Consider the following 65,630-nt stretch of genomic DNA (forward strand, 5'->3'; position numbering starts at 1 on the left):
TGGGTGGTGAGCTGGGTGGTGAGCTGAGCGGTGAGCTGAGCTGAGCGGTGAGCTGAGCTGAGCGGTGAGCTGAGCTGAGCGGTGAGGTGACCTGAGCGCTGAGGTGAGCGGAGCGGTGAGGTGAGCTGAGCGGTGAGGTGAGCTGAGCGGTGAGGTGAGGTGAGCGGTGAGGTGAGCGGTGAGGTGAGCGGTGAGGTGAGCGGTGAGGTGTGAGGTGAGGTGAGGTGAGCGGTGAGGTGAGGTGAGCGGTGAGCGGTGAGGTGAGGTGAGCGGTGAGGTGAGGTGAGCGGTGAGGTGAGGTGAGCGGTGAGGTGAGGTGAGGTGAGCGGTGAGGTGAGCGGTGAGGTGAGGTGAGGTGAGCGGTGAGGTGAGGTGAGCGGTGAGGTGAGGTGAGGTGAGCGGTGAGGTGAGGTGAGGTGAGCGGTGAGGTGAGGTGAGGTGAGCGGTGAGGTGAGGTGAGGTGAGCGGTGAGGTGAGGTGAGCGGTGAGGTGAGCGGTGAGGTGAGCGGTGAGGTGAGCGGTGAGGCGAGGTGAGGTGAGCGGTGAGGTGTGAGGTGAGGTGAGCGGTGAGGTGAGGAGCGGTGAGGTGAGCGGTGAGGTGAGGTGAGCGGTGAGGTGAGGTGAGGTGAGCGGTGAGGTGAGGTGAGGTGAGCGGTGAGGTGAGGTGAGGTGAGCGGTGAGATGAGTTGAGGTGAGCGGTGAGGTGAGGTGAGCGGTGAGGTGAGCGGTGAGGTGAGGTGAGCGGTGAGGTGAGCGGTGAGGTGAGCGGTGAGGTGAGCGGTGAGGTGAGGTGAGAGGTGAGCGGTGAGGTGAGGTGAGAGGTGAGCGGTGAGGTGAGGTGAGAGGTGAGCGGTGAGGTGAGAGGTGAGGTGAGAGGTGAGGTGAGAGGTGAGCGGTGAGGTGAGCGGTGAGGTGAGCGGTGAGGTGAGGTGAGCGGTGAGGTGAGCGGTGAGGGGAGTTGAGCGGTGAGGTGAGCGGTGAGGCGAGGTGAGGTGAGGTGAGCGGTGAGGTGAGCGGTGAGGTGAGGTGAGCGGTGAGGTGAGGTGAGCGGTGAGGCGAGGTGAGCGGTGAGGCGAGGTGAGGTGAGGTGAGGTGAGCGGTGAGGTGAGGTGAGCGGTGAGGTGAGCGGTGAGGCGAGGTGAGTTGAGGTGAGCGGTGAGGTGAGGTGAGGTGTGAGGTGAGGTGAGCGGTGAGGTGAGGAGCGGTGAGGTGAGCGGTGAGGTGAGCGGTGAGGTGAGGTGAGCGGTGAGGTGAGGTGAGCGGTGAGGTGAGGTGAGCGGTGAGATGAGTTGAGGTGAGCGGTGAGGTGAGGTGAGCGGTGAGGTGAGCGGTGAGGTGAGGTGAGCGGTGAGGTGAGCGGTGAGGTGAGCGGTGAGGTGAGGTGAGAGGTGAGCGGTGAGGTGAGCGGTGAGGTGAGGTGAGCGGTGAGGTGAGGTGAGGTGAGCGGTGAGGTGAGGTGAGCGGTGAGGTGAGGTGAGGTGAGCGGTGAGGTGAGCGGTGAGGTGAGGTGAGGTGAGCGGTGAGGTGAGGTGAGCGGTGAGGTGAGGTGAGGTGAGCGGTGAGGTGAGGTGAGGTGAGCGGTGAGGTGAGGTGAGGTGAGCCTTGAGGTGAGGTGAGGTGAGCGGTGAGGTGAGGTGAGCGGTGAGGTGAGCGGTGAGGTGAGCGGTGAGGCGAGGTGAGGTGAGGTGAGCGGTGAGGTGTGAGGTGAGGTGAGCGGTGAGGTGAGGAGCGGTGAGGTGAGCGGTGAGGTGAGGTGAGCGGTGAGGTGAGGTGAGGTGAGCGGTGAGGTGAGGTGAGGTGAGCGGTGAGGTGAGGTGAGGTGAGCGGTGAGGTGAGGTGAGCGGTGAGGTGAGCGGTGAGGTGAGGTGAGAGGTGAGCGGTGAGGTGAGGTGAGAGGTGAGCGGTGAGGTGAGGTGAGAGGTGAGCGGTGAGGTGAGAGGTGAGGTGAGAGGTGAGCGGTGAGGTGAGAGGTGAGCGGTGAGGTGAGCGGTGAGGTGAGGTGAGCGGTGAGGTGAGCGGTGAGGGGAGTTGAGCGGTGAGGTGAGCGGTGAGGTGAGGTGAGCGGTGAGGTGAGCGGTGAGGTGAGGTGAGCGGTGAGGCGAGGTGAGCGGTGAGGCGAGGTGAGGTGAGGTGAGGTGAGCGGTGAGGTGAGGTGAGCGGTGAGGTGAGCGGTGAGGTGAGCGGTGAGGCGAGGTGAGTTGAGGTGAGCGGTGAGGTGAGGTGAGGTGTGAGGTGAGGTGAGCGGTGAGGTGAGGAGCGGTGAGGTGAGCGGTGAGGTGAGCGGTGAGGTGAGGTGAGCGGTGAGGTGAGGTGAGCGGTGAGGTGAGGTGAGGTGAGCGGTGAGATGAGTTGAGGTGAGCGGTGAGGTGAGGTGAGCGGTGAGGTGAGCGGTGAGGTGAGGTGAGCGGTGAGGTGAGCAGTGAGGTGAGCGGTGAGGTGAGGTGAGAGGTGAGCGGTGAGGTGAGCGGTGAGATGAGAGGTGAGCGGTGAGGTGAGCGGTGAGGTGAAAGGTGAGCGGTGAGGTGAGAGGTGAGGTGAGAGGTGAGCGGTGAGGTGAGCGGTGAGGTGAGGTGAGCGGTGAGGTGAGCGGTGAGGTGAGCGGTGAGGTGAGCGGTGAGGGGAGTTGAGCAGTGAGGTGAGGTGAGCGGTGAAGTGAGCGGTGAGGCGAGAGATGAGCGGTGAGGTGAGCGGTGAGGTGAGGTGAGGGGTGAGGTGAGGTGAGGGGTGAGGTGAGGTGAGCGGTGAGGTGAGCGGTGAGGTGAGCGGTGAGCGGTGAGGTGAGCGGTGAGGTGAGCGGTGAGGTGAGCGGTGAGGTGAGCGGTGAGGTGAGGTGAGCGGTGAGGTGAGCGGTGAGGTGAGGTGAGCGGTGAGGTGAGCGGTGAGGTGAGGTGAGCGGTGAGGTGAGCGGTGAGGTGAGCGGTGAGGTGAGGTGAGCGGTGAGGTGAGCGGTGAGGTGAGCGGTGAGGAGAGGTGAGCGGTGAGGTGAGCGGTGAGGTGAGGTGGGCGGTGAGGTGAGCGGTGAGGTGAGGTGGGCGGTGAGGTGAGCGGTGAGGTGAGGTGGGCGGTGAGGTGAGCGGTGAGGTGAGGTGGGCGGTGAGGTGAGCGGTGAGGTGAGGTGGGCGGTGAGGTGAGCGGTGAGGTGAGGTGGGCGGTGAGGTGAGCGGTGAGGTGAGGTGGGCGGTGAGGTGAGCGGTGAGGTTAGGTGGGCGGTGAGGTGAGCGGTGAGGTGGGCGGTGAGGTGAGCGGTGAGGTGAGGTGGGCGGTGAGGTGAGCGGTGAGGTGAGGTGGGCGGTGAGGTGGGCGGTGAGGTGAGCGGTGAGGTGAGGTGGGCGGTGAGGTGAGCGGTGAGGTGAGGTGGGCGGTGAGGTGAGCGGTGAGGTGAGGTGGGCGGTGAGGTGAGCGGTGAGGTGAGGTGGGCGGTGAGGTGAGCGGTGAGTTGAGGTGGGCGGTGAGGTGAGCGGTGAGGTGAGGTGGGCGGTGAGGTGAGCGGTGAGGTGAGGTGAGCGGTGAGGTGAGGTGGGCGGTGAGGTGAGCGGTGAGGTGAGGTGGGCGGTGAGGTGGGCGGTGAGGTGAGCGGTGAGGTGAGGTGGGCGGTGAGGTGAGCGGTGAGGTGAGTGGTGAGCTGTGGAGTGTGGTGAGCTGAGTGGTGAGCTGAGTGGTGAGCTGAGTGGCGAGCTGAGTGGCGAGCTGAGTGGTGAGCTGAGTGGTGAGCTGGGTGGTGAGCTGGGTGGTGAGCTGGGTGGTGAGCTGAGCGGTGAGCTGAGCTGAGCGGTGAGCTGAGCTGAGCGGTGAGCTGAGCTGAGCGCTGAGGTGAGCGGAGCGGTGAGGTGAGCTGAGCGGTGAGGTGAGCTGAGCGGTGAGGTGAGGTGAGCGGTGAGGTGAGCGGTGAGGTGAGGTGAGCGGTGAGGTGAGCGGTGAGGTGAGCGGTGAGGTGTGAGGTGAGGTGAGGTGAGCGGTGAGGTGAGGTGAGCGGTGAGGTGAGCGGTGAGGTGAGGTGAGCGGTGAGGTGAGGTGAGCGGTGAGGTGAGGTGAGGTGAGCGGTGAGGTGAGGTGAGGTGAGCGGTGAGGTGAGCGGTGAGGTGAGGTGAGGTGAGCGGTGAGGTGAGGTGAGCGGTGAGGTGAGGTGAGGTGAGCGGTGAGGTGAGGTGAGGTGAGCGGTGAGGTGAGGTGAGCGGTGAGGTGAGGTGAGCGGTGAGGTGAGGTGAGCGGTGAGGTGAGCGGTGAGGTGAGCGGTGAGGCGAGGTGAGGTGTAAATGTGGATTCAATCTTCAACACACCGGTGGGCTAAAGTAGTGAATTATTTGTCTTTTGTCAACGTGACACCTTTTTTTGCTGATTGGCCGTGTCGGGTGGTGGAGGGTTACGACACATTTATAAATAAACGCGATCTAACCCAAAAACCGTTATTATGAATAATATTGGTCGCGAAAGCCTACGTGTTAAACAGGAGGATGGTGATCGAGCGGTCTGAATCCCTTGGTGAGTAAAACGTTTCCCAGATGTGTAACTCTGATGATGATGGTGGTGGTGGGTGACGAGGCGAGGCGACGAAGACGCCGCCACTGTCGTCATCGTCACCCTCTCGACGACTCTTGGTGACTTGCGGGGCGCGTGCTGTGCGAGGAGCGGTGGTGCAGCGGTTAGCGCTACGCTGCGCCACGAACCCAGAGTTCGATTACCGCTCACGGCCTCAAATGAGTACCTGGTGCGGTGCGTAAACATCATCACTGGGGAGACAAAGGCGGCCGGGCGTGGTGCTGACCACCCACACCCCCCCCCCTCGTGTACCATTCCGGCCTTCAATAGGTGCTGCTCGCTAACAGCACTTGCCCCTTCAGTCTGTTACAGGCTACACGGGGGATCTTTGTCGTGTGTGTGTGTGTGTATCAGCAGCGTTGACAATTCGCACGGATTTACGTTCATCAACGTGCACACCGACTTGACACACCGACTTGCCGTTGACGATTTAAAAGGACCGCGGTGTCGGCAAGCGCGGTGTGGCACACGCAAGGAGGCCCGAAAACGACACCAGAGCGGCCGGCAACAAACATCGCCACTCTCTTCGTATTTTGTAGAATGGATGCGAGCTTGCGTGACACACCTGTACGTGCAGTACGCGTCCCGAGTTGAGAAAGGTTACACCGTGTTTAGGAACTTGGAGGGGAAGGGAGGATCATGGTGATAATGGTTTTCCGGTTTTGGAGAAAATAAACTCGGAATGCGTCTGATCTCGGAAGCTCAGCAGGTTTGAGACTGGATGCAACTGGCATCATAGATGCATCGCCATGCATGACTGCACGGTTAAATGGGCGAGCGGGGACTACTGTATGGTTTGACAGCACGGGACAGCCCTACGTATGAATGTTGAACTTCATTCGCATCTAATGCCAACCGAGGCATGGCCATCATCACTGTTACTATTGTTATTTCTGTGTTCTTGCCACGTGCCTGGGGGGGAGTGGTGATGCAGCCGTGAGTGGACCACTGCCTTGTGGACTACCTGAGTTCCAGTCCCGTCCGGACGTAGCTGATAACAAACAACATCAAGTCTGCACTTACTAACGTGGACAGTACGGTCCCTTCGCCTGATGAAGGCCACTTGTGTTGTGGCCGAAACGTCGTGATTTTTGTTGTTTTATTTTTTACCTACGTGACTTTACGGAATATAACCAAAGAGTGTGGTGAAGTATGGTCAAATACACCCCCCCCCTACCACGACCCGCACGGCGTGGAGAGGAGACCATCCAGCAGTGGATTAGCAAAACGTAACCGTACATGTACATTGGGTTTTATATGGACATTTCCAGGGCTTAATCTTTCATGACATTTTCCTGGGACCCCCCCCAAATCCCCAGACAACTGCCCCCTACCTCTGACAGGGGGTGGATATTTTTTTCCGGAGCTTAGCCTGGACAGCTCCATCTGAGGGAGTGTTCTGTGTGTGTGTGGCAGATTTTACTTGGCAACTGGGCGTGTGTCCCAAGACGCCTCACGTGCCCTGTCTTGCCACGACCACACGCGCGTCAACGTTTGGCATGTTCGACATGACGCTTATCGTTCAGACCCCCTGTACTTACACTCCTGGATGGAGGCTTCGTCTCCACGCCATGTAGACCGTGGAGGTTTTTTTGACGATACTTTATCTTGTTGGTCGGTACAGGTCGGTGAAGGTTGGTGAGGATCGGGGTTGCACAGTTATCGAACACCACTGGTTTGCCAAGGCTGGGAATCGAACCGTCATTAAAAAAAACAGTCGAGCTCAGTCCAGGCTTCACAGGATGAATACAATACGTATTATTGCTCAATTACAATTTCGACTGTCCGTTTAATATCCCACATATGTAATATGTTTGTACGGTTTTAGGGTACAAATTGTTTGGCAATTGTTAGAATACACGTACATTGTTATCGATGGAAGTTTTATTCATGAAAGGTCAGTCTTAAAATACAAAAATGCCCTTTATATTTACTTTTAGAAAACGCATTTAAAGAAAAAAACCACTATGAGCCACGGCACTGCATAAAGACATTTGCGAGTTATGTCAAACTGCACAGTGTCGTCTCGCCAGACACACTGAAATGGGATTATTTTGGTTCAGGTTAAAGCCTGAAATGCTCGTCTGTGAAAAGCCCTGCTTTTCTTATAATACATTGAATACATGCACGGTCATATGCCCTATGCTCTTAGTTTACAGATGTGAATGGGTCCTGGTGGTTTCAGATTTTCCCTGACACCGGCGGTAACCGGAGATGTGTCCCGTTCACCTGAAATGCACGCTGTTTAGATTTTTTGTTATATTATTTCTTCAGTGCTGCCAGACCTATACAAACAAGACAATATAGTTTTCCACATTTTCAAACTGATATATATTTTTTTGGCATAATCGTGTGTTGTACAATTGTGCCTAAAATGTGCAGGTAAATATATTGCAATACAGTAGCATCTATAATATACAGGTAAATATGCCGTATGACATTATATGAGGGATTGGCCAAAACATTTCATTTAGCTCTTCTAATGCATTACTGTATAGCCTTTGATAAAATGGCCCAAAATGCACAGATCTCATCAATGCTGAGTGGGGTTGAATCTGGATAGTGCCTGGATGGGTGGCCATGTGCATGTCAGTTTCTTGTAAGTGGCTTACGTGTAGGGGAAGCAGAGGGCAGTGTAGTGAAATTCATGACATCGCTCTTTACTTCTCGGCTCGACTAACCCACGTTGACTACTAGTGCGTTGAAGTATGGGCAGCTAATCCCAGCAGCTCACGTGGCACGGTGAGGCCCTCATCCTGCACTGGATAACAAAAATGACCAAACATATACAAGGTTTTATATTACTTGATACACTAGTAAAGAATACCGGTTTACCAAAAGATATTCCGAAACTTGCTGGCCATTGTTTAAATAACACTTACTTCTTATGGAGAGGGGATTTCTTTAAACAAAAGGAAGGAGCAGCAATGGGTTCTCCTTTATCCCCTGCTATAGCAAATTTGTACATGGAAAACTTTGAAATAAGAGCACTTGCCTCGAGCACATTAAAACCATCCTTTTGGTTTAGATATGTGGATGACACTTTGGTTGTCTGGCCACATGGTAAAGATACACTTAATAATTTTCTAAATCATCTCAATGCACAAAATCCGGCCATCCAGTTCACCATGGAAATGGAGGTGAATAACACACTCCCATTCCTAGATATTTTGCTTGGACATGGCTTAAACGGTAAAATAACACACAGCGTTTACAGAAAGCAAACGCACACTGATGCCTATCTGAATGCAGAATCACATCATCATCCAGCTCAGAAATCCTCTCTTATCAAGACGCTCATACATCGGGCTAAAACAGTGTCAGATGGTGAGAGTCTAGTGAGAGAGATTAAGCACGTTAAAGACGCACTACGACAGAATGGCTACAATAATGCTCAAATTAACAGAGCACTGAATGCCAAATCACGATCGCAAAGCAATACTGCTGAAAGCGACCAGATTGTTAAAACAATAAAAATTCCATACATCTCAGGAGTAACTGACAAATTAGCTCGTGTTTTGCAAAAGCAAAACATTACAGTAAGATTTGGTACAGTACACAAAATTCAAAAACTAGTATCTTGCACTAAAGAAGCATTACCTAAATTATCAACAGGTGTATATCGGATTAATTGTTTATGTGGCAGCTGCTACATTGGGCAGACGGGACGTAACATCAGTGTAAGACTAAAAGAACATCAGAGAAATATTAAATTATCTCAAACACAACTGTCGGCAGTGGCAGAACATGCTTGTCAACAAGGACACTCAATTGATTTTGACAATGTTGCAGTGGTGTGTAAAACTAATTATTACTGGCAAAGACTAATTAGAGAATCCATTGAAATTGAGAGGAACAAGAATAACTTTAATCGCTTTGACAGCTAAAGGTTTAGTGCGGCCTGGAAGCGTATTATTAAATAATACACATTACATTTTGATTAAAGAATTACTAATCTACAACTCATTACTAATCATAACCAATGACTGATTACTAATCGATTATAATTACAATACCCCCCTCCGCCTCTAATCACTGCACCTGATATGAGTTAAGTGATGACGTCACCCTGCTGTTCTATATAAAACCGGGAGCAAGCGAGGGCTTTACCATTCTGGCGAATTGCCGACGATGTTGGATGTATTTACCAGCGAAACGTCGTACTGAAACTGTAAATGTGGATTCACTCTTCAACACACCGGTGGGCTAAAGTAGTGAATTATTTGTCTTTTGTCAACGTGACACTTTTTTTGCTGATTGGCCGTGTCGGGTGGTGGAGGGTTACGACACATTTATAAATAAACGCGATCTAACCCAAAAACCTTTATTATGAATATTGGTCGCGAAAGCCTACGTGTTAAAGAGAAATTACATATCCAAGGTAAATAACAACAGTGTTGGTAATGACCATTGGTGGTAGTAAAACAATAAAGACAAGATATTGAAATTGCCAGAGAGGGCCTCCCAAAGCTATGAACTACTATTTATTTTACCAGGTAAGGCCAACTGAGCAATATAGCCATTTGTTTTCAGATGTGACCTGCTATCACAAAATAGCTCAAATGAAGTGTTTCTAATTGTGGAGGGGGAAAACCGGAGGGACCAGGATAAAAATCCACACGACCACAGGGAGAGAGGCATGCAAACTCCAAATATCCAGCAGGCGTCAGGGTCGGGATCCTGTATGCCAGGTGCGAGAGTTAAATCTCACCTCCGTGGTGCATATTACCAACCCCGGGATCCCATCTAATCTAATCCAGTGCCAGTTGAGCTAATCGGAAGATTACTAGTTAACGTCCATGGATGGTGGTTAACTTAGCCCATTATCCCCTCAGGAAAGCTGAAATAAGTACTGCCTTTGGCTCCGCCACAGGAATGTGGAACTTCCACCACTGGCTTAGGGCTGCAAGCAGACGATGAGCTAAAGGAAATAACTTCACTTAATTTACTCATACCATGAGTGTGGTGAGCGGCATGTGGGGCTCATAGCGATAGCGTGGGGAGTGTGGTGAGTTGAGTGTGGTGAGCTTTGGAGTCTGGGGAGCGTGGTGAGCTGTGGAGTGTGGTGTGTTGAGTGTGGTGAGTTGTGTGGTGAGCGGTGGGGTGTGGTGAGCTGTGGAGTGTTGAGTTGTGAAGTGTGGTGAGTTGTGTGGTGAGCTGTGAAGTGTGGTGAGTTGTGTGGTGAGCTGTGGAGTGTGGTGAGTTGTGTGGTGAGCTGTGAAGTGTGGTGAGTTGTGTGGTGAGCTGTGGAGTGTGGTAAGTTGTGTTGTGAACTTTGGAGTGTGGTGAGCTGAGTGTGGTGACCTGTGGAGTGTTGTGAGCTGTGGAATGTGGTGAGCTGAGTGTGGTAAGTTGTGTTGTGAGCTGTGGAGTGTGGTGAGCTGTGGAGTCTGGTGAGCTGTAGAGTGTGGTGAGCTATAGAGTGTGGTATCTGTGCTTCTGTATCGCTGTGTATCTCCGTGTCTGTAACGTGGTAGTATCTCTGTGTCTGCGTGTATCTGCACAGACCAATTGCTCGTGGTTGCCAGGGCTCCTCTTTACTGCTAGTCCAACTTCGAGAGCGCTTGATTGAATATTTCTGCAGTCGTGTCCAGGTTATAGCGGACCTGAAATTCACAACTCACGTGATGACCGCGGCTTCTGTGACAACCCCATAGCCTTAATTATGAGTTTTATTTTTAAAAACATTGTAAACCATAGGATTTTAACACAGGTGTGTAAATAAAGCAGTGAACCAACCATGAAGAAATATCACAAGTGATTTTCTTCGGAAATAAATATTTATTGTAGTAGATAATAAATGAACATGTTTTTGTTATTATTATATATATTTTTTTTCCCCCCAGTTTTATAACAGTTCTATCCCGATTTCGCTATTGCCGCCGAATCCAGCTTGGCAGGCTGGGAAGGCTCCAAGGGCTCGTTGTCTTCGCTGGGCCACCGCCGTCTTGGACACGTCTTCTTCCGGTCATCATGCTGCCAGCGAAGTCTTTCATCTTGCGGGGCCTCCCAGCGTCCTCCTTGCTGACGAGAAGCGTGCGGATAACCATCACCTGGGTTTGCACGCGGGACAAAGTCGCATTCTATTTCAGCTGCTGCAATCGTTCGGAGTTACGCACAGACCTGTGTATATTTCTACGACAGAACTGTGATCAGAATCACCGTCAGCTTCACAATGACAACTGTAACAATAGGCTCACGTGAATGCAGAACCATTTATGGATAGGGGAGGAATCCAGGGATGGAATGGACAGATATGTACACAGCTCAATTTCCAATCCAACCCAAAATTTATACGCATGGCATCTGATTAGCATTTTTCAGTTTCAGATCACGATAATCGAACTTGTATCTTCAAGAATGTGTGATGTATAATGTGTGATGCAGGAATGTACAATGCAATACCCAGTCAAACAATATTTGTTTCAATCTTGATTTGAAGCGTTCGTGACTGCAGGAATCCATTTTCTTTGGTTCTTTCGGTAAAAGTCACGTAGGTAGAACAACAATAGATCACGAAGTTTCGATCGCAACACAAGCAATCGTCATCAGGTGGTCTTGCTGTGGTTGTCCCACCTGATGACGATTGCTTGTGTTGCGATCGAAACGTCGTGATCTATTTTTTTTCTACCTACGTGACTTTACCGAAAGAACCGAAGAGTATAATAAATATTCTTAGCTCTTTCGGTAAAGTCACGTTGAAGGGAAACAATAAAATAATAAAATATATATAAGTATATATATTATTGTTTATATATTACATATTTTATTGTTTCCCTTCAACGTGACTTTACAAAATAATAAAATATATATAAATATATATATTATTGTTTATATATTAAACAATATATTACAATAATATATTATATATATTCACGGGGAAACATTTATTATACTTCTTTTGTTCTTTCGGTAAGTCACGTAGAATGAGAATAAAATAATAAATTGATAAAATAAAATAACACAATAATATTCTCACGACGTTTCGGCCATAGCGGGAAATAGAGCCGCGGGACCGAAACGTCGTGAGAATATTATTGTGTTATTTTATTTTATCAATTTATTATTTTATTCTCATTCTACGTGACTTTACCGAAAGAACCAAAGAAGATGAATCATTGCAGTCACGAAAGCTCTAAATCGAAATTTATTATACTTTTGATTTAAAGCTTTCGTGACTGCAGTAATTCATGTTCTTAGCTCTTTCGGTAAAGTCACGTTGAAGGAAAACAATAAAATATATAATATATAAACAATAATATATATTTCTATATATTTTATTATTTTATAAAGTCACGTTGAAGGGAAACAATAAAATATATAATATATAAACAATAATATATTTATATATTTTTTATTATTTTATTGTTTCCCTTCAACGTGACTTTACCGAAAGAGCTAAGAATATGAATTACTGCAGTCACGAAAGCTTTAAATCAAAAGTATAATAAATATCGATTTAAAGCTTTCGTGACTGCAATGATTCATCTTCTTTGGTTCTTTCGGTAAAATCACGTAGAATGAGAATAAAATAATAAATTGATAAAATAAAATAACACAATAATATTCTCACGACGTTTCGGCCCCGCGGCTCTGTTTCCCGCTATGGCCGAAACGTCGTGAGAATATTATTGTGTTATTTTATCAATTTATTATTTTATTCTCATTCTACGTGACTTTACCGAAAGAACAAAAGAAGTATAATAAATGTGTCCCCGTGATCGTTTCTCACTGGGACTCATCGGTGGATCGCGAGCAACGAGCGTTGTGTTGTCGGCTGTGTGCGCCCCCAGTGTTGCGACTCACCCCACGCGGGTTCCTCCTTTGGAAATAGCGGGCCTTGGAATTGTAGACAAACGCCTTCCGCACCAATTGTGGGCTCAGGTCGCCATCACGCGGCTTCTGTTCTCAGAGCAACAGCCAAGATGCACAATAAGAGGCACACACACGCACTCCCGTTAACGATGTGGAATCTCTGGCATGCAAAAAAAAACTCTTCACGCTCCGTATTTCCAAATGGAGTTCAGAAACATTACTCGACGTACAGGTACGAACATTATTTATGCTAGCTCGTTGATTCCTAATTTGCTCGTATTATAAAACGTAAGAGGTGTTTCTTGAATAATTACACAACACTGCTCTGAGCAACACTTTACAACGAACTTTCCCTGCACACTTCTGAATCACGCCGTGCTGCGCGTCTGGCCATGATTTTAAACAAACGGAGCTCCGGGCATGCGCTCTGTCCGTCCCTCTCCCTGAACCGGATCTAATGACTAGCCAGGTGAAGTATGGCCAAAACTCCCCACCATCCCAGTCCGCACCCACATCACCCTCCGCGGCCAGAGGGACACAACGACTAAGTCACGATGTGTCACGTCGCCTCATCTGCTCACTAGCTAATGCGCCTGTCCGATGCCGTGCCAGCAACATCCGAATAGAGACCTGTTATAGGCCTCGCACATTCTCCTGCAGGCCCCGCGGCTCTGTTTGCCGCTACAACTTGCTGACCCGCCCATACTGGACGTCTGTGAAAGACTAAAACAGCCTCATAGCTTATCGGACTGCTCCAGTCTCAAGAGAGATTCTGACGCTGTTCAGGTCCCCCGTACCTGCCTCCAAAACGGGGTTGGGTTGGTTCGGGTGGTGGTGGTTGTAGAGGGGGAGTGTGCAGGGGAGGTAGCGGAGGGGGGTAGCGGAGAGGGGTAGCGGAGGGGGGTAGCGGTGGGGATAGTGGGGGGGTAGTGAGGGGTAGTGGGGGGGTAGCGGAGGGGGTAGTGGGGGGTAGCGGGGGCGCAGGGGAGTAGCGGGGGAGGCGGCCTCAAATCGACCAAAATGCCCTCCGGGATCGATCTACTGTATACAAATTTGATATTAACTTATTTTAAAGTTGACCGCTACCCCCACGCTAACGTGTTATTTGACTGTTGTAGTGCGGCGGTGCGATGAACGTACCTTGCGTGCCCAAATCCACGCGATCACTTGCACTGCACTGAATCCCGTGCTGATTGCGGAGATGACGGTCGACAAGAGGCTATGTCGGTGCTGCTCTCGCGGCTCCGGCGGTGGTTGAATGTCGCACGGCCTCTGCTCGGCGGGGACGTCTTCTCTCTCGTTGCTGTCCGGTATCGATTGGCTCGGAAAATCGGTCGAAGCAAAGTCGGCATATGCCATGGGGGCATTGCCACCAAGATCATCGGGATTTCCAAGAGGAGCAGCACTGCCACCAAGATCATCGGGATTTCCAAGAGGAGCAACATTGCCACCAAGATCATCGGGATTTCCAAGAGGAGCAACATTGCCACCAAGATCATCGGGATTTCCAAGAAGAGCAGCACTGCCACCAAGATCATCGGGATTTCCAGGAGGAGCAACATTGCCACCAAGATCATCGGGATTTCCAAGAAGAGCAGCACTGCCACCAAGATCATCGGGATTTCCAAGAGGAGCAACATTGCCACCAAGATCATCGGGATTTCCAAGAGGAGCAACATTGCCACCAAGATCATCGGGATTTCCAAGACTAGCAGCATTGCCACCCAGGTTATCGAGATATCCAATCAGGGAATTAACCCCCAGGTGATCGCTCACCTTTAGTATGGAGGGTGGCAGCCAGATGGCCGGCTCCATCACCCCTTGCCAAGTGACAAATCCGACTAAAGACGCCATCGTGAGCATCACTTGGTACGGGTTGCATCTGGACACATCCATCTTTGCCGTTCGATCGCGATCACAACAGCAGAGAGCGGCTGCACTGCTCCTCCTCGTAAGACTCGACTGTGGCCCACGTGTTCAACCACGTGGGGTGGTCACGTGGCCCACTGGTTCGTAACGACAGTCCACGGTTGGAACCCAACGGGCCGCCCCGTAGCCATGGCAACGGGAGGTTGTCCACTCCACTGGCGAGTGTCTGTGATCTATTATTATAAAAATAATAATAGATCACAACGTTTCGATCACAACACAAGCGGTCATCCTTAGGAGGAAAAAAATAATCCAGCAGTTGAACTGCTGAACGAGCAGTTCCACTGTTTCAACCTTGTTGTAACAGCTCTTAAAACAAGGTTGTAACAGCTCTCTCGCTGTTACAACAAGGTTATAACCTTTATCACCTTGTTGTAACAGCTCTCTCGCTGTTACAACAAGGTTATAACCTTTATCACCTTGTTGTAACAGCTCTCTCGCTGTTTTTTTCCGCCTGAGAACGGCCGCTTGTGTTGCGATCGAAACGTCGTGATCTATTATTATTATTATTATTTTGTTTCTACCTACGCGACTTTACCGAAAGAACCAGAGAGTAATGCCCCATTGATTTACATATTTTTTAAAATCAAGATCATCCTAGTATTGTGTGTGCACCCATTCCGTTTTCGTTCTCTTTGTCACCAACGACCGTGAATGGAGACTGAACACGCAACAATGGTGCCAAGTGAACAACGTTAATACGCATTCACAAAGAGAATTGATACTTTCTCAATAAAGATGGAATTCCGCACACACATTGGAATGATGTTGCCGTGGTGTTGTTCGTTCCCGCATTCGACTGGCAAATGCGGTGGTTGCCAGTTCGATCTCGCAGCGCAGCAGTTGATCCTCACCCCGCCTCTGTCAGCCCCAAAAGTTTGAATGGTAAACGCCACTGAGTGAACGGGCAGGTCATGTCTGCTGGGGTACAGTGTGGAGGAGACTTCTTCAACACGTCCCGCCAGCGTGAACGGGTAGGGCCACGCAGCTTTACACATCAACAATCGGCTGCGCAAACCACTCACTGATCCAGGGTCGAGGCTCAAGCCTGCTTTGCTTCTGATATTTGATGATATAAAGTTGTGAAAATAATTAAAGGTGATATTCTTTGGGTCTTTCGGGAAAGTCACGTTGATAGGTTCAAAGGAAATAACCAAAAATTTACATTATTAAAACTACGACGTTTCGATCGCAACACAAGCGTGATGACGAACGCTTGTGTTGCGATCGAAACGTGGTAGTTGTTATTTGTTGTTATTTTCTTTTAACCTATCTCCGTGACTTTACCGAAAGACCCAAAGAATATGAATTCCTGCAGTCACGAAAGCATTAAGTGAACAATAAAAGGTAATTGAAACAAACTGAGCTATAAAGGTATTTTTCAGAAGCGACCTGACTATCACGAATGAAAGTTCAAGAAAGTGGCCGATCACGTGGACATGTGTAGCAGCTAAATTCTCTAAACGCACGTTTATAAATTGTGTTAAGAACACTGAAAGACATTAGTCTACCCAATGGTGATGATGGCCATGATCAGGATGGCATTAGGTGCGAAAGTAGTGGTCCCCGCTCGCCTATTTAACCGTGCAGTCATGCATTGTGTTGAGTCTATGATGCCAGTAGTATCCAGGCTTAAACCTGCTGAGCGTGGTGAGCTGTGGAGTGTGGTGAGCAGTGGAATGTGGTGAGCTGTGGAATGTGGTGAGCTGAGTGTGGTGAGTTGTGTTGTGAGCTTTGGAATGTGGTGAGCTGATGTGATGAGTTGTGTTGGGAGCTGTGTAGAGTGTGGTGAGCTGTGGAGTGTGGTGAGCAGTGGAGTGTGGTGAGCAGTGGAGTGTGGTGAGCTGAGTGGTGAGTTGTGGAAAGTGGTGAGCTGTGGAGTGTGGTGAGCTTAGTGTGGTGAGCTGTGGTGAGCTGTGGAGTGTGGTGAGCTGAGTGGTGAGCTGTGAAGTGTGGTGAGCTTAGTGTGGTGAGCTGTGGAGTGTGGTGAGCTGAGTGGTGAGCTGAGTGTGGTGAGCTGAGTGGTGAGCTGTGGAGTGTGGTGAGCTGAGTGGTGAGCTGAGTGGTGAGCTGTGTGGTGAGTTGTGGAGTGTGGTGAGCTGAGTGGTGAGTTGTGGAGTGTGGTGAGCTGAGTGGTGAGCTGTGGAGTGTGGTGAGCTGAGTGGCGAGCTGAGTGGCGAGCTGAGTGGTGAGCTGAGTGGTGAGCTGGGTAGTGAGCTGGGTGGTGAGCTGGGTGGTGAGCTGAGCGGTGAGCTGAGCTGAGCGGTGAGCTGAGCTGAGCGGTGAGCTGAGCTGAGCGGTGAGCTGAGCTGAGCTGAGCGGTGAGCTGAGCTGAGCGGTGAGGTGAGCTGAGCGGTGAGGTGAGCTGAGCGGTGAGGTGAGCGGTGAGGTGAGGTGAGCGGTGAGGTGAGGTGAGCGGTGAGGTGAGCGGTGAGGTGAGGTGAGCGGTGAGGTGAGGTGAGCGGTGAGGTGAGGTGAGCGGTGAGGTGAGGTGAGCGGTGAGGTGAGCGGTGAGGTGAGGTGAGGTGAGCGGTGAGGTGAGGTGAGGTGAGCGGTGAGGTGAGGTGAGGTGAGCGGTGAGGTGAGGTGAGCGGTGAGGTGAGCGGTGAGGTGAGGTGAGCGGTGAGGTGAGGTGAGGTGAGGTGAGCGGTGAGGTGAGGTGAGCGGTGAGGTGAGGTGAGCGGTGAGGTGAGGTGAGCGGTGAGGTGAGGTGAGCGGTGAGGTGAGCGGTGAGGTGAGGTGAGCGGTGAGGTGAGGTGAGCGGTGAGGTGAGCGGTGAGGTGAGGTGAGCGGTGAGGTGAGCGGTGAGGTGAGGTGAGGTGAGCGGTGAGGTGAGGTGAGGTGAGCGGTGAGGTGAGCGGTGAGGTGAGGTGAGCGGTGAGGTGAGGTGAGCGGTGAGGTGAGCGGTGAGGTGAGGTGAGCGGTGAGGTGTGAGGTGAGGTGAGCGGTGAGATGAGGTGAGCGGTGAGGTGGGGTGAGGTGAGCGGTGAGGTGAGGTGAGCGGTGAGGTGAGGTGAGGTGAGCGATGAGGTGAGGTGAGCGGTGAGGTGAGGTGAGCGGTGAGGCGAGGTGAGCGGTGAGGCGAGGTGAGGTGAGGTGAGCGGTGAGGTGAGGTGAGCGGTGAGGTGAGCGGTGAGGCGAGGTGAGGTGAGGTGAGCGGTGAGGTGAGGTGAGCGGTGAGGTGAGCGGTGAGGTGAGGTGAGCGGTGAGGTGAGGTGAGCGGTGAGGCGAGGTGAGCGGTGAGGCGAGGTGAGGTGAGGTGAGGTGAGCGGTGAGGTGAGGTGAGCGGTGAGGTGAGCGGTGAGGCGAGGTGAGTTGAGGTGAGCGGTGAGGTGAGGTGAGGTGTGAGGTGAGCGGTGAGGTGAGGTGAGCGGTGAGGTGAGGAGCGGTGAGGTGAGCGGTGAGGTGAGCGGTGAGGTGAGGTGAGCGGTGAGGTGAGGTGAGCGGTGAGGTGAGGTGAGGTGAGCGGTGAGATGAGTTGAGGTGAGCGGTGAGGTGAGGTGAGCGGTGAGGTGAGCGGTGAGCGGTGAGGTGAGCGGTGAGGTGAGCGGTGAGGTGAGCGGTGAGGTGAGGTGAGAGGTGAGCGGTGAGGTGAGCGGTGAGGTGAGAGGTGAGCGGTGAGGTGAGCGGTGAGGTGAGAGGTGAGCGGTGAGGTGAGAGGTGAGGTGAGAGGTGAGCGGTGAGGTGAGCGGTGAGGTGAGCGGTGAGGTGAGGTGAGCGGTGAGGTGAGCGGTGAGGTGAGCGGTGAGGCGAGTTGAGCGGTGAGGTGAGGTGAGCGGTGAAGTGAGCGGTGAGGCGAGAGGTGAGCGGTGAGGTGAGCGGTGAGGTGAGGTGAGGGGTGAGGTGAGGTGAGGGGTGAGGTGAGGTGAGCGGTGAGGTGAGCGGTGAGGTGAGCGGTGAGGTGAGCGGTGAGCGGTGAGGTGAGCGGTGAGGTGAGCGGTGAGGTGAGCGGTGAGGTGAGCGGTGAGGTGAGGTGAGCGGTGAGGTGAGCGGTGAGGTAAGGTGAGCGGTGAGGTGAGGTGAGCGGTGAGGTGAGCGGTGAGGTGAGGTGAGCGGTGAGGTGAGCGGTGAGGTGAGCGGTGAGGAGAGGTGAGCGGTGAGGTGAGCGGTGAGGTGAGGTGGGCGGTGAGGTGAGCGGTGAGGTGAGGTGGGCGGTGAGGTGAGCGGTGAGGTGAGGTGGGCGGTGAGGTGAGCGGTGAGGTGAGGTGGGCGGTGAGGTGAGGTGGGCGGTGAGGTGAGCGGAGAGGTGATGTGGGCGGTGAGGTGAGCGGTGAGGTGAGGTGGGCGGTGAGGTGAGCGGTGAGGTGAGGTGCGCGGTGAGGTGAGCGGTGAGGTGAGGTGGGCGGTGAGGTGAGCGGTGAGGTGAGGTGGGCGGTGAGGTGAGCAGTGAGGTGGGCGGTGAGGTGAGCGGTGAGGTGAGGTGGGCGGTGAGGTGAGCGGTGAGGTGGGCGGTGAGGTGAGCGGTGAGGTGAGGTGGGCGGTGAGGTGAGCGGTGAGGTGAGGTGGGCGGTGAGGTGGGCGGTGAGGTGAGCGGTGAGGTGAGGTGGGCGGTGAGGTGAGCGGTGAGGTGAGGTGGGCGGTGAGGTGAGCGGTGAGGTGAGGTGGGCGGTGAGGTGAGCGGTGAGGTGAGGTGGGCGGTGAGGTGAGCGGTGAGGTGAGGTGGGCGGTGAGGTGAGCGGTGAGGTGAGGTGGGCGGTGAGGTGAGCGGTGAGGTGAGGTGGGCGGTGAGGTGAGCGGTGAGGTGAGGTGGGCGGTGAGGTGAGCGGTGAGGTGAGGTGGGCGGTGAGGTGAGCGGTGAGGTGAGGTGGGCGGTGAGGTGGGCGGTGAGGTGAGCGGTGAGGTGAGGTGGGCGGTGAGGTGAGCGGTGAGGTGAGTGGTGAGCTGTGGAGTGTGGTGAGCTGAGTGGTGAGCTGAGTGGCGAGCTGAGTGGCGAGCTGAGTAGTGAGCTGGGTGGTGAGCTGGGTGGTGAGCTGGGTGGTGAGCTGAGCGGTGAGCTGAGCTGAGCGGTGAGCTGAGCTGAGCGGTGAGCTGAGCTGAGCGCTGAGGTGAGCGGAGCGGTGAGGTGAGCTGAGCGGTGAGGTGAGCTGAGCGGTGAGGTGAGGTGAGCGGTGAGGTGAGCGGTGAGGTGAGCGGTGAGGTGTGAGGTGAGGTGAGGTGAGCGGTGAGGTGAGGTGAGCGGTGAGGTGAGCGGTGAGGTGAGGTGAGCGGTGAGGTGAGGTGAGCGGTGAGGTGAGGTGAGGTGAGCGGTGAGGTGAGCGGTGAGGTGAGGTGAGGTGAGCGGTGAGGTGAGGTGAGCGGTGAGGTGAGGTGAGGTGAGCGGTGAGGTGAGGTGAGGTGAGCGGTGAGGTGAGGTGAGGTGAGCGGTGAGGTGAGGTGAGGTGAGCGGTGAGGTGAGGTGAGCGGTGAGGTGAGCGGTGAGGTGAGCGGTGAGGCGAGGTGAGGTGAGGTGAGCGGTGAGGTGTGAGATGAGGTGAGCGGTGAGATGAGGAGCGGTGAGGTGAGCGGTGAGGTGAGGTGAGCGGTGAGGTGAGGTGAGGTGAGCGGTGAGGTGAGGTGAGGTGAGCGGTGAGGTGAGGTGAGGTGAGCGGTGAGATGAGTTGAGGTGAGCGGTGAGGTGAGGTGAGCGGTGAGGTGAGCGGTGAGGTGAGGTGAGCGGTGAGGTGAGCGGTGAGGTGAGCGGTGAGGTGAGCGGTGAGGTGAGGTGAGAGGTGAGCGGTGAGGTGAGGTGAGAGGTGAGCGGTGAGGTGAGGTGAGAGGTGAGCGGTGAGGTGAGGTGAGAGGTGAGCGGTGAGGTGAGAGGTGAGGTGAGAGGTGAGCGGTGAGGTGAGCGGTGAGGTGAGGTGAGCGGTGAGGTGAGCGGTGAGGGGAGTTGAGCGGAGAGGTGAGCGGTGAAGCGAGGTGAGGTGAGGTGAGCGGTGAGGTGAGGTGAGCGGTGAGGTGAGCGGTGAGGTGAGGTGAGCGGTGAGGTGAGGTGAGCGGTGAGGCGAGGTGAGCGGTGAGGCGACGTGAGGTGAGGTGAGCGGTGAGGTGAGGTGAGCGGTGAGGTGAGCGGTGAGGCGAGGTGAGTTGAGGTGAGCGGTGAGGTGAGGTGAGGTGTGAGGTGAGGTGAGCGGTGAGGTGAGGAGCGGTGAGGTGAGCGGTGAGGTGAGCGGTGAGGTGAGGTGAGCGGTGAGGTGAGGTGAGCGGTGAGGTGAGGTGAGGTGAGCGGTGAGATGAGTTGAGGTGAGCGGTGAGGTGAGGTGAGCGGTGAGGTGAGCGGTGAGGTGAGGTGAGCGGTGAGGTGAGCGGTGAGGTGAGGTGAGCGGTGAGGTGAGCGGTGAGGTGAGCGGTGAGGTGAGGTGAAAGGTGAGCGGTGAGGTGAGCGGTGAGGTGAGAGGTGAGCGGTGAGGTGAGCGGTGAGGTGAGAGGTGAGCGGTGAGGTGAGAGGTGAGGTGAGAGGTGAGCGGTGAGGTGAGCGGTGAGATGAGGTGAGCGGTGAGGTGAGCGGTGAGGTGAGCGGTGAGGTGAGCGGTGAGGGGAGTTGAGCGGTGAGGTGAGGTGAGCGGTGAAGTGAGCGGTGAGGCGAGAGGTGAGCGGTGAGGTGAGCGGTGAGATGAGGTGAGGGGTGAGGTGAGGTGAGGGGTGAGGTGAGGTGAGCGGTGAGGTGAGCGGTGAGGTGAGCGGTGAGCGGTGAGGTGAGCGGTGAGGTGAGCGGTGAGGTGAGCGGTGAGGTGAGGTGAGCGGTGAGGTGAGCGGTGAGGTGAGGTGAGCGGTGAGGTGAGCGGTGAGGTGAGGTGAGCGGTGAGGTGAGCGGTGAGGTGAGGTGAGCGGTGAGGTGAGCGGTGAGTTGAGCGGTGAGGAGAGGTGAGCGGTGAGGTGAGCGGTGAGGTGAGGTGGGCGGTGAGGTGAGCGGTGAGGTGAGGTGGGCGGTGAGGTGAGCGGTGAGGTGAGGTGGGCGGTGAGGTGAGCGGTGAGGTGAGGTGGGCGGTGAGGTGAGCGGTGAGGTGAGGTGGGCGGTGAGGTGAGCGGTGAGGTGAGGTGGGCGGTGAGGTGAGCGGTGAGGTGAGGTGGGCGGTGAGGTGAGCGGTGAGGTGAGGTGGGCGGTGAGGTGAGCGGTGAGGTGGGCGGTGAGGTGAGCGGTGAGGTGAGGTGGGCGGTGAGGTGAGCGGTGAGGTGAGGTGGGCGGTGAGGTGGGCGGTGAGGTGAGCGGTGAGGTGAGGTGGGCGGTGAGGTGAGCGGTGAGGTGAGGTGGGCGGTGAGGTGAGCGGTGAGGTGAGGTGGGCGGTGAGGTGAGCGGTGAGGTGAGGTGGGCGGTGAGGTGAGCGGTGAGGTGAGGTGGGCGGTGAGGTGAGCGGTGAGGTGAGGTGGGCGGTGAGGTGAGCGGTGAGGTGAGGTGAGCGGTGAGGTGAGGTGGGCGGTGAGGTGAGCGGTGAGGTGAGGTGGGCGGTGAGGTGGGCGGTGAGGTGAGCGGTGAGGTGAGGTGGGCGGTGAGGTGAGCGGTGAGGTGAGTGGTGAGCTGTGGAGTGTGGTGAGCTGAGTGGTGAGCTGAGTGGTGAGCTGAGTGGCGAGCTGAGTGGCGAGCTGAGTGGTGAGCTGGGTGGTGAGCTGGGTGGTGAGCTGGGTGGTGAGCTGAGCGGTGAACTGAGCTGAGCGGTGAGCTGAGCTGAGCGGTGAGGTGACCTGAGCGCTGAGGTGAGCGGAGCGGTGAGGTGAGCTGAGCGGTGAGGTGAGCTGAGCGGTGAGGTGAGCTGAGCGGTGAGGTGAGGTGAGCGGTGAGGTGAGCGGTGAGGTGAGCGGTGAGGTGTGAGGTGAGGTGAGGTGAGCGGTGAGGTGAGGTGAGCGGTGAGGTGAGCGGTGAGGTGAGGTGAGCGGTGAGGTGAGGTGAGCGGTGAGGTGAGGTGAGCGGTGAGGTGAGGTGAGGTGAGCGGTGAGGTGAGCGGTGAGGTGAGGTGAGGTGAGCGGTGAGGTGAGGTGAGCGGTGAGGTGAGGTGAGGTGAGCGGTGAGGTGAGGTGAGGTGAGCGGTGAGGTGAGGTGAGCGGTGAGGTGAGGTGAGGTGAGCGGTGAGGTGAGGTGAGCGGTGAGGTGAGCGGTGAGGTGAGCGGTGAGGCGAGGTGAGGTGAGGTGAGCGGTGAGGTGAGGTGAGGTGTGAGGTGAGGTGAGCGGTGAGGTGAGGAGCGGTGAGGTGAGCGGTGAGGTGAGGTGAGCGGTGAGGTGAGGTGAGGTGAGCGGTGAGGTGAGGTGAGGTGAGCGGTGAGGTGAGGTGAGGTGAGCGGTGAGATGAGTTGAGGTGAGCGGTGAGGTGAGCGGTGAGGTGTGCGGTGAGGTGAGGTGAGCGGTGAGGTGAGCGGTGAGGTGAGCGGTGAGGTGAGCGGTGAGGTGAGGTGAGAGGTGAGCGGTGAGGTGAGGTGAGGTGAGAGGTGAGCGGTGAGGTGAGGTGAGAGGTGAGCGGTGAGGTGAGAGGTGAGGTGAGAGGTGAGCGGTGAGGTGAGCGGTGAGGTGAGCGGTGAGGTGAGCGGTGAGGTGAGGTGAGCGGTGAGGTGAGCGGTGAGGGGAGTTGAGCGGTGAGGTGAGGTGAGCGGTGAGCGGTGAGGCGAGAGGTGAGCGGTGAGGTGAGCGGTGAGGTGAGCGGTGAGGTGAGGTGAGCGGTGAGGTGAGGTGAGCGGTGAGGTGAGGTGAGCGGTGAGGTGAGGTGAGGGGTGAGGTGAGGTGAGCGGTGAGGTGAGCGGTGAGGTGAGCGGTGAGGTGAGCGGTGAGGTGAGGTGAGCGGTGAGGTGAGGTGAGCGGTGAGGTGAGCGGTGAGGTGAGGTGAGCGGTGAGGTGAGGTGAGCGGTGAGGTGAGCGGTGAGGTGAGGTGAGCGGTGAGGTGAGCGGTGAGGTGAGGTGAGCGGTGAGGTGAGGTGGGCGGTGAGGTGAGCGGTGAGGTGAGGTGGGCGGTGAGGTGAGCGGTGAGGTGAGGTGGGCGGTGAGGTGAGGTGGGCGGTGAGGTGAGCGGTGAGGTGATGTGGGCGGCGAGGTGAGCGGTGAGGTGAGGTGGGCGGTGAGGTGAGCGGTGAGGTGAGGTGGGCGGTGAGGTCAGCGGTGAGGTGAGGTGGGCGGTGAGGTGAGCGGTGAGGTGAGGTGGGCGGTGAGGTGAGCGGTGAGGTGAGGTGGGCCGTGAGGTGAGCGGTGAGGTGAGGTGGGCGGTGAGGTGAGCGGTGAGGTGGGCGGTGAGGTGAGCGGTGAGGTGAGGTGGGCGGTGAGGTGGGCGGTGAGGTGAGCGGTGAGGTGAGGTGGGCGGTGAGGTGAGCGGTGAGGTGAGGTGGGCGGTGAGGTGAGCGGTGAGGTGAGGTGGGCGGTGAGGTGAGCGGTGAGGTGAGGTGGGCGGTGAGGTGAGCGGTGAGGTGAGCGGTGAGGTGAGGTGGGCGGTGAGGTGAGCGGTGAGGTGAGGTGGGCGGTGAGGTGAGCGGTGAGGTGAGGTGGGCGGTGAGGTGAGCGGTGAGGTGAGGTGGGCGGTGAGGTGAGCGGTGAGGTGAGGTGGGCGGTGAGGTGAGCGGTGAGGTGAGGTGGGTGGTGAGGTGAGCGGTGAGGTGAGGTGAGCGGTGAGGTGAGGTGAGCGGTGAGGTGAGGTGAGCGGTGACGTGAGGTGAGCGGTGAGGTGAGCGGTGAGGTGAGGTGAGGTGAGCGGTGAGGTGAGGTGAGGTGAGCGGTGAGGTGAGGTGAGGTGAGCGGTGAGGTGAGGTGAGCGGTGAGGTGAGCGGTGAGGTGAGGTGAGGTGAGCGGTGAGGTGAGGTGAGGTGAGCGGTGAGGTGAGGTGAGGTGAGCGGTGAGGTGAGGTGAGCGGTGAGGTGAGGTGAGCGGTGAGGTGAGGTGAGCGGTGAGGTGAGGTGAGCGGTGAGGTGAGCGGTGAGGTGAGGTGAGGTGAGCAGTGAGGTGAGGTGAGCGGTGAGGTGAGATGAGGTGAGCGGTGAGGTGAGGTGAGCGGTGAGGTGAGCGGTGAGGTGAGGTGAGCGGTGAGGTGTGAGGTGAGGTGAGCGGTGAGATGAGGTGAGCGGTGAGGTGGGGTGAGGTGAGCGGTGAGGTGAGGTGAGCGGTGAGGTGAGGTGAGCGGTGAGGTGAGGTGAGCGATGAGGTGAGGTGAGCGGTGAGGTGAGGTGAGCGGTGAGGTGTGAGGTGAGGTGAGCGGTGAGATGAGGTGAGCGGTGAGGTGGGGTGAGGTGAGCGGTGAGGTGAGGTGAGCGGTGAGGTGAGGTGAGGTGAGCGATGAGGTGAGGTGAGCGGTGAGGTGAGGTGAGCGGTGAGGCGAGGTGAGCGGTGAGGCGAGGTGAGGTGAGGTGAGCGGTGAGGTGAGGTGAGCGGTGAGGTGAGCGGTGAGGCGAGGTGAGGTGAGGTGAGCGGTGAGGTGAGGTGAGCGGTGAGGTGAGCGGTGAGGTGAGGTGAGCGGTGAGGTGAGGTGAGCGGTGAGGCGAGGTGAGCGGTGAGGCGAGGTGAGGTGAGGTGAGCGGTGAGGTGAGGTGAGCGGTGAGGTGAGCGGTGAGGCGAGGTGAGTTGAGGTGAGCGGTGAGGTGAGGTGAGGTGTGAGGTGAGGTGAGCGGTGAGGTGAGGTGAGCGGTGAGGTGAGGTGAGGTGAGCGGTGAGATTAGTTGAGGTGAGCGGTGAGGTGAGGTGAGCGGTGAGGTGAGCGGTGAGCGGTGAGGTGAGCGGTGAGGTGAGCGGTGAGGTGCGCGGTGAGGTGAGCGGTGAGGTGAGCGGTGAGGCGAGTTGAGCGGTGAGGTGAGGTGAGCGGTGAAGTGAGCGGTGAGGCGAGAGGTGAGCGGTGAGGTGAGCGGTGAGGTGAGGTGAGGGGTGAGGTGAGGTGAGGGGTGAGGTGAGGTGAGCGGTGAGGTGAGCGGTGAGGTGAGCGGTGAGGTGAGCGGTGAGCGGTGAGGTGAGCGGTGAGGTGAGCGGTGAGGTGAGCGGTGAGGTGAGCGGTGAGGTGAGGTGAGCGGTGAGGTGAGCGGTGAGGTGAGGTGAGCGGTGAGGTGAGGTGAGCGGTGAGGTGAGCGGTGAGGTGAGGTGAGCGGTGAGGTGAGCGGTGAGGTGAGCGGTGAGGAGAGGTGAGCGGTGAGGTGAGGTGAGCGGTGAGGTGAGGTGAGCGGTGAGGTGAGGTGAGGTGAGCGGTGAGATGAGTTGAGGTGAGCGGTGAGGTGAGGTGAGCGGTGAGGTGAGCGGTGAGCGGTGAGGTGAGCGGTGAGGTGAGCGGTGAGGTGAGCGGTGAGGTGAGGTGAGAGGTGAGCGGTGAGGTGAGCGGTGAGGTGAGAGGTGAGCGGTGAGGTGAGCGGTGAGGTGAGAGGTGAGCGGTGAGGTGAGAGGTGAGGTGAGAGGTGAGCGGTGAGGTGAGCGGTGAGGTGAGCGGTGAGGTGAGGTGAGCGGTGAGGTGAGCGGTGAGGTGAGCGGTAAGGCGAGTTGAGCGGTGAGGTGAGGTGAGCGGTGAAGTGAGCGGTGAGGCGAGAGGTGAGCGGTGAGGTGAGCGGTGAGGTGAGGTGAGGTGAGGGGTGAGGTGAGGTGAGCGGTGAGGTGAGCGGTGAGGTGAGCGGTGAGGTGAGCGGTGAGCGGTGAGGTGAGCGGTGAGGTGAGCGGTGAGGTGAGCGGTGAGGTGAGCGGTGAGGTGAGGTGAGCGGTGAGGTGAGCGGTGAGGTGAGGTGAGCGGTGAGGTGAGGTGAGCGGTGAGGTGAGCGGTGAGGTGAGGTGAGCGGTGAGGTGAGCGGTGAGGTGAGCGGTGAGGAGAGGTGAGCGGTGAGGTGAGCGGTGAGGTGAGGTGGGCGGTGAGGTGAGCGGTGAGGTGAGGTGGGCGGTGAGGTGAGCGGTGAGGTGAGGTGGGCGGTGAGGTGAGCGGTGAGGTGAGGTGGGCGGTGAGGTGAGGTGGGCGGTGAGGTGAGCGGAGAGGTGATGTGGGCGGTGAGGTGAGCGGTGAGGTGAGGTGGGCGGTGAGGTGAGCGGTGAGGTGAGGTGCGCGGTGAGGTGAGCGGTGAGGTGAGGTGGGCGGTGAGGTGAGCGGTGAGGTGAGGTGGGCGGTGAGGTGAGCGGTGAGGTGGGCGGTGAGGTGAGCGGTGAGGTGAGGTGGGCGGTGAGGTGAGCGGTGAGGTGGGCGGTGAGGTGAGCGGTGAGGTGAGGTGGGCGGTGAGGTGAGCGGTGAGGTGAGGTGGGCGGTGAGGTGGGCGGTGAGGTGAGCGGTGAGGTGAGGTGGGCGGTGAGGTGAGCGGTGAGGTGAGGTGGGCGGTGAGGTGAGCGGTGAGGTGAGGTGGGCGGTGAGGTGAGCGGTGAGGTGAGGTGGGCGGTGAGGTGAGCGGTGAGGTGAGGTGGGCGGTGAGGTGAGCGGTGAGGTGAGGTGGGCGGTGAGGTGAGCGGTGAGGTGAGGTGGGCGGTGAGGTGAGCGGTGAGGTGAGGTGGGCGGTGAGGTGAGCGGTGAGGTGAGGTGGGCGGTGAGGTGGGCGGTGAGGTGAGCGGTGAGGTGAGGTGGGCGGTGAGGTGAGCGGTGAGGTGAGTGGTGAGCTGTGGAGTGTGGTGAGCTGAGTGGTGAGCTGAGTGGCGAGCTGAGTGGCGAGCTGAGTAGTGAGCTGGGTGGTGAGCTGGGTGGTGAGCTGGGTGGTGAGCTGAGCGGTGAGCTGAGCTGAGCGGTGAGCTGAGCTGAGCGGTGAGCTGAGCTGAGCGGTGAGGTGACCTGAGCGCTGAGGTGAGCGGAGCGGTGAGGTGAGCTGAGCGGTGAGGTGAGCTGAGCGGTGAGGTGAGGTGAGCGGTGAGGTGAGCGGTGAGGTGAGCGGTGAGGTGTGAGGTGAGGTGAGGTGAGCGGTGAGGTGAGGTGAGCGGTGAGGTGAGGTGAGCGGTGAGGTGAGCGGTGAGGTGAGGTGAGCGGTGAGGTGAGGTGAGCGGTGAGGTGAGGTGAGGTGAGGTGAGGTGAGCGGTGAGGTGAGCGGTGAGGTGAGGTGAGGTGAGCGGTGAGGTGAGGTGAGCGGTGAGGTGAGGTGAGGTGAGCGGTGAGGTGAGGTGAGGTGAGCGGTGAGGTGAGGTGAGGTGAGCGGTGAGGTGAGGTGAGGTGAGCGATGAGGTGAGGTGAGCGGTGAGGTGAGCGGTGAGGTGAGCGGTGAGGCGAGGTGAGGTGAGGTGAGCGGTGAGGTGTGAGGTGAGGTGAGCGGTGAGGTGAGGAGCGGTGAGGTGAGCGGTGAGGTGAGGTGAGCGGTGAGGTGAGGTGAGGTGAGCGGTGAGGTGAGGTGAGGTGAGCGGTGAGGTGAGGTGAGGTGAGCGGTGAGATGAGTTGAGGTGAGCGGTGAGGTGAGGTGAGCGGTGAGGTGAGGTGAGCGGTGAGGTGAGCGGTGAGGTGAGCGGTGAGGTGAGCGGTGAGGTGAGGTGAGAGGTGAGCGGTGAGGTGAGGTGAGAGGTGAGCGGTGAGGTGAGGTGAGAGGTGAGCGGTGAGGTGAGGTGAGAGGTGAGCGGTGAGGTGAGAGGTGAGGTGAGAGGTGAGCGGTGAGGTGAGCGGTGAGGTGAGGTGAGCGGTGAGGTGAGCGGTGAGGGGAGTTGAGCGGAGAGGTGAGCGGTGAGGCGAGGTGAGGTGAGGTGAGCGGTGAGGTGAGGTGAGCGGTGAGGTGAGCGGTGAGGTGAGGTGAGCGGTGAGGTGAGGTGAGCGGTGAGGCGAGGTGAGCGGTGAGGCGACGTGAGGTGAGGTGAGGTGAGCGGTGAGGTGAGGTGAGCGGTGAGGTGAGCGGTGAGGCGAGGTGAGTTGAGGTGAGCGGTGAGGTGAGGTGAGGTGTGAGGTGAGGTGAGCGGTGAGGTGAGGAGCGGTGAGGTGAGCGGTGAGGTGAGCGGTGAGGTGAGGTGAGCGGTGAGGTGAGCGGTGGGGTGAGGTGAGCGGTGAGGTGAGGTGAGCGGTGAGGTGAGCGGTGAGGTGAGGTGAGCGGTGAGGTGAGCGGTGAGGTGAGCGGTGAGGTGAGGTGAAAGGTGAGCGGTGAGGTGAGCGGTGAGGTGAGAGGTGAGCGGTGAGGTGAGCGGTGAGGTGAGAGGTGAGCGGTGAGGTGAGCGGTGAGGTGAGCGGTGAGGTGAGCGGTGAGGGGAGTTGAGCGGTGAGGTGAGGTGAGCGGTGAAGTGAGCGGTGAGGCGAGAGGTGAGCGGTGAGGTGAGCGGTGAGATGAGGTGAGGGGTGAGGTGAGGTGAGGGGTGAGGTGAGGTGAGCGGTGAGGTGAGCGGTGAGGTGAGCGGTGAGGTGAGCGGTGAGCGGTGAGGTGAGCGGTGAGGTGAGCGGTGAGGTGAGCGGTGAGGTGAGGTGAGCGGTGAGGTGAGCGGTGAGGTGAGGTGAGCGGTGAGGTGAGCGGTGAGGTGAGGTGAGCGGTGAGGTGAGCAGTGAGGTGAGGTGAGCGGTGAGGTGAGCGGTGAGTTGAGCGGTGAGGAGAGGTGAGCGGTGAGGTGAGCGGTGAGGTGAGGTGGGCGGTGAGGTGAGCGGTGAGGTGAGGTGGGCGGTGAGGTGAGCGGTGAGGTGAGGTGGGCGGTGAGGTGAGCGGTGAGGTGAGGTGGGCGGTGAGGTGAGCGGTGAGGTGAGGTGGGCGGTGAGGTGAGCGGTGAGGTGAGGTGGGCGGTGAGGTGAGCGGTGAGGTGAGGTGGGCGGTGAGGTGAGCGGTGAGGTGAGGTGGGCGGTGAGGTGAGCGGTGAGGTGGGCGGTGAGGTGAGCGGTGAGGTGAGGTGGGCGGTGAGGTGAGCGGTGAGGTGAGGTGGGCGGTGAGGTGGGCGGTGAGGTGAGCGGTGAGGTGAGGTGGGCGGTGAGGTGAGCGGTGAGGTGAGGTGGGCGGTGAGGTGAGCGGTGAGGTGAGGTGGGCGGTGAGGTGAGCGGTGAGGTGAGGTGGGCGGTGAGGTGAGCGGTGAGGTGAGGTGGGCGGTGAGGTGAGCGGTGAGGTGAGGTGGGCGGTGAAGTGAGCGGTGAGGTGAGGTGAGCGGTGAGGTGAGGTGGGCGGTGAGGTGAGCGGTGAGGTGAGGTGGGCGGTGAGGTGGGCGGTGAGGTGAGCGGTGAGGTGAGGTGGGCGGTGAGGTGAGCGGTGAGGTGAGTGGTGAGCTGTGGAGTGTGGTGAGCTGAGTGGTGAGCTGAGTGGCGAGCTGAGTGGCGAGCTGAGTGGTGAGCTGAGTGGTGAGCTGGGTGGTGAGCTGGGTGGTGAGCTGAGCGGTGAGCTGAGCTGAGCGGTGAGCTGAGCTGAGCGGTGAGGTGACCTGAGCGCTGAGGTGAGCGGAGCGGTGAGGTGAGCTGAGCGGTGAGGTGAGCTGAGCGGTGAGGTGAGCTGAGCGGTGAGGTGAGGTGAGCGGTGAGGTGAGCGGTGAGGTGAGCGGTGAGGTGTGAGGTGAGGTGAGCGGTGAGATGAGTTGAGGAGAGCGGTGAGGTGAGGTGAGCGGTGAGGTGAGCGGTGAGGTGAGGTGAGCGGTGAGGTGAGCGGTGAGGTGAGCGGTGAGGTGAGGTGAAAGGTGAGCGGTGAGGTGAGCGGTGAGGTGAGAGGTGAGCGGTGAGGTGAGCGGTGAGGTGAGAGGTGAGCGGTGAGGTGAGAGGTGAGGTGAGAGGTGAGCGGTGAGGTGAGCGGTGAGATGAGGTGAGCGGTGAGGTGAGCGGTGAGGTGAGCGGTGAGGTGAGCGGTGAGGGGAGTTGAGCGGTGAGGTGAGGTGAGCGGTGAAGTGAGCGGTGAGGCGAGAGGTGAGCGGTGAGGTGAGCGGTGAGATGAGGTGAGGGGTGAGGTGAGGTGAGGGGTGAGGTGAGGTGAGCGGTGAGGTGAGCGGTGAGGTGAGCGGTGAGCGGTGAGGTGAGCGGTGAGGTGAGCGGTGAGGTGAGCGGTGAGGTGAGCGGTGAGGTGAGGTGAGCGGTGAGGTGAGCGGTGAGGTGAGGTGAGCGGTGAGGTGAGCGGTGAGGTGAGGTGAGCGGTGAGGTGAGCGGTGAGGTGAGGTGAGCGGTGAGGTGAGCGGTGAGTTGAGCGGTGAGGAGAGGTGAGCGGTGAGGTGAGCGGTGAGGTGAGGTGGGCGGTGAGGTGAGCGGTGAGGTGAGGTGGGCGGTGAGGTGAGCGGTGAGGTGAGGTGGGCGGTGAGGTGAGCGGTGAGGTGAGGTGGGCGGTGAGGTGAGCGGTGAGGTGAGGTGGGCGGTGAGGTGAGCGGTGAGGTGAGGTGGGCGGTGAGGTGAGCGGTGAGGTGAGGTGGGCGGTGAGGTGAGCGGTGAGGTGAGGTGGGCGGTGAGGTGAGCGGTGAGGTGGGCGGTGAGGTGAGCGGTGAGGTGAGGTGGGCGGTGAGGTGAGCGGTGAGGTGAGGTGGGCGGTGAGGTGGGCGGTGAGGTGAGCGGTGAGGTGAGGTGGGCGGTGAGGTGAGCGGTGAGGTGAGGTGGGCGGTGAGGTGAGCGGTGAGGTGAGGTGGGCGGTGAGGTGAGCGGTGAGGTGAGGTGGGCGGTGAGGTGAGCGGTGAGGTGAGGTGGGCGGTGAGGTGAGCGGTGAGGTGAGGTGGGCGGTGAGGTGAGCGGTGAGGTGAGGTGAGCGGTGAGGTGAGGTGGGCGGTGAGGTGAGCGGTGAGGTGAGGTGGGCGGTGAGGTGGGCGGTGAGGTGAGCGGTGAGGTGAGGTGGGCGGTGAGGTGAGCGGTGAGGTGAGTGGTGAGCTGTGGAGTGTGGTGAGCTGAGTGGTGAGCTGAGTGGTGAGCTGAGTGGCGAGCTGAGTGGCGAGCTGAGTGGTGAGCTGAGTGGTGAGCTGGGTGGTGAGCTGGGTGGTGAGCTGGGTGGTGAGCTGAGCGGTGAGCTGAGCTGAGCGGTGAGCTGAGCTGAGCGGTGAGGTGACCTGAGCGCTGAGGTGAGCGGAGCGGTGAGGTGAGCTGAGCGGTGAGGTGAGCTGAGCGGTGAGGTGAGCTGAGCGGTGAGGTGAGGTGAGCGGTGAGGTGAGCGGTGAGGTGAGCGGTGAGGTGTGAGGTGAGGTGAGGTGAGCGGTGAGGTGAGGTGAGCGGTGAGGTGAGCGGTGAGGTGAGGTGAGCGGTGAGGTGAGGTGAGCGGTGAGGTGAGGTGAGCGGTGAGGTGAGGTGAGGTGAGCGGTGAGGTGAGCGGTGAGGTGAGGTGAGGTGAGCTGTGAGGTGAGGTGAGCGGTGAGGTGAGGTGAGGTGAGCGGTGAGGTGAGGTGAGGTGAGCGGTGAGGTGAGGTGAGCGGTGAGGTGAGGTGAGGTGAGCGGTGAGGTGAGGTGAGCGGTGAGGTGAGCGGTGAGGTGAGCGGTGAGGCGAGGTGAGGTGAGGTGAGCGGTGAGGTGAGGTGAGGTGTGAGGTGAGGTGAGCGGTGAGGTGAGGAGCGGTGAGGTGAGCGGTGAGGTGAGGTGAGCGGTGAGGTGAGGTGAGGTGAGCGGTGAGGTGAGGTGAGGTGAGCGGTGAGATGAGTTGAGGTGAGCGGTGAGGTGAGCGGTGAGGTGAGCGGTGAGGTGAGGTGAGCGGTGAGGTGAGCGGTGAGGTGAGCGGTGAGGTGAGCGGTGAGGTGAGGTGAGAGGTGAGCGGTGAGGTGAGGTGAGAGGTGAGCGGTGAGGTGAGGTGAGAGGTGAGCGGTGAGGTGAGAGGTGAGGTGAGAGGTGAGCGGTGAGGTGAGCGGTGAGGTGAGCGGTGAGGTGAGCGGTGAGGTGAGGTGAGCGGTGAGGTGAGCGGTGAGGGGAGTTGAGCGGTGAGGTGAGGTGAGCGGTGAGCGGTGAGGCGAGAGGTGAGCGGTGAGGTGAGCGGTGAGGTGAGGTGAGCGGTGAGGTGAGGTGAGCGGTGAGGTGAGGTGAGGGGTGAGGTGAGGTGAGCGGTGAGGTGAGCGGTGAGGTGAGCGGTGAGGTGAGCGGTGAGGTGAGGTGAGCGGTGAGGTGAGGTGAGCGGTGAGGTGAGCGGTGAGGTGAGGTGAGCGGTGAGGTGAGGTGAGGTGAGCGGTGAGGTGAGGTGAGCGGTGAGGTGAGCGGTGAGGTGAGCGGTGAGGAGAGGTGAGCGGTGAGGTGAGCGGTGAGGTGAGGTGGGCGGTGAGGTGAGCGGTGAGGTGAGGTGGGCGGTGAGGTGAGCGGTGAGGTGAGGTGGGCGGTGAGGTGAGCGGTGAGGTGAGGTGGGCGGTGAGGTGAGGTGGGCGGTGAGGTGAGCGGTGAGGTGATGTGGGCGGCGAGGTGAGCGGTGAGGTGAGGTGGGCGGTGAGGTGAGCGGTGAGGTGAGGTGGGCGGTGAGGTGAGCGGTGAGGTGAGGTGGGCGGTGAGGTGAGCGGTGAGGTGAGGTGGGCGGTGAGGTGAGCGGTGAGGTGAGGTGGGCCGTGAGGTGAGCGGTGAGGTGAGGTGGGCGGTGAGGTGAGCGGTGAGGTGGGCGGTGAGGTGAGCGGTGAGGTGAGGTGGGCGGTGAGGTGGGCGGTGAGGTGAGCGGTGAGGTGAGGTGGGCGGTGAGGTGAGCGGTGAGGTGAGGTGGGCGGTGAGGTGAGCGGTGAGGTGAGGTGGGCGGTGAGGTGAGCGGTGAGGTGAGGTGGGCGGTGAGGTGAGCGGTGAGGTGAGCGGTGAGGTGAGGTGGGCGGTGAGGTGAGCGGTGAGGTGAGGTGGGCGGTGAGGTGAGCGGTGAGGTGAGGTGGGCGGTGAGGTGAGCGGTGAGGTGAGGTGGGCGGTGAGGTGAGCGGTGAGGTGAGGTGGGCGGTGAGGTGAGCGGTGAGGTGAGGTGGGTGGTGAGGTGAGCGGTGAGGTGAGGTGAGCGGTGAGGTGAGGTGAGCGGTGAGGTGAGGTGAGCGGTGACGTGAGGTGAGCGGTGAGGTGAGCGGTGAGGTGAGGTGAGGTGAGCGGTGAGGTGAGGTGAGGTGAGCGGTGAGGTGAGGTGAGGTGAGCGGTGAGGTGAGGTGAGCGGTGAGGTGAGCGGTGAGGTGAGGTGAGGTGAGCGGTGAGGTGAGGTGAGGTGAGCGGTGAGGTGAGGTGAGGTGAGCGGTGAGGTGAGGTGAGCGGTGAGGTGAGGTGAGCGGTGAGGTGAGGTGAGCGGTGAGGTGAGGTGAGCGGTGAGGTGAGCGGTGAGGTGAGGTGAGGTGAGCGGTGAGGTGAGGTGAGCGGTGAGGTGAGATGAGGTGAGCGGTGAGGTGAGGTGAGCGGTGAGGTGAGCGGTGAGGTGAGGTGAGCGGTGAGGTGTGAGGTGAGGTGAGCGGTGAGATGAGGTGAGCGGTGAGGTGGGGTGAGGTGAGCGGTGAGGTGAGGTGAGCGGTGAGGTGAGGTGAGCGGTGAGGTGAGGTGAGCGATGAGGTGAGGTGAGCGGTGAGGTGAGGTGAGGTGAGCGGTGAGGCGAGGTGAGCGGTGAGGCGAGGTGAGGTGAGGTGAGCGGTGAGGTGAGGTGAGCGGTGAGGCGAGGTGAGGTGAGGTGAGCGGTGAGGTGAGGTGAGCGGTGAGGTGAGCGGTGAGGTGAGGTGAGCGGTGAGGTGAGGTGAGCGGTGAGGCGAGGTGAGCGGTGAGGCGAGGTGAGGTGAGGTGAGCGGTGAGGTGAGGTGAGCGGTGAGGTGAGCGGTGAGGCGAGGTGAGTTGAGGTGAGCGGTGAGGTGAGGTGAGGTGTGAGGTGAGGTGAGCGGTGAGGTGAGGAGCGGTGAGGTGAGCGGTGAGGTGAGCGGTGAGGTGAGCGGTGAGGTGAGGTGAGCGGTGAGGTGAGGTGAGCGGTGAGGTGAGGTGAGGTGAGCGGTGAGATGAGTTGAGGTGAGCGGTGAGGTGAGGTGAGCGGTGAGGTGAGCGGTGAGGTGAGGTGAGCGGTGAGGTGAGCGGTGAGGTGAGCGGTGAGGTGAGCGGTCAGGTGAGGTGAGAGGTGAGCGGTGAGGTGAGCGGTGAGGTGAGAGGTGAGCGGTGAGGTGAGCGGTGAGGTGAGAGGTGAGCGGTGAGGTGAGAGGTGAGGTGAGAGGTGAGCGGTGAGGTGAGCGGTGAGGTGAGAGGTGAGGTGAGGTGAGCGGTGAGGTGAGCGGTGAGGTGAGCGGTGAGGGGAGTTGAGCGGTGAGGTGAGGTGAGCGGTGAAGTGAGCGGTGAGGCGAGAGGTGAGCGGTGAGGTGAGCGGTGAGGTGAGGTGAGGTGAGGGGTGAGGTGAGGTGAGGGGTGAGGTGAGGTGAGGGGTGAGGTGAGGTGAGCGGTGAGGTGAGCGGTGAGGTGAGCGGTGAGCGGTGAGGTGAGCGGTGAGGTGAGCGGTGAGGTGAGCGGTGAGGTGAGGTGAGCGGTGAGGTGAGCGGTGAGGTGAGGTGAGCGGTGAGGTGAGCGGTGAGGTGAGGTGAGCGGTGAGGTGAGGTGAGCGGTGAGGTGAGCGGTGAGGTGAGCGGTGAGGTGAGGTGAGCGGTGAGGTGAGCGGTGAGGTGAGCGGTGAGGAGAGGTGAGCGGTGAGGTGAGCGGTGAGGTGAGGTGAGCAGTGAGGTGAGCGGTGAGGTGAGGTGGGCGGTGAGGTGAGCGGTGAGGTGAGGTGGGCGGTGAGGTGAGCGGTGAGGTGAGGTGGGCGGTGAGGTGAGGTGGGCGGTGAGGTGAGCGGTGAGGTGATGTGGGCGGTGAGGTGAGCGGTGAGGTGAGGTGGGCGGTGAGGTGAGCGGTGAGGTGAGGTGCGCGGTGAGGTGAGCGGTGAGGTGAGGTGGGCGGTGAGGTGAGCGGTGAGGTGAGGTGGGCGGTGAGGTGAGCGGTGAGGTGGGCGGTGAGGTGAGCGGTGAGGTGAGGTGGGCGGTGAGGTGAGCGGTGAGGTGGGCGGTGAGGTGAGCGGTGAGGTGAGGTGGGCGGTGAGGTGGGCGGTGAGGTGAGCGGTGAGGTGAGGTGGGCGGTGAGGTGAGCGGTGAGGTGAGGTGGGCGGTGAGGTGAGCGGTGAGGTGAGGTGGGCGGTGAGGTGAGCGGTGAGGTGAGGTGGGGGGTGAGGTGAGCGGTGAGGTGAGGTGGGCGGTGAGGTGAGCGGTGAGGTGAGGTGGGCGGTGAGGTGAGCGGTGAGGTGAGGTGGGCGGTGAGGTGAGCGGTGAGGAGAGGTGGGCGGTGAGGTGAGCGGTGAGGTGAGGTGGGCGGTGAGGTGGGCGGTGAGGTGAGCGGTGAGGTGAGGTGGGCGGTGAGGTGAGCGGTGAGGTGAGTGGTGAGCTGTGGAGTGTGGTGAGCTGAGTGGCGAGCTGAGTGGCGAGCTGAGTGGCGAGCTGAGTGGCGAGCTGAGTGGTGAGCTGGGTGGTGAGCTGGGTGGTGAGCTGGGTGGTGAGCTGAGCGGTGAGCTGAGCTGAGCGGTGAGCTGAGCTGAGCGGTGAGCTGAGCTGAGCGGTGAGGTGACCTGAGCGCTTAGGTGAGCGGAGCGGTGAGGTGAGCTGAGCGGTGAGGTGAGCTGAGCGGTGAGGTGAGGTGAGCGGTGAGGTGAGCGGTGAGGTGAGCGGTGAGGTGTGAGGTGAGGTGAGGTGAGCGGTGAGGTGAGGTGAGCGGTGAGGTGAGCGGTGAGGTGAGCGGTGAGGTGAGGTGAGCGGTGAGGTGAGGTGAGCGGTGAGGTGAGGTGAGGTGAGCGGTGAGGTGAGCGGTGAGGTGAGCGGTGAGGTGAGGTGAGGTGAGCGGTGAGGTGAGGTGAGCGGTGAGGTGAGGTGAGGTGAGCGGTGAGGTGAGGTGAGGTGAGCGGTGAGGTGAGGTGAGGTGAGCGGTGAGGTGAGGTGAGGTGAGCGGTGAGGTGAGGTGAGCGGTGAGGTGAGCGGTGAGGCGAGGTGAGGTGAGCGGTGAGGTGAGGAGCGGTGAGGTGAGCGGTGAGGTGAGGTGAGCGGTGAGGTGAGGTGAGGTGAGCGGTGAGGTGAGGTGAGGTGAGCGGTGAGGTGAGGTGAGGTGAGCGGTGAGATGAGTTGAGGTGAGCGGTGAGGTGAGGTGAGCGGTGAGGTGAGCGGTGAGGTGAGGTGAGCGGTGAGGTGAGCGGTGAGGTGAGCGGTGAGGTGAGGTGAGAGGTGAGCGGTGAGGTGAGGTGAGAGGTGAGCGGTGAGGTGAGGTGAGAGGTGAGCGGTGAGGTGAGGTGAGAGGTGAGCGGTGAGGTGAGAGGTGAGGTGAGAGGTGAGCGGTGAGGTGAGCGGTGAGGTGAGCGGTGAGGTGAGGTGAGCGGTGAGGTGAGCGGTGAGGGGAGTTGAGCGGTGAGGTGAGCGGTGAGGCGAGGTGAGGTGAGGTGAGCGGTGAGGTGAGGTGAGCGGTGAGGTGAGCGGTGAGGTGAGGTGAGCGGTGAGGCGAGGTGAGCGGTGAGGCGAGGTGAGGTGAGGTGAGGTGAGCGGTGAGGTGAGGTGAGCGGTGAGGTGAGCGGTGAGGCGAGGTGAGTTGAGGTGAGCGGTGAGGTGAGGTGAGGTGTGAGGTGAGGTGAGCGGTGAGGTGAGGAGCGGTGAGGTGAGCGGTGAGGTGAGCGGTGAGGTGAGCGGTGAGGTGAGGTGAGCGGTGAGGTGAGGTGAGCGGTGAGGTGAGGTGAGGTGAGCGGTGAGATGAGTTGAGGTGAGCGGTGAGGTGAGGTGAGCGGTGAGGTGAGCGGTGAGGTGAGGTGAGCGGTGAGGTGAGCGGTGAGGTGAGCGGTGAGGTGAGGTGAGCGGTGAGGTGAGAGGTGAGCGGTGAGGTGAGAGGTGAGGTGAGAGGTGAGCGGTGAGGTGAGCGGTGAGGTGAGGTGAGCGGTGAGGTGAGCGGTGAGGTGAGCGGTGAGGTGAGCGGTGAGGGGAGTTGAGCGGTGAGGTGAGGTGAGCGGTGAAGTGAGCGGTGAGGCGAGAGGTGAGCGGTGAGGTGAGCGGTGAGGTGAGGTGAGGGGTGAGGTGAGGTGAGGGGTGAGGTGAGGTGAGCGGTGAGGTGAGCGGTGAGGTGGGCGGTGAGCGGTGAGGTGAGCGGTGAGGTGAGCGGTGAGGTGAGCGGTGAGGTGAGGTGAGCGGTGAGGTGAGCGGTGAGGTGAGGTGAGCGGTGAGGTGAGCGGTGAGGTGAGGTGAGCGGTGAGGTGAGCGGTGAGGTGAGCGGTGAGGTGAGGTGAGCGGTGAGGTGAGCGGTGAGGTGAGCGGTGAGGAGAGGTGAGCGGTGAGGTGAGCGGTGAGGTGAGGTGGGCGGTGAGGTGAGCGGTGAGGTGAGGTGGGCGGTGAGGTGAGCGGTGAGGTGAGGTGGGCGGTGAGGTGAGCGGTGAGGTGAGGTGGGCGGTGAGGTGAGCGGTGAGGTGAGGTGGGCGGTGAGGTGAGCGGTGAGGTGAGGTGGGCGGTGAGGTGAGCGGTGAGGTGAGGTGGGCGGTGAGGTGAGCGGTGAGGTGAGGTGGGCGGTGAGGTGAGCGGTGAGGTGGGCGGTGAGGTGAGCGGTGAGGTGAGGTGGGCGGTGAGGTGAGCGGTGAGGTGAGGTGGGCGGTGAGGTGGGCGGTGAGGTGAGCGGTGAGGTGAGGTGGGCGGTGAGGTGAGCGGTGAGGTGAGGTGGGCGGTGAGGTGAGCGGTGAGGTGAGGTGGGCGGTGAGGTGAGCGGTGAGGTGAGGTGGGCGGTGAGGTGAGCGGTGAGGTGAGGTGAGCGGTGAGGTGAGGTGGGCGGTGAGGTGAGCGGTGAGGTGAGGTGGGCGGTGAGGTGGGCGGTGAGGTGAGCGGTGAGGTGAGGTGGGCGGTGAGGTGAGCGGTGAGGTGAGTGGTGAGCTGTGGAGAGTGGTGAGCTGAGTGGTGAGCTGAGTGGCGAGCTGAGTGGCGAGCTGAGTGGTGAGCTGAGTGGTGAGCTGGGTGGTGAGCTGGGTGGTGAGCTGGGTGGTGAGCTGAGCGGTGAGCTGAGCTGAGCGGTGAGCTGAGCTGAGCGGTGAGCTGAGCTGAGCGGTGAGGTGACCTGAGCGCTGAGGTGAGCGGAGCGGTGAGGTGAGCTGAGCGGTGAGGTGAGCTGAGCGGTGAGGTGAGGTGAGCGGTGAGGTGAGCGGTGAGGTGAGCGGTGAGGTGAGCGGTGAGGTGTGAGGTGAGGTGAGGTGAGCGGTGAGGTGAGGTGAGCGGTGAGGTGAGCGGTGAGGTGAGGTGAGCGGTGAGGTGAGGTGAGCGGTGAGGTGAGGTGAGGTGAGCGGTGAGGTGAGGTGAGGTGAGCGGTGAGGTGAGCGGTGAGGTGAGGTGAGGTGAGCGGTGAGGTGAGGTGAGCGGTGAGGTGAGGTGAGGTGAGCGGTGAGGTGAGGTGAGGTGAGCGGTGAGGTGAGGTGAGCGGTGAGGTGAGGTGAGGTGAGCGGTGAGGTGAGGTGAGCGGTGAGGTGAGCGGTGAGGTGAGCGGTGAGGCGAGGTGAGGTGAGGTGAGCGGTGAGGTGAGGTGAGGTGTGAGGTGAGGTGAGCGGTGAGGTGAGGAGCGGTGAGGTGAGCGGTGAGGTGAGGTGAGCGGTGTGGTGAGGTGAGCGGTGAGGTGAGGTGAGGTGAGCGGTGAGGTGAGGTGAGGTGAGCGGTGAGGTGAGGTGAGGTGAGCGGTGAGATGAGTTGAGGTGAGAGGTGAGGTGAGGTGAGCGGTGAGGTGAGCGGTGAGGTGAGGTGAGCGGTGAGGTGAGCGGTGAGGTGAGCGGTGAGGTGAGCGGTGAGGTGAGGTGAGAGGTGAGCGTTGAGGTGAGGTGAGGTGAGAGGTGAGCGGTGAGGTGAGGTGAGAGGTGAGCGGTGAGGTGAGAGGTGAGGTGAGAGGTGAGCGGTGAGGTGAGCGGTGAGGTGAGCGGTGAGGTGAGCGGTGAGGTGAGGTGAGCGGTGAGGTGAGCGGTGAGGGGAGTTGAGCGGTGAGGTGAGGTGAGCGGTGAGCGGTGAGGCGAGAGGTGAGCGGTGAGGTGAGCGGTGAGGTGAGGTGAGCGGTGAGGTGAGGTGAGGGGTGAGGTGAGGTGAGCGGTGAGGTGAGGTGAGCGGTGAGGTGAGCGGTGAGGTGAGCGGTGAGGTGAGGTGAGCGGTGAGGTGAGGTGAGCGGTGAGGTGAGCGGTGAGGTGAGGTGAGCGGTGAGGTGAGGTGAGCGGTGAGGTGAGCGGTGAGGTGAGGTGAGCGGTGAGGTGAGCGGTGAGGTGAGCGGTGAGGAGAGGTGAGCGGTGAGGTGAGCGGTGAGGTGAGGTGGGCGGTGAGGTGAGCGGTGAGGTGAGGTGGGCGGTGAGGTGAGCGGTGAGGTGAGGTGGGCGGTGAGGTGAGCGGTGAGGTGAGGTGGGCGGTGAGGTGAGGTGGGCGGTGAGGTGAGCGGTGAGGTGATGTGGGCGGCGAGGTGAGCGGTGAGGTGAGGTGGGCGGTGAGGTGAGCGGTGAGGTGAGGTGGGCGGTGAGGTGAGCGGTGAGGTGAGGTGGGCGGTGAGGTGAGCGGTGAGGTGAGGTGGGCGGTGAGGTGAGCGGTGAGGTGAGGTGGGCGGTGAGGTGAGCGGTGAGGTGAGGTGGGCGGTGAGGTGAGCGGTGAGGTGAGGTGGGCGGTGAGGTGGGCGGTGAGGTGAGCGGTGAGGTGAGGTGGGCGGTGAGGTGAGCGGTGAGGTGAGGTGGGCGGTGAGGTGAGCGGTGAGGTGAGGTGGGCGGTGAGGTGAGCGGTGAGGTGAGGTGGGCGGTGAGGTGAGCGGTGAGGTGAGCGGTGAGGTGAGGTGGGCGGTGAGGTGAGCGGTGAGGTGAGGTGGGCGGTGAGGTGAGCGGTGAGGTGAGGTGGGCGGTGAGGTGAGCGGTGAGGTGAGGTGGGCGGTGAGGTGAGCGGTGAGGTGAGGTGGGCGGTGAGGTGAGCGGTGAGGTGAGGTGGGTGGTGAGGTGAGCGGTGAGGTGAGGTGAGCGGTGAGGTGAGGTGAGCGGTGAGGTGAGGTGAGCGGTGAGGTGAGGTGAGCGGTGAGGTGAGCGGTGAGGTGAGGTGAGGTGAGCGGTGAGGTGAGGTGAGGTGAGCGGTGAGGTGAGGTGAGGTGAGCGGTGAGGTGAGGTGAGCGGTGAGGTGAGCGGTGAGGTGAGGTGAGCGGTGAGGTGAGGTGAGGTGAGCGGTGAGGTGAGGTGAGCGGTGAGGTGAGGTGAGCGGTGAGGTGAGGTGAGCGGTGAGGTGAAGTGAGCGGTGAGGTGAGGTGAGCGGTGAGGTGAGCGGTGAGGTGAGGTGAGCGGTGAGGTGAGGTGAGGTGAGCGGTGAGGTGAGGTGAGGTGAGCGGTGAGGTGAGATGAGGTGAGCGGTGAGGTGAGGTGAGCGGTGAGGTGAGCGGTGAGGTGAGGTGAGCGGTGAGGTGTGAGGTGAGGTGAGCGGTGAGATGAGGTGAGCGGTGAGGTGGGGTGAGGTGAGCGGTGAGGTGAGGTGAGCGGTGAGGTGAGGTGAGCGGTGAGGTGAGGTGAGCGATGAGGTGAGGTGAGCGGTGAGGTGAGGTGAGGTGAGCGGTGAGGCGAGGTGAGCGGTGAGGTGAGGTGAGCGGTGAGGTGAGCGGTGAGGCGAGATGAGGTGAGGTGAGCGGTGAGGTGAGGTGAGCGGTGAGGTGAGCGGTGAGGTGAGGTGAGCGGTGAGGTGAGGTGAGCGGTGAGGCGAGGTGAGGTGAGGTGAGCGGTGAGGTGAGGTGAGCGGTGAGGTGAGCGGTGAGGCGAGATGAGGTGAGGTGAGCGGTGAGGTGAGGTGAGCGGTGAGGTGAGCGGTGAGGTGAGGTGAGCGGTGAGGTGAGGTGAGCGGTGAGGCGAGGTGAGCGGTGAGGCGAGGTGAGGTGAGGTGAGGTGAGCGGTGAGGTGAGGTGAGCGGTGAGGTGAGCGGTGAGGCGAGGTGAGTTGAGGTGAGCGGTGAGGTGAGGTGAGGTGTGAGGTGAGGTGAGCGGTGAGGTGAGGAGCGGTGAGGTGAGCGGTGAGGTGAGCGGTGAGGTGAGGTGAGCGGTGAGGTGAGGTGAGCGGTGAGGTGAGGTGAGGTGAGCGGTGAGATGAGTTGAGGTGAGCGGTGAGGTGAGGTGAGCGGTGAGGTGAGCGGTGAGGTGAGGTGAGCGGTGAGATGAGCGGTGAGGTGAGCGGTGAGGTGAGCGGTGAGGTGAGGTGAGAGGTGAGCGGTGAGGTGAGCGGTGAGGTGAGAGGTGAGCGGTGAGGTGAGCGGTGAGGTGAGAGGTGAGCGGTGAGGTGAGAGGTGAGGTGAGAGGTGAGCGGTGAGGTGAGCGGTGAGGTGAGCGGTGAGGTGAGCGGTGAGGTGAGGTGAGCGGTGAGGTGAGCGGTGAGGTGAGCGGTGAGGGGAGTTGAGCGGTGAGGTGAGGTGAGCGGTGAAGTGAGCGGTGAGGCGAGAGGTGAGCGGTGAGGTGAGCGGTGAGGTGAGGTGAGGGGTGAGGTGAGGTGAGGGGTGAGGTGAGGTGAGCGGTGAGGTGAGCGGTGAGGTGAGCGGTGAGGTGAGCGGTGAGGTGAGCGGTGAGGTGAGGTGAGCGGTGAGGTGAGCGGTGAGGTGAGGTGAGCGGTGAGGTGAGCGGTGGGGTGAGGTGAGCGGTGAGGTGAGGTGAGCGGTGAGGTGAGCGGTGAGGTGAGGTGAGCGGTGAGGTGAGCGGTGAGGTGAGCGGTGAGGAGAGGTGAGCGGTGAGGTGAGCGGTGAGGTGAGGTGGGCGGTGAGGTGAGCGGTGAGGTGAGGTGGGCGGTGAGGTGAGCGGTGAGGTGAGGTGGGCGGTGAGGTGAGCGGTGAGGTGAGGTGGGCGGTGAGGTGAGGTGGGCGGTGAGGTGAGCGGTGAGGTGATGTGGGCGGTGAGGTGAGCGGTGAGGTGAGGTGGGCGGTGAGGTGAGCGGTGAGGTGAGGTGCGCGGTGAGGTGAGCGGTGAGGTGAGGTGGGCGGTGAGGTGAGCGGTGAGGTGAGGTGGGCGGTGAGGTGAGCGGTGAGGTGGGCGGTGAGGTGAGCGGTGAGGTGAGGTGGGCGGTGAGGTGAGCGGTGAGGTGGGCGGTGAGGTGAGCGGTGAGGTGAGGTGGGCGGTGAGGTGAGCGGTGAGGTGAGGTGGGCGGTGAGGTGGGCGGTGAGGTGAGCGGTGAGGTGAGGTGGGCGGTGAGGTGAGCGGTGAGGTGAGGTGGGCGGTGAGGTGAGCGGTGAGGTGAGGTGGGCGGTGAGGTGAGCGGTGGGGTGAGGTGGGCGGTGAGGTGAGCGGTGAGGTGAGGTGGGCGGTGAGGTGAGCGGTGAGGTGAGGTGGGCGGTGAGGTGAGCGGTGAGGTGAGGTGGGCGGTGAGGTGAGCGGTGAGGTGAGGTGGGCGGTGAGGTGAGCGGTGAGGTGAGGTGGGCGGTGAGGTGGGCGGTGAGGTGGGCGGTGAGGTGAGCGGTGAGGTGAGTGGTGAGCTGTGGAGTGTGGTGAGCTGAGTGGCGAGCTGAGTGGCGAGCTGAGTGGCGAGCTGAGTGGTGAGCTGGGTGGTGAGCTGGGTGGTGAGCTGGGTGGTGAGCTGAGCGGTGAGCTGAGCTGAGCGGTGAGCTGAGCTGAGCGGTGAGCTGAGCTGAGCGGTGAGGTGACCTGAGCGCTGAGGTGAGCGGAGCGGTGAGGTGAGCTGAGCGGTGAGGTGAGCTGAGCGATGAGGTGAGGTGAGCGGTGAGGTGAGCGGTGAGGTGAGCGGTGAGGTGTGAGGTGAGGTGAGGTGAGCGGTGAGGTGAGGTGAGCGGTGAGGTGAGCGGTGAGGTGAGGTGAGCGGTGAGGTGAGGTGAGCGGTGAGGTGAGGTGAGGTGAGCGGTGAGGTGAGGTGAGGTGAGCGGTGAGGTGAGCGGTGAGGTGAGGTGAGGTGAGCGGTGAGGTGAGGTGAGCGGTGAGGTGAGGTGAGGTGAGCGGTGAGGTGAGGTGAGGTGAGCGGTGAGGTGAGGTGAGGTGAGCGGTGAGGTGAGGTGAGGTGAGCGGTGAGGTGAGGTGAGCGGTGAGGTGAGCGGTGAGGTGAGCGGTGAGGCGAGGTGAGGTGAGCGGTGAGGTGAGGTGTGAGGTGAGGTGAGCGGTGAGGTGAGGAGCGGTGAGGTGAGCGGTGAGGTGAGGTGAGCGGTGAGGTGAGGTGAGGTGAGCGGTGAGGTGAGGTGAGGTGAGCGGTGAGGTGAGGTGAGGTGAGCGGTGAGATGAGTTGAGGTGAGCGGTGAGGTGAGGTGAGCGGTGAGGTGAGCGGTGAGGTGAGGTGAGCGGTGAGGTGAGCGGTGAGGTGAGCGGTGAGGTGAGCGGTGAGGTGAGGTGAGAGGTGAGCGGTGAGGTGAGGTGAGAGGTGAGCGGTGAGGTGAGGTGAGAGGTGAGCGGTGAGGTGAGGTGAGAGGTGAGCGGTGAGGTGAGAGGTGAGGTTAGAGGTGAGCGGTGAGGTGAGCGGTGAGGTGAGCGGTGAGGTGAGGTGAGCGGTGAGGTGAGCGGTGATGGGAGTTGAGCGGTGAGGTGAGCGGTGAGGCGAGGTGAGGTGAGGTGAGCGGTGAGGTGAGGTGAGCGGTGAGGTGAGCGGTGAGGTGAGGTGAGCGGTGAGGTGAGGTGAGCGGTGAGGCGAGGTGAGCGGTGAGGTGAGGTGAGGTGAGCGGTGAGGTGAGGTGAGCGGTGAGGTGAGCGGTGAGGCGAGGTGAGTTGAGGTGAGCGGTGAGGTGAGGTGAGGTGTGAGGTGAGGTGAGCGGTGAGGTGAGGAGCGGTGAGGTGAGCGGTGAGGTGAGCGGTGAGGTGAGGTGAGCGGTGAGGTGAGGTGAGCGGTGAGGTGAGGTGAGGTGAGCGGTGAGATGAGTTGAGGTGAGCGGTGAGGTGAGGTGAGCGGTGAGGTGATCGGTGAGGTGAGGTGAGCGGTGAGGTGAGCGGTGAGGTGAGCGGTGAGGTGAGGTGAGAGGTGAGCGGTGAGGTGAGCAGTGAGGTGAGAGGTGAGCGGTGAGGTGAGCGGTGAGGTGAGAGGTGAGCGGTGAGGTGAGAGGTGAGGTGAGAGGTGAGCGGTGAGGTGAGCGGTGAGGTGAGGTGAGCGGTGAGGTGAGCGGTGAGGTGAGCGGTGAGGTGAGCGGTGAGGGGAGTTGAGCGGTGAGGTGAGGTGAGCGGTGAAGTGAGCGGTGAGGCGAGAGGTGAGCGGTGAGGTGAGCGGTGAGGTGAGGTGAGGGGTGAGCTGAGGTGAGGGGTGAGGTGAGGTGAGCGGTGAGGTGAGCGGTGAGGTGAGCGGTGAGCGGTGAGGTGAGCGGTGAGGTGAGCGGTGAGGTGAGCGGTGAGGTGAGGTGAGCGGTGAGGTGAGCGGTGAGGTGAGGTGAGCGGTGAGGTGAGCGGTGAGGTGAGGTGAGCGGTGAGGTGAGCGGTGAGGTGAGCGGTGAGGTGAGGTGAGCGGTGAGGTGAGCGGTGAGGTGAGCGGTGAGGAGAGGTGAGCGGTGAGGTGAGCGGTGAGGTGAGGTGGGCGGTGAGGTGAGCGGTGAGGTGAGGTGGGCGGTGAGGTGAGCGGTGAGGTGAGGTGGGCGGTGAGGTGAGCGGTGAGGTGAGCGGTGAGGGGAGTTGAGCGGTGAGGTGAGGTGAGCGGTGAAGTGAGCGGTGAGGCGAGAGGTGAGCGGTGAGGTGAGCGGTGAGGTGAGGTGAGGGGTGAGGTGAGGTGAGGGGTGAGGTGAGGTGAGCGGTGAGGTGAGCGGTGAGGTGAGCGGTGAGGTGAGCGGTGAGGTGAGCGGTGAGGTGAGGTGAGCGGTGAGGTGAGCGGTGAGGTGAGGTGAGCGGTGAGGTGAGCGGTGAGGTGAGGTGAGCGGTGAGGTGAGCGGTGAGGTGAGGTGAGCGGTGAGGTGAGCGGTGAGGTGAGCGGTGAGGAGAGGTGAGCGGTGAGGTGAGCGGTGAGGTGAGGTGGGCGGTGAGGTGAGCGGTGAGGTGAGGTGGGCGGTGAGGTGAGCGGTGAGGTGAGGTGGGCGGTGAGGTGAGCGGTGAGGTGAGGTGGGCGGTGAGGTGAGGTGGGCGGTGAGGTGAGCGGTGAGGTGATGTGGGCGGTGAGGTGAGCGGTGAGGTGAGGTGGGCGGTGAGGTGAGCGGTGAGGTGAGGTGCGCGGTGAGGTGAGCGGTGAGGTGAGGTGGGCGGTGAGGTGAGCGGTGAGGTGAGGTGGGCGGTGAGGTGAGCGGTGAGGTGGGCGGTGAGGTGAGCGGTGAGGTGAGGTGGGCGGTGAGGTGAGCGGTGAGGTGGGCGGTGAGGTGAGCGGTGAGGTGAGGTGGGCGGTGAGGTGAGCGGTGAGGTGAGGTGGGCGGTGAGGTGGGCGGTGAGGTGAGCGGTGAGGTGAGGTGGGCGGTGAGGTGAGCGGTGAGGTGAGGTGGGCGGTGAGGTGAGCGGTGAGGTGAGGTGGGCGGTGAGGTGAGCGGTGAGGTGAGGTGGGCGGTGAGGTGAGCGGTGAGGTGCGGTGGGCGGTGAGGTGAGCGGTGAGGTGAGGTGGGCGGTGAGGTGAGCGGTGAGGTGAGGTGGGCGGTGAGGTGAGCGGTGAGGTGAGGTGGGCGGTGAGGTGAGCGGTGAGGTGAGGTGGGCGGTGAGGTGGGCGGTGAGGTGAGCGGTGAGGTGAGGTGGGCGGTGAGGTGAGCGGTGAGGTGAGTGGTGAGCTGTGGAGTGTGGTGAGCTGAGTGGTGAGCTGAGTGGCGAGCTGAGTGGCGAGCTGAGTGGCGAGCTGAGTGGTGAGCTGGGTGTTGAGCTGGGTGGTGAGCTGGGTGGTGAGCTGAGCGGTGAGCTGAGCTGAGCGGTGAGCTGAGCTGAGCGGTGAGGTGACCTGAGCGCTGAGGTGAGCGGAGCGGTGAGGTGAGCTGAGCGGTGAGGTGAGCTGAGCGGTGAGGTGAGGTGAGCGGTGAGGTGAGGTGAGCGGTGAGGTGAGCGGTGAGGTGAGGTGAGCGGTGAGGTGAGGTGAGCGGTGAGGTGAGGTGAGCGGTGAGGTGAGGTGAGCGGTGAGGTGAGCGGTGAGGTGAGGTGAGGTGAGCGGTGAGGTGAGGTGAGCGGTGAGGTGAGGTGAGGTGAGCGGTGAGGTGAGGTGAGGTGAGCGGTGAGGTGAGGTGAGGTGAGCGGTGAGGTGAGGTGAGGTGAGCGGTGAGGTGAGGTGAGCGGTGAGGTGAGCGGTGAGGTGACCGGTGAGGCGAGGTGAGGTGAGGTGAGCGGTGAGGTGTGAGGTGAGGTGAGCGGTGAGGTGAGGAGCGGTGAGGTGAGCGGTGAGGTGAGGTGAGCGGTGAGGTGAGGTGAGGTGAGCGGTGAGGTGAGGTGAGGTGAGCGGTGAGGTGAGGTGAGGTGAGCGGTGAGATGAGTTGAGGTGAGCGGTGAGGTGAGGTGAGCGGTGAGGTGAGCGGTGAGGTGAGGTGAGCGGTGAGGTGAGCGGTGAGGTGAGCGGTGAGGTGAGCGGTGAGGTGAGGTGAGAGGTGAGCGGTGAGGTGAGGTGAGAGGTGAGCGGTGAGGTGAGGTGAGAGGTGAGCGGTGAGGTGAGAGGTGAGGTGAGAGGTGAGCGGTGAGGTGAGCGGTGAGGTGAGCGGTGAGGTGAGGTGAGCGGTGAGGTGAGCGGTGAGGGGAGTTGAGCGGTGAGGTGAGCGGTGAGGCGAGGTGAGGTGAGGTGAGCGGTGAGGTGAGGTGAGCGGTGAGGTGAGCGGTGAGGTGAGGTGAGCGGTGAGGTGAGGTGAGCGGTGAGGCGAGGTGAGCGGTGAGGCGAGGTGAGGTGAGGTGAGGTGAGCGGTGAGGTGAGGTGAGCGGTGAGGTGAGCGGTGAGGCGAGGTGAGTTAAGGTGAGCGGTGAGGTGAGGTGAGGTGTGAGGTGAGGTGAGCGGTGAGGTGAGGAGCGGTGAGGTGAGCGGTGAGGTGAGCGGTGAGGTGAGGTGAACGGTGAGGTGAGGTGAGCGGTGAGGTGAGGTGAGGTGAGCGGTGAGATGAGTTGAGGTGATCGGTGAGGTGAGGTGAGCGGTGAGGTGAGCGGTGAGGTGAGGTGAGCGGTGAGGTGAGCGGTGAGGTGAGCGGTGAGGTGAGGTGAGAGGTGAGCGGTGAGGTGAGCGGTGAGGTGAGGTGAGCGGTGAGGTGAGGTGAGCGGTGAGGTGAGGTGAGCGGTGAGGTGAGGTGAGGTGAGCGGTGAGGTGAGCGGTGAGGTGAGGTGAGGTGAGCGGTGAGGTGAGGTGAGCGGTGAGGTGAGGTGAGGTGAGCGGTGAGGTGAGGTGAGGTGAGCGGTGAGGTGAGGTGAGCGGTGAGGTGAGGTGAGGTGAGCGGTGAGGTGAGGTGAGCGGTGAGGTGAGCGGTGAGGTGAGCGGTGAGGCGAGGTGAGGTGAGGTGAGCGGTGAGGTGTGAGGTGAGGTGAGCGGTGAGGTGAGGAGCGGTGAGGTGAGCGGTGAGGTGAGGTGAGCGGTGAGGTGAGGTGAGGTGAGCGGTGAGGTGAGGTGAGGTGAGCGGTGAGGTGAGGTGAGGTGAGCGGTGAGATGAGTTGAGGTGAGCGGTGAGGTGAGGTGAGCGGTGAGGTGAGCGGTGAGGTGAGGTGAGCGGTGAGGTGAGCGGTGAGGTGAGCGGTGAGGTGAGCGGTGAGGTGAGGTGAGAGGTGAGCGGTGAGGTGAGGTGAGAGGTGAGCGGTGAGGTGAGGTGAGAGGTGAGCGGTGAGGTGAGGTGAGAGGTGAGCGGTGAGGTGAGAGGTGAGGTGAGAGGTGAGCGGTGAGGTGAGCGGTGAGGTGAGCGGTGAGGTGAGGTGAGCGGTGAGGTGAGCGGTGAGGGGAGTTGAGCGGTGAGGTGAGCGGTGAGGCGAGGTGAGGTGAGGTGAGCGGTGAGGTGAGCGGTGAGGTGAGGTGAGCGGTGAGGTGAGGTGAGCGGTGAGGTGAGCGGTGAGGCGAGGTGAGGTGAGGTGAGCGGTGAGGTGAGGTGAGCGGTGAGGTGAGCGGTGAGGTGAGGTGAGCGGTGAGGTGAGGTGAGCGGTGAGGCGAGGTGAGCGGTGAGGCGAGGTGAGGTGAGGTGAGCGGTGAGGTGAGGTGAGCGGTGAGGTGAGCGGTGAGGCGAGGTGAGTTGAGGTGAGCGGTGAGGTGAGGTGAGGTGTGAGGTGAGGTGAGCGGTGAGGTGAGGAGCGGTGAGGTGAGCGGTGAGGTGAGCGGTGAGGTGAGCGGTGAGGTGAGGTGAGCGGTGAGGTGAGGTGAGCGGTGAGGTAAGGTGAGGTGAGCGGTGAGATGAGTTGAGGTGAGCGGTGAGGTGAGCGGTGAGGTGAGCGGTGAGGTGAGCGGTGAGGTGAGGTGAGCGGTGAGGTGAGCGGTGAGGTGAGGTGAGCGGTGAGGTGAGCGGTGAGGTGAGGTGAGCGGTGAGGTGAGCGGTGAGGTGAGGTGAGCGGTGAGGTGAGCGGTGAGGTGAGCGGTGAGGAGAGGTGAGCGGTGAGGTGAGCGGTGAGGTGAGGTGGGCGGTGAGGTGAGCGGTGAGGTGAGGTGGGCGGTGAGGTGAGCGGTGAGGTGAGGTGGGCGGTGAGGTGAGCGGTGAGGTGAGGTGGGCGGTGAGGTGAGGTGGGCGGTGAGGTGAGCGGTGAGGTGATGTGGGCGGTGAGGTGAGCGGTGAGGTGAGGTGGGCGGTGAGGTGAGCGGTGAGGTGAGGTGCGCGGTGAGGTGAGCGGTGAGGTGAGGTGGGCGGTGAGGTGAGCGGTGAGGTGAGGTGGGCGGTGAGGTGAGCGGTGAGGTGGGCGGTGAGGTGAGCGGTGAGGTGAGGTGGGCGGTGAGGTGAGCGGTGAGGTGGGCGGTGAGGTGAGCGGTGAGGTGAGGTGGGCGGTGAGGTGAGCGGTGAGGTGAGGTGGGCGGTGAGGTGGGCGGTGAGGTGAGCGGTGAGGTGAGGTGGGCGGTGAGGTGAGCGGTGAGGTGAGGTGGGCGGTGAGGTGAGCGGTGAGGTGAGGTGGGCGGTGAGGTGAGCGGTGAGGTGAGGTGGGCGGTGAGGTGAGCGGTGAGGTGCGGTGGGCGGTGAGGTGAGCGGTGAGGTGAGGTGGGCGGTGAGGTGAGCGGTGAGGTGAGGTGGGCGGTGAGGTGAGCGGTGAGGTGAGGTGGGCGGTGAGGTGAGCGGTGAGGTGAGGTGGGCGGTGAGGTGGGCGGTGAGGTGAGCGGTGAGGTGAGGTGGGCGGTGAGGTGAGCGGTGAGGTGAGTGGTGAGCTGTGGAGTGTGGTGAGCTGAGTGGTGAGCTGAGTGGCGAGCTGAGTGGCGAGCTGAGTGGCGAGCTGAGTGGTGAGCTGGGTGTTGAGCTGGGTGGTGAGCTGGGTGGTGAGCTGAGCGGTGAGCTGAGCTGAGCGGTGAGCTGAGCTGAGCGGTGAGGTGACCTGAGCGCTGAGGTGAGCGGAGCGGTGAGGTGAGCTGAGCGGTGAGGTGAGCTGAGCGGTGAGGTGAGGTGAGCGGTGAGGTGAGGTGAGCGGTGAGGTGAGCGGTGAGGTGAGGTGAGCGGTGAGGTGAGGTGAGCGGTGAGGTGAGGTGAGCGGTGAGGTGAGGTGAGCGGTGAGGTGAGCGGTGAGGTGAGGTGAGGTGAGCGGTGAGGTGAGGTGAGCGGTGAGGTGAGGTGAGGTGAGCGGTGAGGTGAGGTGAGGTGAGCGGTGAGGTGAGGTGAGGTGAGCGGTGAGGTGAGGTGAGGTGAGCGGTGAGGTGAGGTGAGCGGTGAGGTGAGCGGTGAGGTGACCGGTGAGGCGAGGTGAGGTGAGGTGAGCGGTGAGGTGTGAGGTGAGGTGAGCGGTGAGGTGAGGAGCGGTGAGGTGAGCGGTGAGGTGAGGTGAGCGGTGAGGTGAGGTGAGGTGAGCGGTGAGGTGAGGTGAGGTGAGCGGTGAGGTGAGGTGAGGTGAGCGGTGAGATGAGTTGAGGTGAGCGGTGAGGTGAGGTGAGCGGTGAGGTGAGCGGTGAGGTGAGGTGAGCGGTGAGGTGAGCGGTGAGGTGAGCGGTGAGGTGAGCGGTGAGGTGAGGTGAGAGGTGAGCGGTGAGGTGAGGTGAGAGGTGAGCGGTGAGGTGAGGTGAGAGGTGAGCGGTGAGGTGAGAGGTGAGGTGAGAGGTGAGCGGTGAGGTGAGCGGTGAGGTGAGCGGTGAGGTGAGGTGAGCGGTGAGGTGAGCGGTGAGGGGAGTTGAGCGGTGAGGTGAGCGGTGAGGCGAGGTGAGGTGAGGTGAGCGGTGAGGTGAGGTGAGCGGTGAGGTGAGCGGTGAGGTGAGGTGAGCGGTGAGGTGAGGTGAGCGGTGAGGCGAGGTGAGCGGTGAGGCGAGGTGAGGTGAGGTGAGGTGAGCGGTGAGGTGAGGTGAGCGGTGAGGTGAGCGGTGAGGCGAGGTGAGTTAAGGTGAGCGGTGAGGTGAGGTGAGGTGTGAGGTGAGGTGAGCGGTGAGGTGAGGAGCGGTGAGGTGAGCGGTGAGGTGAGCGGTGAGGTGAGGTGAACGGTGAGGTGAGGTGAGCGGTGAGGTGAGGTGAGGTGAGCGGTGAGATGAGTTGAGGTGAGCGGTGAGGTGAGGTGAGCGGTGAGGTGAGCGGTGAGGTGAGGTGAGCGGTGAGGTGAGCGGTGAGGTGAGCGGTGAGGTGAGGTGAGAGGTGAGCGGTGAGGTGAGCGGTGAGGTGAGGTGAGCGGTGAGGTGAGGTGAGCGGTGAGGTGAGGTGAGCGGTGAGGTGAGGTGAGGTGAGCGGTGAGGTGAGCGGTGAGGTGAGGTGAGGTGAGCGGTGAGGTGAGGTGAGCGGTGAGGTGAGGTGAGGTGAGCGGTGAGGTGAGGTGAGGTGAGCGGTGAGGTGAGGTGAGCGGTGAGGTGAGGTGAGGTGAGCGGTGAGGTGAGGTGAGCGGTGAGGTGAGCGGTGAGGTGAGCGGTGAGGCGAGGTGAGGTGAGGTGAGCGGTGAGGTGTGAGGTGAGGTGAGCGGTGAGGTGAGGAGCGGTGAGGTGAGCGGTGAGGTGAGGTGAGCGGTGAGGTGAGGTGAGGTGAGCGGTGAGGTGAGGTGAGGTGAGCGGTGAGGTGAGGTGAGGTGAGCGGTGAGATGAGTTGAGGTGAGCGGTGAGGTGAGGTGAGCGGTGAGGTGAGCGGTGAGGTGAGGTGAGCGGTGAGGTGAGCGGTGAGGTGAGCGGTGAGGTGAGCGGTGAGGTGAGGTGAGAGGTGAGCGGTGAGGTGAGGTGAGAGGTGAGCGGTGAGGTGAGGTGAGAGGTGAGCGGTGAGGTGAGGTGAGAGGTGAGCGGTGAGGTGAGAGGTGAGGTGAGAGGTGAGCGGTGAGGTGAGCGGTGAGGTGAGCGGTGAGGTGAGGTGAGCGGTGAGGTGAGCGGTGAGGGGAGTTGAGCGGTGAGGTGAGCGGTGAGGCGAGGTGAGGTGAGGTGAGCGGTGAGGTGAGCGGTGAGGTGAGGTGAGCGGTGAGGTGAGGTGAGCGGTGAGGTGAGCGGTGAGGCGAGGTGAGGTGAGGTGAGCGGTGAGGTGAGGTGAGCGGTGAGGTGAGCGGTGAGGTGAGGTGAGCGGTGAGGTGAGGTGAGCGGTGAGGCGAGGTGAGCGGTGAGGCGAGGTGAGGTGAGGTGAGCGGTGAGGTGAGGTGAGCGGTGAGGTGAGCGGTGAGGCGAGGTGAGTTGAGGTGAGCGGTGAGGTGAGGTGAGGTGTGAGGTGAGGTGAGCGGTGAGGTGAGGAGCGGTGAGGTGAGCGGTGAGGTGAGCGGTGAGGTGAGCGGTGAGGTGAGGTGAGCGGTGAGGTGAGGTGAGCGGTGAGGTAAGGTGAGGTGAGCGGTGAGATGAGTTGAGGTGAGCGGTGAGGTGAGGTGAGCGGTGAGGTGAGCGGTGAGGTGAGGTGAGCGGTGAGGTGAGCGGTGAGGTGAGAGGTGAGCGGTGAGGTGAGAGGTGAGCGGTAAGGTGAGCGGTGAGGTGAGCGGTGAGGTGAGGTGAGCGGTGAGGTGAGCGGTGAGGTGAGCGGTGAGGGGAGTTGAGCGGTGAGGTGAGGTGAGCGGTGAAGTGAGCGGTGAGGCGAGAGGTGAGCGGTGAGGTGAGCGGTGAGGTGAGGTGAGGGGTGAGGTGAGGTGAGGGGTGAGGTGAGGTGAGCGGTGAGGTGAGCGGTGAGGTGAGCGGTGAGTGGTGAGGTGAGCGGTGAGGTGAGCGGTGAGGTGAGCGGTGAGGTGAGCGGTGAGGTGAGGTGAGCGGTGAGGTGAGCGGTGAGGTGAGCGGTGAGGTGAGGTGAGGTGAGCGGTGAGGTGAGGTGAGCGGTGAGGTGAGCGGTGAGGTGAGCGGTGAGGCGAGGTGAGGTGAGGTGAGCGGTGAGGTGTGAGGTGAGGTGAGCGGTGAGGTGAGGAGCGGTGAGGTGAGCGGTGAGGTGAGGTGAGCGGTGAGGTGAGGTGAGGTGAGCGGTGAGGTGAGGTGAGGTGAGCGGTGAGGTGAGGTGAGGTGAGCGGTGAGATGAGTTGAGGTGAGCGGTGAGGTGAGGTGAGCGGTGAGGTGAGCGGTGAGGTGAGGTGAGCGGTGAGGTGAGCGGTGAGGTGAGCGGTGAGGTGAGCGGTGAGGTGAGGTGAGAGGTGAGCGGTGAGGTGAGGTGAGAGGTGAGCGGTGAGGTGAGGTGAGAGGTGAGCGGTGAGGTGAGAGGTGAGGTGAGAGGTGAGCGGTGAGGTGAGCGGTGAGGTGAGCGGTGAGGTGAGGTGAGCGGTGAGGTGAGCGGTGAGGGGAGTTGAGCGGTGAGGTGAGCGGTGAGGCGAGGTGAGGTGAGGTGAGCGGTGAGGTGAGCGGTGAGGTGAGGTGAGCGGTGAGGTGAGGTGAGCGGTGAGGTGAGCGGTGAGGCGAGGTGAGGTGAGGTGAGCGGTGAGGTGAGGTGAGCGGTGAGGTGAGCGGTGAGGTGAGGTGAGCGGTGAGGTGAGGTGAGCGGTGAGGCGAGGTGAGCGGTGAGGCGAGGTGAGGTGAGGTGAGCGGTGAGGTGAGGTGAGCGGTGAGGTGAGCGGTGAGGCGAGGTGAGTTGAGGTGAGCGGTGAGGTGAGGTGAGGTGTGAGGTGAGGTGAGCGGTGAGGTGAGGAGCGGTGAGGTGAGCGGTGAGGTGAGCGGTGAGGTGAGCGGTGAGGTGAGGTGAGCGGTGAGGTGAGGTGAGCGGTGAGGTGAGGTGAGGTGAGCGGTGAGATGAGCTGAGGTGAGCGGTGAGGTGAGGTGAGCGGTGAGGTGAGCGGTGAGGTGAGGTGAGCGGTGAGGTGAGCGGTGAGGTGAGAGGTGAGCGGTGAGGTGAGAGGTGAGCGGTGAGGTGAGCGGTGAGGTGAGCGGTGAGGTGAGGTGAGCGGTGAGGTGAGCGGTGAGGTGAGCGGTGAGGGGAGTTGAGCGGTGAGGTGAGGTGAGCGGTGAAGTGAGCGGTGAGGCGAGAGGTGAGCGGTGAGGTGAGCGGTGAGGTGAGGTGAGGGGTGAGGTGAGGTGAGGGGTGAGGTGAGGTGAGCGGTGAGGTGAGCGGTGAGGTGAGCGGTGAGTGGTGAGGTGAGCGGTGAGGTGAGCGGTGAGGTGAGCGGTGAGGTGAGCGGTGAGGTGAGGTGAGCGGTGAGGTGAGCGGTGAGGTGAGGTGAGCGGTGAGGTGAGCGGTGAGGTGAGGTGAGCGGTGAGGTGAGGTGAGCGGTGAGGTGAGGTGAGCGGTGAGGTGAGCGGTAAGGTGAGGTGAGCGGTGAGGTGAGCGGTGAGGTGAGCGGTGAGGAGAGGTGAGCGGTGAGGTGAGCGGTGAGGTGAGGTGAGCGGTGAGGTGAGCGGTGAGGTGAGGTTGCCGGTGAGGTGAGCGGTGAGGTGAGGTGGGCGGTGAGGTGAGCGGTGAGGTGAGGTGGGCGGTGAGGTGAGGTGGGCGGTGAGGTGAGCGGTGAGGTGATGTGGGCGGTGAGGTGAGCGGTGAGGTGAGGTGGGCGGTGAGGTGAGCGGTGAGGTGAGGTGCGCGGTGAGGTGAGCGGTGAGGTGAGGTGGGCGGTGAGGTGAGCGGTGAGGTGAGGTGGGCGGTGAGGTGAGCGGTGAGGTGGGCGGTGAGGTGAGCGGTGAGGTGAGGTGGGCGGTGAGGTGAGCGGTGAGGTGGGCGGTGAGGTGAGCGGTGAGGTGAGGTGGGCGGTGAGGTGAGCGGTGAGGTGAGGTGGGCGGTGAGGTGGGCGGTGAGGTGAGCGGTGAGGTGAGGTGGGCGGTGAGGTGAGCGGTGAGGTGAGGTGGGCGGTGAGGTGAGCGGTGAGGTGAGGTGGGCGGTGAGGTGAGCGGTGAGGTGAGGTGGGCGGTGAGGTGAGCGGTGAGGTGAGGTGGGCGGTGAGGTGAGCGGTGAGGTGAGGTGGGCGGTGAGGTGAGCGGTGAGGTGAGGTGGGCGGTGAGGTGAGCGGTGAGGTGAGGTGGGCGGTGAGGTGAGCGGTGAGGTGAGGTGGGCGGTGAGGTGGGCGGTGAGGTGAGCGGTGAGGTGAGGTGGGCGGTGAGGTGAGCGGTGAGGTGAGTGGTGAGCTGTGGAGTGTGGTGAGCTGAGTGGCGAGCTGAGTGGCGAGCTGAGTGGCGAGCTGAGTGGCGAGCTGAGTGGCGAGCTGGGTGGTGAGCTGGGTGGTGAGCTGAGCTGAGCGGTGAGCTGAGCTGAGCGGTGAGGTGAGCGGTGAGGTGAGCGGTGAGGCGAGGTGAGGTGAGGTGAGCGGTGAGGTGTGAGGTGAGGTGAGCGGTGAGGTGAGGAGCGGTGAGGTGAGCGGTGAGGTGAGGTGAGCGGTGAGGTGAGGTGAGGTGAGCGGTGAGGTGAGGTGAGGTGAGCGGTGAGGTGAGGTGAGGTGAGCGGTGAGATGAGTTGAGGTGAGCGGTGAGGTGAGGTGAGCGGTGAGGTGAGCGGTGAGGTGAGGTGAGCGGTGAGGTGAGCGGTGAGGTGAGCGGTGAGGTGAGCGGTGAGGTGAGGTGAGAGGTGAGCGGTGAGGTGAGGTGAGAGGTGAGCGGTGAGGTGAGGTGAGAGGTGAGCGGTGAGGTGAGGTGAGAGGTGAGCGGTGAGGTGAGAGGTGAGGTGAGAGGTGAGCGGTGAGGTGAGCGGTGAGGTGAGCGGTGAGGTGAGGTGAGCGGTGAGGTGAGCGGTGAGGGGAGTTGAGCGGTGAGGTGAGCGGTGAGGCGAGGTGAGGTGAGGTGAGCGGTGAGGTGAGCGGTGAGGTGAGGTGAGCGGTGAGGTGAGGTGAGCGGTGAGGTGAGCGGTGAGGCGAGGTGAGGTGAGGTGAGCGGTGAGGTGAGGTGAGCGGTGAGGTGAGCGGTGAGGTGAGGTGAGCGGTGAGGTGAGGTGAGCGGTGAGGCGAGGTGAGCGGTGAGGCGAGGTGAGGTGAGGTGAGCGGTGAGGTGAGGTGAGCGGTGAGGTGAGCGGTGAGGCGAGGTGAGTTGAGGTGAGCGGTGAGGTGAGGTGAGGTGTGAGGTGAGGTGAGCGGTGAGGTGAGGAGCGGTGAGGTGAGCGGTGAGGTGAGCGGTGAGGTGAGGTGAGCGGTGAGGTGAGGTGAGCGGTGAGGTGAGGTGAGGTGAGCGGTGAGATGAGTTGAGGTGAGCGGTGAGGTGAGGTGAGCGGTGAGGTGAGCGGTGAGGTGAGGTGAGCGGTGAGGTGAGCGGTGAGGTGAGAGGTGAGCGGTGAGGTGAGCGGTGAGGTGAGCGGTGAGGTGAGGTGAGCGGTGAGGTGAGCGGTGAGGTGAGCGGTGAGGGGAGTTGAGCGGTGAGGTGAGGTGAGCGGTGAAGTGAGCGGTGAGGCGAGAGGTGAGCGGTGAGGTGAGCGGTGAGGTGAGGTGAGGGGTGAGGTGAGCGGTGAGGTGAGCGGTGAGGTGAGCGGTGAGGTGAGCGGTGAGGTGAGCGGTGAGGTGAGGTGAGCGGTGAGGTGAGCGGTGAGGTGAGGTGAGCGGTGAGGTGAGGTGAGCGGTGAGGTGAGCGGTGAGGTGAGGTGAGCGGTGAGGTGAGCGGTGAGGTGAGCGGTGAGGAGAGGTGAGCGGTGAGGTGAGCGGTGAGGTGAGGTGAGCGGTGAGGTGAGCGGTGAGGTGAGGTGGGCGGTGAGGTGAGCGGTGAGGTGAGGTGGGCGGTGAGGTGAGCGGTGAGGTGAGGTGGGCGGTGAGGTGAGGTGGGCGGTGAGGTGAGCGGTGAGGTGATGTGGGCGGTGAGGTGAGCGGTGAGGTGAGGTGGGCGGTGAGGTGAGCGGTGAGGTGAGGTGCGCGGTGAGGTGAGCGGTGAGGTGAGGTGGGCGGTGAGGTGAGCGGTGAGGTGAGGTGGGCGGTGAGGTGAGCGGTGAGGTGGGCGGTGAGGTGAGCGGTGAGGTAAGGTGGGCGGTGAGGTGAGCGGTGAGGTGGGCGGTGAGGTGAGCGGTGAGGTGAGGTGGGCGGTGAGGTGAGCGGTGAGGTGAGGTGGGCGGTGAGGTGGGCGGTGAGGTGAGCGATGAGGTGAGGTGGGCGGTGAGGTGAGCGGTGAGGTGAGGTGGGCGGTGAGGTGAGCGGTGAGGTGAGGTGGGCGGTGAGGTGAGCGGTGAGGTGAGGTGGGCGGTGAGGTGAGCGGTGAGGTGAGGTGGGCGGTGAGGTGAGCGGTGAGGTGAGGTGGGCGGTGAGGTGAGCGGTGAGGTGAGGTGGGCGGTGAGGTGAGCGGTGAGGTGAGGTGGGCGGTGAGGTGAGCGGTGAGGTGAGGTGGGCGGTGAGGTGGGCGGTGAGGTGAGCGGTGAGGTGAGGTGGGCGGTGAGGTGAGCGGTGAGGTGAGTGGTGAGCTGTGGAGTGTGGTGAGCTGAGTGGCGAGCTGAGTGGCGAGCTGAGTGGCGAGCTGAGTGGTGAGCTGGGTGGTGAGCTGGGTGGTGAGCTGGGTGGTGAGCTGAGCGGTGAGCTGAGCTGAGCGGTGAGCTGAGCTGAGCGGTGAGCTGAGCTGAGCGGTGAGGTGACCTGAGCGCTTAGGTGAGCGGAGCGGTGAGGTGAGCTGAGCGGTGAGGTGAGCTGAGCGGTGAGGTGAGGTGAGCGGTGAGGTGAGCGGTGAGGTGAGCGGTGAGGTGTGAGGTGAGGTGAGGTGAGCGGTGAGGTGAGGTGAGCGGTGAGGTGAGCGGTGAGGTGAGCGGTGAGGTGAGGTGAGCGGTGAGGTGAGGTGAGCGGTGAGGTGAGGTGAGGTGAGCGGTGAGGTGAGCGGTGAGGTGAGGTGAGGTGAGCGGTGAGGTGAGGTGAGCGGTGAGGTGAGGTGAGGTGAGCGGTGAGGTGAGGTGAGGTGAGCGGTGAGGTGAGGTGAGGTGAGCGGTGAGGTGAGGTGAGGTGAGCGGTGAGGTGAGGTGAGCGGTGAGGTGAGCGGTGAGGCGAGGTGAGGTGAGGTGAGCGGTGAGGTGTGAGGTGAGGTGAGCGGTGAGGTGAGGAGCGGTGAGGTGAGCGGTGAGGTGAGGTGAGCGGTGAGGTGAGGTGAGGTGAGGTGAGCGGTGAGGTGAGGTGAGGTGAGCGGTGAGGTGAGGTGAGGTGAGCGGTGAGATGAGTTGAGGTGAGCGGTGAGGTGAGGTGAGCGGTGAGGTGAGCGGTGAGGTGAGGTGAGCGGTGAGGTGAGCGGTGAGGTGAGCGGTGAGGTGAGGTGAGAGGTGAGCGGTGAGGTGAGGTGAGAGGTGAGCGGTGAGGTGAGGTGAGAGGTGAGCGGTGAGGTGAGGTGAGAGGTGAGCGGTGAGGTGAGAGGTGAGGTGAGAGGTGAGCGGTTAGGTGAGCGGTGAGGTGAGAGGTGAGGTGAGGTGAGCGGTGAGGTGAGCGGTGAGGGGAGTTGAGCGGTGAGGTGAGCGGTGAGGCGAGGTGAGGTGAGGTGAGCGGTGAGGTGAGGTGAGCGGTGAGGTGAGCGGTGAGGTGAGGTGAGCGGTGAGGCGAGGTGAGCGGTGAGGCGAGGTGAGGTGAGGTGAGGTGAGCGGTGAGGTGAGGTGAGCGGTGAGGTGAGCGGTGAGGCGAGGTGAGTTGAGGTGAGCGGTGAGGTGAGGTGAGGTGTGAGGTGAGGTGAGCGGTGAGGTGAGGAGCGGTGAGGTGAGCGGTGAGGTGAGCGGTGAGGTGAGGTGAGCGGTGAGGTGAGGTGAGCGGTGAGGTGAGGTGAGGTGAGCGGTGAGATGAGTTGAGGTGAGCGGTGAGGTGAGGTGAGCGGTGAGGTGAGCGGTGAGGTGAGGTGAGCGGTGAGGTGAGCGGTGAGGTGAGGTGAGAGGTGAGCGGTGAGGTGAGCGGTGAGGTGAGAGGTGAGCGGTGAGGTGAGCGGTGAGGTGAGAGGTGAGCGGTGAGGTGAGAGGTGAGGTGAGAGGTGAGCGGTGAGGTGAGCGGTGAGGTGAGGTGAGCGGTGAGGTGAGCGGTGAGGTGAGCGGTGAGGTGAGCGGTGAGGGGAGTTGAGCGGTGAGGTGAGGTGAGCGGTGAAGTGAGCGGTGAGGCGAGAGGTGAGCGGTGAGGTGAGCGGTGAGGTGAGGTGAGGGGTGAGGTGAGGTGAGGTGAGCGGTGAGGTGAGCGGTGAGGTGAGCGGTGAGCGGTGAGTTGAGCGGTGAGGTGAGCGGTGAGGTGAGCGGTGAGGTGAGGTGAGCGGTGAGGTGAGCGGTGAGGTGAGGTGAGCGGTGAGGTGAGCGGTGAGGTGAGGTGAGCGGTGAGGTGAGCGGTGAGGTGAGCGGTGAGGTGAGGTGAGCGGTGAGGTGAGCGGTGAGGTGAGCGGTGAGGAGAGGTGAGCGGTGAGGTGAGCGGTGAGGTGAGGTGGGCGGTGAGGTGAGCGGTGAGGTGAGGTGGGCGGTGAGGTGAGCGGTGAGGTGAGGTGGGCGGTGAGGTGAGCGGTGAGGTGAGGTGGGCGGTGAGGTGAGCGGTGAGGTGAGGTGGGCGGTGAGGTGAGCGGTGAGGTGAGGTGGGCGGTGAGGTGAGCGGTGAGGTGAGGTGGGCGGTGAGGTGAGCGGTGAGGTGAGTTGGGCGGTGAGGTGAGCGGTGAGGTGGGCGGTGAGGTGAGCGGTGAGGTGAGGTGGGCGGTGAGGTGAGCGGTGAGGTGAGGTGGGCGGTGAGGTGGGCGGTGAGGTGAGCGGTGAGGTGAGGTGGGCGGTGAGGTGAGCGGTGAGGTGAGGTGGGCGGTGAGGTGAGCGGTGAGGTGAGGTGGGCGGTGAGGTGAGCGGTGAGGTGAGGTGGGCGGTGAGGTGAGCGGTGAGGTGAGGTGGGCGGTGAGTTGAGCGGTGAGGTGAGGTGAGCGGTGAGGTGAGGTGGGCGGTGAGGTGAGCGGTGAGGTGAGGTGGGCGGTGAGGTGGGCGGTGAGGTGAGCGGTGAGGTGAGGTGGGCGGTGAGGTGAGCGGTGAGGTGAGTGGTGAGCTGTGGAGAGTGGTGAGCTGAGTGGTGAGCTGAGTGGCGAGCTGAGTGGCGAGCTGAGTGGTGAGCTGAGTGGTGAGCTGGGTGGTGAGCTGGGTGGTGAGCTGGGTGGTGAGCTGAGCGGTGAGCTGAGCTGAGCGGTGAGCTGAGCTGAGCGGTGAGCTGAGCTGAGCGGTGAGCTGAGCTGAGCGGTGAGGTGACCTGAGCGCTGAGGTGAGCGGAGCGGTGAGGTGAGCTGAGCGGTGAGGTGAGCTGAGCGGTGAGGTGAGGTGAGCGGTGAGGTGAGCGGTGAGGTGAGCGGTGAGGTGTGAGGTGAGGTGAGCGGTGAGGTGAGGTGAGCGGTGAGGTGAGGTGAGCGGTGAGGTGAGGTGAGGTGAGCGGTGAGGTGAGGTGAGGTGAGCGGTGAGGTGAGCGGTGAGGTGAGGTGAGGTGAGCGGTGAGGTGAGGTGAGCGGTGAGGTGAGGTGAGGTGAGCGGTGAGGTGAGGTGAGGTGAGCGGTGAGGTGAGGTGAGCGGTGAGGTGAGGTGAGGTGAGCGGTGAGGTGAGGTGAGCGGTGAGGTGAGCGGTGAGGTGAGCGGTGAGGCGAGGTGAGGTGAGGTGAGCGGTGAGGTGAGGTGAGGTGTGAGGTGAGGTGAGCGGTGAGGTGAGGAGCGGTGAGGTGAGCGGTGAGGTGAGGTGAGCGGTGAGGTGAGGTGAGCGGTGAGGTGAGGTGAGGTGAGCGGTGAGGTGAGGTGAGGTGAGCGGTGAGATGAGTTGAGGTGAGCGGTGAGGTGAGGTGAGCGGTGAGGTGAGCGGTGAGGTGAGGTGAGCGGTGAGGTGAGCGGTGAGGTGAGCGGTGAGGTGAGCGGTGAGGTGAGGTGAGAGGTGAGCGTTGAGGTGAGGTGAGAGGTGAGCGGTGAGGTGAGGTGAGAGGTGAGCGGTGAGGTGAGAGGTGAGGTGAGAGGTGAGCGGTGAGGTGAGCGGTGAGGTGAGCGGTGAGGTGAGCGGTGAGGTGAGGTGAGCGGTGAGGTGAGCGGTGAGGGGAGTTGAGCGGTGAGTTGAGGTGAGCGGTGAGCGGTGAGGCGAGAGGTGAGCGGTGAGGTGAGCGGTGAGGTGAGGTGAGCGGTGAGGTGAGGTGAGGGGTGAGGTGAGGTGAGCGGTGAGGTGAGGTGAGCGGTGAGGTGAGCGGTGAGGTGAGCGGTGAGGTGAGCGGTGAGGTGAGGTGAGCGGTGAGGTGAGGTGAGCGGTGAGGTGAGCGGTGAGGTGAGGTGAGCGGTGAGGTGAGGTGAGCGGTGAGGTGAGGTGAGGTGAGCGGTGAGATGAGTTGAGGTGAGCGGTGAGGTGAGGTGAGCGGTGAGGTGAGCGGTGAGGTGAGGTGAGCGGTGAGGTGAGCGGTGAGGTGAGGTGAGAGGTGAGCGGTGAGGTGAGCGGTGAGGTGAGAGGTGAGCGGTGAGGTGAGCGGTGAGGTGAGAGGTGAGCGGTGAGGTGAGAGGTGAGGTGAGAGGTGAGCGGTGAGGTGAGCGGTGAGGTGAGGTGAGCGGTGAGGTGAGCGGTGAGGTGAGCGGTGAGGTGAGCGGTGAGGGGAGTTGAGCGGTGAGGTGAGGTGAGCGGTGAAGTGAGCGGTGAGGCGAGAGGTGAGCGGTGAGGTGAGCGGTGAGGTGAGGTGAGGGGTGAGGTGAGGTGAGGTGAGCGGTGAGGTGAGCGGTGAGGTGAGCGGTGAGCGGTGAGGTGAGCGGTGAGGTGAGCGGTGAGGTGAGCGGTGAGGTGAGGTGAGCGGTGAGGTGAGCGGTGAGGTGAGGTGAGCGGTGAGGTGAGCGGTGAGGTGAGGTGAGCGGTGAGGTGAGCGGTGAGGTGAGCGGTGAGGTGAGGTGAGCGGTGAGGTGAGCGGTGAGGTGAGCGGTGAGGAGAGGTGAGCGGTGAGGTGAGCGGTGAGGTGAGGTGGGCGGTGAGGTGAGCGGTGAGGTGAGGTGGGCGGTGAGGTGAGCGGTGAGGTGAGGTGGGCGGTGAGGTGAGCGGTGAGGTGAGGTGGGCGGTGAGGTGAGCGGTGAGGTGAGGTGGGCGGTGAGGTGAGCGGTGAGGTGAGGTGGGCGGTGAGGTGAGCGGTGAGGTGAGGTGGGCGGTGAGGTGAGCGGTGAGGTGAGTTGGGCGGTGAGGTGAGCGGTGAGGTGGGCGGTGAGGTGAGCGGTGAGGTGAGGTGGGCGGTGAGGTGAGCGGTGAGGTGAGGTGGGCGGTGAGGTGGGCGGTGAGGTGAGCGGTGAGGTGAGGTGGGCGGTGAGGTGAGCGGTGAGGTGAGGTGGGCGGTGAGGTGAGCGGTGAGGTGAGGTGGGCGGTGAGGTGAGCGGTGAGGTGAGGTGGGCGGTGAGGTGAGCGGTGAGGTGAGGTGGGCGGTGAGGTGAGCGGTGAGGTGAGGTGGGCGGTGAGTTGAGCGGTGAGGTGAGGTGAGCGGTGAGGTGAGGTGGGCGGTGAGGTGAGCGGTGAGGTGAGGTGGGCGGTGAGGTGGGCGGTGAGGTGAGCGGTGAGGTGAGGTGGGCGGTGAGGTGAGCGGTTAGGTGAGTGGTGAGCTGTGGAGAGTGGTGAGCTGAGTGGTGAGCTGAGTGGCGAGCTGAGTGGCGAGCTGAGTGGTGAGCTGAGTGGTGAGCTGGGTGGTGAGCTGGGTGGTGAGCTGGGTAGTGAGCTGAGCGGTGAGCTGAGCTGAGCGGTGAGCTGAGCTGAGCGGTGAGCTGAGCTGAGCGGTGAGGTGACCTGAGCGCTGAGGTGAGCGGAGCGGTGAGGTGAGCTGAGCGGTGAGGTGAGCTGAGCGGTGAGGTGAGGTGAGCGGTGAGGTGAGCGGTGAGGTGAGCGGTGAGGTGTGAGGTGAGGTGAGGTGAGCGGTGAGGTGAGGTGAGCGGTGAGGTGAGGTGAGCGGTGAGGTGAGGTGAGCGGTGAGGTGAGGTGAGGTGAGCGGTGAGGTGAGGTGAGGTGAGCGGTGAGGTGAGCGGTGAGGTGAGGTGAGGTGAGCGGTGAGGTGAGGTGAGCGGTGAGGTGAGGTGAGGTGAGCGGTGAGGTGAGGTGAGGTGAGCGGTGAGGTGAGGTGAGCGGTGAGGTGAGGTGAGGTGAGCGGTGAGGTGAGGTGAGCGGTGAGGTGAGCGGTGAGGTGAGCGGTGAGGCGAGGTGAGGTGAGGTGAGCGGTGAGGTGAGGTGAGGTGTGAGGTGAGGTGAGCGGTGAGGTGAGGAGCGGTGAGGTGAGCGGTGAGGTGAGGTGAGCGGTGAGGTGAGGTGAGCGGTGAGGTGAGGTGAGGTGAGCGGTGAGGTGAGGTGAGGTGAGCGGTGAGATGAGTTGAGGTGAGCGGTGAGGTGAGGTGAGCGGTGAGGTGAGCGGTGAGGTGAGGTGAGCGGTGAGGTGAGCGGTGAGGTGAGCGGTGAGGTGAGCGGTGAGGTGAGGTGAGAGGTGAGCGTTGAGGTGAGGTGAGGTGAGAGGTGAGCGGTGAGGTGAGGTGAGAGGTGAGCGGTGAGGTGAGAGGTGAGGTGAGAGGTGAGCGGTGAGGTGAGCGGTGAGGTGAGCGGTGAGGTGAGCGGTGAGGTGAGGTGAGCGGTGAGGTGAGCGGTGAGGGGAGTTGAGCGGTGAGGTGAGGTGAGCGGTGAGCGGTGAGGCGAGAGGTGAGCGGTGAGGTGAGCGGTGAGGTGAGGTGAGCGGTGAGGTGAGGTGAGGGGTGAGGTGAGGTGAGCGGTGAGGTGAGGTGAGCGGTGAGGTGAGCGGTGAGGTGAGCGGTGAGGTGAGGTGAGCGGTGAGGTGAGGTGAGCGGTGAGGTGAGCGGTGAGGTGAGGTGAGCGGTGAGGTGAGGTGAGCGGTGAGGTGAGCGGTGAGGTGAGGTGAGCGGTGAGGTGAGCGGTGAGGTGAGCGGTGAGGAGAGGTGAGCGGTGAGGTGAGCGGTGAGGTGAGGTGGGCGGTGAGGTGAGCGGTGAGGTGAGGTGGGCGGTGAGGTGAGCGGTGAGGTGAGGTGGGCGGTGAGGTGAGCGGTGAGGTGAGGTGGGCGGTGAGGTGAGGTGGGCGGTGAGGTGAGCGGTGAGGTGATGTGGGCGGCGAGGTGAGCGGTGAGGTGAGGTGGGCGGTGAGGTGAGCGGTGATGTGAGGTGGGCGGTGAGGTGAGCGGTGAGGTGAGGTGGGCGGTGAGGTGAGCGGTGAGGTGAGGTGGGCGGTGAGGTGAGCGGTGAGGTGAGGTGGGCGGTGAGGTGAGCGGTGAGGTGAGGTGGGCGGTGAGGTGAGCGGTGAGGTGGGCGGTGAGGTGAGCGGTGAGGTGAGGTGGGCGGTGAGGTGAGCGGTGAGGTGAGGTGGGCGGTGAGGTGGGCGGTGAGGTGAGCGGTGAGGTGAGGTGGGCGGTGAGGTGAGCGGTGAGGTGAGGTGGGCGGTGAGGTGAGCGGTGAGGTGAGGTGGGCGGTGAGGTGAGCGGTGAGGTGAGGTGGGCGGTGAGGTGAGCGGTGAGGTGAGCGGTGAGGTGAGGTGGGCGGTGAGGTGAGCGGTGAGGTGAGGTGGGCGGTGAGGTGAGCGGTGAGGTGAGGTGGGCGGTGAGGTGAGCGGTGAGGTGAGGTGGGCGGTGAGGTGAGCGGTGAGGTGAGGTGGGCGGTGAGGTGAGCGGTGAGGTGAGGTGGGTGGTGAGGTGAGCGGTGAGGTGAGGTGAGCGGTGAGGTGAGGTGAGCGGTGAGGTGAGGTGAGCGGTGAGGTGAGGTGAGCGGTGAGGTGAGCGGTGAGGTGAGGTGAGGTGAGCGGTGAGGTGAGGTGAGGTGAGCGGTGAGGTGAGGTGAGGTGAGCGGTGAGGTGAGGTGAGCGGTGAGGTGAGCGGTGAGGTGAGGTGAGCGGTGAGGTGAGGTGAGGTGAGCGGTGAGGTGAGGTGAGCGGTGAGGTGAGGTGAGCGGTGAGGTGAGGTGAGCGGTGAGGTGAGGTGAGCGGTGAGGTGAGGTGAGCGGTGAGGTGAGGTGAGCGGTGAGGTGAGCGGTGAGGTGAGGTGAGCGGTGAGGTGAGGTGAGGTGAGCGGTGAGGTGAGGTGAGGTGAGCGGTGAGGTGAGATGAGGTGAGCGGTGAGGTGAGGTGAGCGGTGAGGTGAGCGGTGAGGTGAGGTGAGCGGTGAGGTGTGAGGTGAGGTGAGCGGTGAGATGAGGTGAGCGGTGAGGTGGGGTGAGGTGAGCGGTGAGGTGAGGTGAGCGGTGAGGTGAGGTGAGCGATGAGGTGAGGTGAGCGGTGAGGTGAGGTGAGGTGAGCGGTGAGGCGAGGTGAGCGGTGAGGCGAGGTGAGGTGAGGTGAGCGGTGAGGTGAGGTGAGCGGTGAGGTGAGCGGTGAGGCGAGGTGAGGTGAGGTGAGCGGTGAGGTGAGGTGAGCGGTGAGGTGAGCGGTGAGGTGAGGTGAGCGGTGAGGTGAGGTGAGCGGTGAGGCGAGGTGAGCGGTGAGGCGAGGTGAGGTGAGGTGAGGTGAGCGGTGAGGTGAGGTGAGCGGTGAGGTGAGCGGTGAGGCGAGGTGAGTTGAGGTGAGCGGTGAGGTGAGGTGAGGTGTGAGGTGAGGTGAGCGGTGAGGTGAGGAGCGGTGAGGTGAGCGGTGAGGTGAGCGGTGAGGTGAGGTGAGCGGTGAGGTGAGGTGAGCGGTGAGGTGAGGTGAGGTGAGCGGTGAGATGAGTTGAGGTGAGCGGTGAGGTGAGGTGAGCGGTGAGGTGAGCGGTGAGGTGAGCGGTGAGATGAGCGGTGAGGTGAGCGGTGAGGTGAGCGGTGAGGTGAGGTGAGAGGTGAGCGGTGAGGTGAGCGGTGAGGTGAGAGGTGAGCGGTGAGGTGAGCGGTGAGGTGAGAGGTGAGCGGTGAGGTGAGAGGTGAGGTGAGAGGTGAGCGGTGAGGTGAGCGGTGAGGTGAGCGGTGAGGTGAGCGGTGAGGTGAGCGGTGAGGTGAGCGGTGAGGGGAGTTGAGCGGTGAGGTGAGGTGAGCGGTGAAGTGAGCGGTGAGGCGAGAGGTGAGCGGTGAGGTGAGCGGTGAGGTGAGGTGAGGGGTGAGGTGAGGTGAGGTGAGCGGTGAGGTGAGCGGTGAGGTGAGCGGTGAGGTGAGCGGTGAGGTGAGGTGAGCGGTGAGGTGAGCGGTGAGGTGAGGTGAGCGGTGAGGTGAGCGGTGAGGTGAGGTGAGCGGTGAGGTGAGGTGAACGGTGAGGTGAGCGGTGAGGTGAGGTGAGCGGTGAGGTGAGCGGTGAGGTGAGCGGTGAGGAGAGGTGAGCGGTGAGGTGAGCGGTGAGGTGAGGTGGGCGGTGAGGTGAGCGGTGAGGTGAGGTGGGCGGTGAGGTGAGCGGTGAGGTGAGGTGGGCGGTGAGGTGAGCGGTGAGGTGAGGTGGGCGGTGAGGTGAGGTGGGCGGTGAGGTGAGCGGTGAGGTGATGTGGGCGGTGAGGTGAGCGGTGAGGTGAGGTGGGCGGTGAGGTGAGCGGTGAGGTGAGGTGCGCGGTGAGGTGAGCGGTGAGGTGAGGTGGGCGGTGAGGTGAGCGGTGAGGTGAGGTGGGCGGTGAGGTGAGCGGTGAGGTGGGCGGTGAGGTGAGCGGTGAGGTGAGGTGGGCGGTGAGGTGAGCG

Source organism: Petromyzon marinus, chromosome 50, assembly GCF_048934315.1.
Source record: "Petromyzon marinus isolate PM22_M1 ecotype Great Lakes invasive population chromosome 50, UKy_Petmar_22M1.pri1.0, whole genome shotgun sequence".
In the NCBI taxonomy this organism is placed as follows: Eukaryota; Metazoa; Chordata; class Hyperoartia; order Petromyzontiformes; family Petromyzontidae; genus Petromyzon; species Petromyzon marinus.